The 60,739-nt window shown below is 41.2% G+C and overlaps 3 protein-coding genes across 3 annotated transcripts; all 3 read right to left on the bottom strand.

Annotated features, from left to right (window-relative positions):
- Window positions 1-5,226: 5,226 nt before the first annotated feature.
- LOC309561948 (olfactory receptor 2A12-like) lies at window positions 5,227-12,081 on the bottom strand (the record flags this gene model as incomplete). Its single annotated transcript, XM_082266036.1, has 2 exons — window positions 5,227-6,048; window positions 11,962-12,081. The coding sequence occupies 2 exons, from the start codon at window positions 12,079-12,081 to the stop codon at window positions 5,227-5,229; spliced, it is 942 nt and encodes a 313-aa protein (XP_082122162.1).
- Window positions 12,082-25,926: 13,845 nt separating this feature from the next.
- LOC309561696 (olfactory receptor 2A12-like) lies at window positions 25,927-40,628 on the bottom strand (the record flags this gene model as incomplete). The annotated part of the gene is made up of 2 exons (XM_082265684.1): window positions 25,927-26,380; window positions 40,375-40,628. The coding sequence occupies 2 exons, from the start codon at window positions 40,626-40,628 to the stop codon at window positions 25,927-25,929; spliced, it is 708 nt and encodes a 235-aa protein (XP_082121810.1).
- Window positions 40,629-53,604: 12,976 nt separating this feature from the next.
- On the bottom strand, window positions 53,605-54,546 carry LOC309561695 (olfactory receptor 1C1-like; the record flags this gene model as incomplete). Its single annotated transcript, XM_082265683.1, has 1 exon — window positions 53,605-54,546. One exon carries the CDS (start codon window positions 54,544-54,546, stop codon window positions 53,605-53,607), a length of 942 nt encoding a protein of 313 aa, XP_082121809.1.
- Window positions 54,547-60,739: the final 6,193 nt, after the last annotated feature.

Genomic DNA, 60,739 nt, shown 5'->3' with positions numbered 1-60,739 from the left:
TGAACTGGGCTGCCATCAAGAGAGTGTTTTCCTGCTGCGCAACTATGATCTATGCCAGGGCCTGTTGCAGCTGATTTATTGCCTCCTCATGGTGATGGTTTGGCTCCATGGAGGTCTGTTGCTGGATCACAGTAGCTTGCACTAGAGCCTTGATCACGTACTCCATGTCTCTTCCCACAGCTTGCAGTGCCTGAGTCGATGTCAACCCAGACATTCCATAGGTACACCGTCTTTTTAATGTCAGTCTACTTCTTAAATGACTTTTGCAACTACAACACGCTGCCCACATCAGAGCACCAGTTGTAAAGTCCTGGGGTATTAGCTACTTTGATAGTGCTCTAGAATCACTTGTAAAGCTGTTTTTCATAAACATAAAAGTTTTCATTTTTTCCAAGGTAAACATAACAATGCTTTCAGCAGCAAACATAAATAGCTTCACCCTAGAAAAATGGAAAACAAACGTCTGCTTAAAGTGATTGTAAAGTCTCATTTTTTTTTAAAATACCATACTTTATTATACTTACTGGAGGTTGGTTTTGCACAGAGTGGCCCAGATCCTCCTCTTGGTGGGTCCCTCGTTACTGCTATTGGCCCCTCCCTCCTGTCAAGTGACCCACAGCAATCAGCTTGGTATAGGGGCACCTAAACCGAGCTGCAGCTCTGTGTGTCAATTCAGAAACAAGGATGCAGTTCGGCTCAGCCCCTCTTTCTCCTGATTGGCTGACTGACTTTAATTGACAGCCACGGGTGCCAATGGCGCTGCTGCTGTGTCTAAGCCAATCAGTCCTGGACGGCCGAGGAACTTGTGGACATCCCTGGAAAGAGAGGGGGCTCAGGTAAGTATTAGGGGGTGCTGGGGAGGAGAGAGAGAGAAAGAGAGAGAGAGAGAGAGAGAGAGAGAGATGAGAGAGAGGAGAGGGGAAGAGGGAGAGAGAGAGAGAGGAGGGAGAGGGAGAGAGAGAAAGAGAGAGAGAGAGAGAGAGAGAGAGAGAGGAGAGAGAGAGAGAGAGGAGAGAGAGAGAGAGAGAGTGAGGGAGAGAGAGAGAGGAGAGAGAGAGAGGAGGGAGAGAGAGGAGAGAGAGAGAGGAGAGAGAGAGAGGAGAGAGAGGAGAGGGGGAGAGGGAGACAGAGAGAGAGAGATACATCTCATAAAATGAGAATATCATCAAAAAGTTAATTTATTTCAGTAATTCAATTGAAAAAGTAAAAACTCATATATTTTATATAGATCCATTACACAGGGAGTGATATATTTCAAGCATTTCCTTTTTTTTTTTTCTTTTTTCAATTTGATGATTGTGGCCTATAAGGATAAGGATTTTTATTAAAGAAATGTTGTCTTAGTGAGAAGTCTGTCCATGTACAGTATAGGATGCACTCAATACTTGGTTGGGGCTCCTTTTGCATGAATTACTGCATCAATGCGGCGTGGCATGGAGGCGATCAGCCTGTGGCACTGCTGAGGTGTTATGGAAGCTCAGGTTGCTTTGATAGCGGACTTCAGCTCCTCTGCATTGTTGGGTCTGGTGTCTATCATCTTCTTCTTGACAATGCCCCACAGATTCTCTATGGGGTTTAGGTCAGGTGAGTTTGCTTTTCAAAGACTTAAAACAAAATTCTTTCACATTGTCATTATGGGGGATTGTTTGTAGAATTTTGAGGAATATAATGCATTTAATCCATTTTGCAATAAGGCTGTAACATAAAACAAATCCTTATTTATAAAAAATAAAATAAAAAAAAAAAGATGAAAGGGTGGCTAAATGTTGATGTGCACTCCTTAGAAAACATGAGTTTTACATAAAGCTTTTCTAATGGTCTTCTTTGGCATCTAAAAGGTTCTATTGATTTATTAAAAATTGCTTTTCTTTATTTTTTCTATTGTAAGGTATGCTGTAAGGAATGATCCCCCATCCACCCACTGAGTACAATATATTGCTTAGCAACCATAAAGATCTAACATATATCAAAACCTACATTGGGGTTCCTGTACTTGGGAGGAAAATGAGAAAAAAATTGGGTGAAAATATTTGAAAAAATATTACACGTTGCTTATTAATCAAACTAAAGCTGCATTTTTTCAAAATTTTCTCTCTTTGCCAGCGTTTAAAGAATCTGATCTGGGTATTTATCAAAACTTTGTTCTAATTAATAGCCTTGAAGGTGCATAAACATGGTGGATAAATTAGTCACAGAGTTATTTTGAGGATAACCAAAGTGTATTGAAACTGCTACACCCGGTCTGTTGGTTACAATGACCTCTGATCATGTAAGGAAAGCACAAACAAAGCAACACCAGCTGAAGTTGGTGGATCAGCGCTCACTGGTGCATACAAATTAGGGATCGACCGATTATCGGCAAGGCCGATATATCGACGGCCGATATCGACTTTTGCCGATATATCTGTATCGGCCCCGGAACTGGCCGATATTCCAAATATTGCTCATGTAAGGGTAAAATGATGTCACATAGCATAATTCCCTTTACAAATGTTATTGAATATGCCACTCACATATGTACAAATTAAAGATATAAGCAATTCAACATTAGCAGATCTGCTGGCAGATCAGTATCTCTCACCCACTTGCCATAAGTGATACCCGGGTGATATCGCTCCATCCGGCATCCACTTAATACTGCTCTGTCTCTCACCCGCTCCATCTCCCACCCACCCGATACCAATCCGTCTCTCACCCACTTGCCGTAAGTGACACCCGGGTGATACTGCTCTGTCTGGCATACGATTTCAGAGGGCATGTACGTGGTCACGCCCGGCGTGACTACGTGACCTCCGAGATTGTCATCGTAGGCCTGATGGATCGGTATCACCCGGGTGTCACTTACGGCAAGTGGGTGATAGACGGATCGGTATCGGGTGGGTGAGAGACGGATCGGTATCGGGTGGGTGGGAGATGGAGCAGGTGAGAGACAGAGCAGTATTGAGTGGATGCTGGATGGAGCGGTATCACTTATGGCAAGTGGGAGGGAGATACCGTTCTGCCAGCAGATCTGCTAATGTGGAATTGCTTATATCTTTAATTTGTACAATATGTGAATGGCATATTCAATAACGTTTGTAAAGGGAATTATGCTGTGTGACATCATTTTCAGACATGGGAGTAAGTCACACATGTGAAAGTCACAAGCAAATCTCAAGTCTTAACCTTCAAGTCTCAAGCAAGTCCCAACTTACTGTTGCGAAAAGCAAGCAAGTCAAGTCGAGTCCCTGCTAGAAGTCAAGCAAGTCAAGTCAAGTCATTTATTTTGGTCAAGTCACAAATCAAGTCAAAATACTGATCTACCCCAATTTTCTCCTTTAAATCAGTTAAAAGTCAGTGGTCAGGAAAGGTTTTGTTTTATTTTCAACATTAACAAAACTGCTTAGTGCTTTTTTCTTGGCATATTAAAGAAACACTTTGAATGCCTAAACAGCTCAAAATCCTTCGTCCGGTCATCAACACCACAGTCACTAAAAACATGTTGAGTATTTCCATTGTTAAACAGCCAGTGTCCTAAAAATCAGAACACACTGAGGTGTTTTAAGTGTCTGTGGTGTCAGAAACATAACAGGCACATTAATTTTGCTTTAACACATCTTGAGAAAATGCAAATATTTAATAACTTAAAAAAGTAAAGTCATTTCGAGTCATATGTCTCAAGTCAAAGTCAAGTCTCAAGTCAGGAATACCAAGTCAAAGTCAAGTCGAGTCATTTATTAATTTTACTCAAGCAAGTCTCAAGTCCTCAAACTGGTGACTTAAGTCTGACTTAAGTCAAGTCATGTGACTAAAGTCCCCCACCTCTGGTAATTTTACCCTTACATGAGCATCACAACCTAATGGTTGGAGGAGGAGAAGACTAGTCTCGGACCCTGACATAGGATGTACAAAATATCGGCCCATATCGGCAGATAACCGATATGTGATGGCCAAAATTTAGTTATCGGCAATGAAAAAACGTTATCGGTCGATCCCTAATACAAATAAGTGATTGAAATAACATAGAATAACTGGAATGAAACAAAGACATGGTACATAAAATGAAAAACATTAGTATCAAAAGCATAAACTGGCATGACTCCAAAAAAAGGGGGACTTCTGTTGACATGATGGCCAAACGCACTGTGGCAGTGTGTTCAAAGATGAAGTGAAGTTTGTGTGCAGCAGTGCCTATGCTGGTACGGCTCTTGTGTCGCCCTCCAGTTCACACCGTCATTTGGATATCTTCCCCACGAGGAAGATCTGCTTGTTCCTACACCGACTTGTGCCATTTTGAATGTAAGTGTGCGATTAATAAATTTGTCATGATTACATGACCTGGCGCCCTTTGTCTTTTGTAGCATATCTGATCATGGAAGGGTACGACTACGAGCACCTGACATGTTTACATTTTACCAGAGGCGTAACTAGAACCTTCAGGGCCCTGATGCAAGAAACCATGAAGGGCCCCCCCGGACCCCTGGGCGGGGCCCTTCCCTTCAAGCCCCGGGCTCTTCCCACTGATCCTGGGGCCCTTTACTCCACTTGCGGGGCCCTTTATTGCGGTCCCACAACGGGTCCCTTTCACAAGTTTTACAGTGGGCCCCCTTCCTGCCATCTTGGGGCCTCCCCACAGTGGTGAAATGCCAGGGCCCGGTTGCAAGTGTGACCTTTTACGATCCTGAAAGTTTACCCACTGGTGTCAGTAGTTTTTATTTTTTGGTATTTTAATTGTATTATTTTTTATCATTTTATTTTATTTTTTTACAATGTCACTGACTATGACTCTGCCCATTTAGACAAGCAAGGAGCTGGTAAATTACATATTTACCGACCCCCTTCCTGGTTCTCTATTGTTACACATCCCCTGCAGCAGCCGGCAGGAAAGGGGAGGGATCACAGTGGGGGGGGGGGGACCAGGGGAGCACACAGGGGCCCAGAGACAGCAGAACACAAGTGAACTGGATAGGAGGAGTGGCGGGGGCAGCATACAGAGGATCCAATCTCCTCCATTTTCTTTCTGCAGCTACAGGAGGAAAAAGGAGGACAGTGATTTCTCTACATGCTGCCCCCGCCTCCCCTCCTATCCAATTCTGGGCCCCCTGGAGCATTGGGCCCGGTTGCAATCGCAACCCCTGCAACCCCTGTAGTTACGCCCCTGCATTTTACAAAGGCTATTACTGAATTTTTTTAAACAACTGAAAATGGCACAGAATTGCAAAAATTTAACATTTTACATTAATATTTTCAGAATGATGCCTGAATTAATTTTAAGTGATAATAAGACCTCATAAGTGCCTCCATAAGGTCCTTGTTCCTCAGGCTGTAGATCAGAGGATTCAGCAATGGGTTAAAGAGGGCAGATATGACTGTAGACACTTTGTTTAAAATGTACATATTGCTGGAAGTGGGAACCAAGTATATAAAGATTAAGGAGCCATAAAAGATAAAGACTACGATGAGATGTGAGGTGCAGGTGGAGAAGGCTTTCCTCTTTCCAGTCTTGCTATGGATTCTAAAGATGGTAGTGAAAATATAGACATAGGGAAGAAAGGTCATAAGAAGGACTACTAATCCAACACCAATACTTGCTATGAATATGACCACCATGTTTATAAAGGTGTCAGTACATGTAACTTGGAATAAGTGTGGAAGGTCGCAAAGGAAGTTGTGGATGGAGGTCGGTCCACAGAAGGACAACCTGAGCAAAAATAATGTATGAACCAAAGAGAGAGCAAATCCTGCAATCCAGACCTGAGAGGCCATATGAACACAGACCCTCCAAGACATAATTCGTTTGTAATGTAGGGGGTGGCAGATGGCAATGTAGCGGTCGTAGGACATAGCTGAGAGTAAGAAAAGTTCTGAGTGAGCAAAGGAGAGATAGAAAAAGACTTGGGCTACACAGGCAGGAATGGAAATTGATAGTTTTTTTGTGACCAAATCAAAGAGCATCCTTGGTGCGGTCACTGATGAATAAGACATGTCCAGAAAGGCCAAGTTGGCAAGAAAAAAATACATTGGGTTGTGCAGATGGTAGTCAGTGAGGACCAAGAAAAAAATAAGAAGGTTTGTGATTAGTGTTGAGCGAACACGGACTGTATTATTCGTGTTCGTACCGAATAATTGGATTTTTTTTACCCGAACACGGACACGGACACTTTACTGTATGTTCGGGTAAAAATCCGTGTTCGGTCGTTTTATTTCCGGGTTTTGCATGCTTTGGCGCTCTTTTCATGGCGGGCTTTCAACAGCCAATCAACAATCGTTTAACTGGTGTGCCTTAAGCCATCCCAGCCATGCCTGCAAATGTCTTAGTAGCTGTGATTGGCCGTCTGAAGCATGTGACCAAGTCTTTATAAGTTCGAGGCAGCCGCAGCGGCGTCATTATGCTGCTTAGATTCAGGGACAGAGCACACATCAACGTGCTGGCTGCTGATTAGGGAAAGATAGGCAGGAAAAAACCATTTGTGTCCGGATAGAATTGAGGGACAGGTCGGAGTGTTTAGGCAGGGCGAGTTGTAGGCATTTTAGGGATAGAGTCTGCTGAATTATAGGGTCAGTGTCTTCTACAAACTACAATCGATATTGCTGTGTGGGGGGTGGGGTGAATCTGCACTCAATCCTGATCTACGATCTCTTCTCAATCCTGTTAGGGACAGAGTCTGCTGAATTTTAGGGAAACTGTGTTCTACAAACTACAATCGATATTGCTGTGTGGTGTGGGATTGGAGATAGGCAGGTGTCAGTGATCCACATCCATTTTTCTGTGTGTGAGCTGCAGTGAACACAATCTTTTTGGGCTGCAGTGAACACAATCTTTTTGGGCTGCAGTGAACACAATCTTTTTGGGCTGCAGTGAACACAATCTTTTTGGGGTGCAGTGAACAAAATCTTTTTGGGGTGCAGTGAACACAATCCTTTTTGGTGTGCAGTGAACACAATCTTTGTGGGGTGCAGTGAACAAAATCCTTTGTGGGGTGCAGTGAACACAATCTTTTTGGGGTGCAGTGAACAAAATCCTTTTTGGGGTGCAGTGAACAACATCCTTTTTGGGGTGCAGTGAACACAATCTTTTTGGGGTGCAGTGAACAAAATCCTTTGTGGGGTGCAGTGAACACAATCTTTTTGGGGTGCAGTGAACACAATCTTTTTGGGGTGGAGTGAACAACATCCTTTTTGGGGTGCAGTGAACAAAATCCTTTTTGGGGTGCAGTGAACAAAATCATTTTTGGGGTGCAGTGAACACAATCTTTTTGGGGTGCAGTGAACACAATCTTTGTGGGGTGCAGTGAACACAATCTTTTTGGGGTGGAGTGAACAACATCCTTTTTGGGGTGCAGTGAACATCCTTTTTGGGGTGCAGTGAACACAATCTTTTTGGGGTGCAGTGAACACAATCTTTGTGGGGTACAGTGAACAGAATCTTTGTGGGGTGCAGTGAACACAATCTTTGGGGGGTACAGTGAACACAATCTTTTTGGGGTGCAGTGAACACAATCTTTGTGGGGTGCAGTGAACACAATCTTTTTTTGGGGTGGAGTGAACAAAATCATTTTTGGGGTGCAGTGAACAACATCCTTTTTGGGGTGCAGTGATCAAAATCCTTTTTGGGGTGCAGTGAACACAATCTTTTTGGGGTGCAGTGAACAAAATCCTTTGTGGGGTGCAGTGAACAGAATCTTTGTGGGGTGCAGTGAACACAATCTTTGGGGGGGTACAGTGAACACAATCTTTTTGGGGTGCAGTGAACACAATCTTTGTGGGGTACAGTGAACAGAATCTTTGTGGGGTGCAGTGAACACAATCTTTGGGGGGTACAGTGAACACAATCTTTTTGGGGTGCAGTGAACACAATCTTTGGGGGGTACAGTGAACACAATCTTTTTGGGGTGCAGTGAACACAATCTTTGTGGGGTGCAGTGAACACAATCTTTGGGGGGGTACAGTGAACACAATCTTTTTGGGGTGCAGTGAACAACATCCTTTTAGGGTGCAGTGAACACAATCTTTGTGGGGTGCAGTGAACAACATCCTTTTAGGGTGCAGTGAACACAATCTTTGTGGGGTACAGTGAACAGAATCTTTGTGGGGTGCAGTGAACACAATCTTTGGGGGGTACAGTGAACACAATCTTTGTGAGGTGCAGTGAACACAATCTTTGTGGGGTGCAGTGAACACAATCATTGTGGGGTGCAGTGAACTCAATCTTTGTGGGGTACAGTGAACACAATCTCATACTTCTGAAGATTTGAGGGTGCTGCCTGTTCCATACTCCCCCTACTCCTCATCTAGCCTTTTAGGGGTACAAACAATAGTAATTGGGGCCTAGTGTGGTTGTGTACGTGTGATATACATACACTTTTTTTGGATCATATTTTCTATTCCGCTATTTAATCAAAAACCTTTGGGGATCAGTTAAATTGGGGGATAGTCTGTGTTGGTACGTGTGAGAGAGATCCACCTTTCCAAGTTGTTGGGGTTCATCTCATACTTCTGAAGGTTTGAGGGTGCTGCCTGTTCCATACCCCCCCTACTCCTCATCTAGCCTTTTAGGGGTACAAACAATAGTAATTGGGGCCTAGTGTGGTTGTGTACGTGTGATATACATACACTTTTTTTGGATCATATTTTCTATTCCGCTATTTAATCAAAAACCTTTGGGGATCAGTTAAATTGGGGGATAGTCTGTGTTGGTACGTGTGAGAGAGATCCACCTTTCCAAGTTGTTGGGGTTCATCTCATACTTCTGAAGGTTTGAGGGTGCTGCCTGTTCCATACCCCCCCTACTCCTCATCTAGCCTTTTAGGGGTACAAACAATAGTAATTGGGGCCCAGTGTGGTTGTGTACGTGTGATATACATACACTTTTTTTGGATCATATTTTCTATTCCGCTATTTAATCAAAAACCTTTGGGGATCAGTTAAATTGGGGGATAGTCTGTGTTGGTACGTGTGAGAGAGATCCACCTTTCCAAGTTGTTGGGGTTCATCTCATACTTCTGAAGGTTTGAGGGTGCTGCCTGTTCCATACCCCCCCTACTCCTCATCTAGCCTTTTAGGGGTACAAACAATAGTAATTGGGGCCTAGTGTGGTTGTGTACGTGTGATATACATACACTTTTTTTGGATCATATTTTCTATTCCGCTATTTAATCAAAAACCTTTGGGGATCAGTTAAATTGGGGGATAGTCTGTGTTGGTACGTGTGAGAGAGATCCACCTTTCCAAGTTGTTGGGGTTCATCTCATACTTCTGAAGGTTTGAGGGTGCTGCCTGTTCCATACCCCCCCTACTCCTCATCTAGCCTTTTAGGGGTACAAACAATAGTAATTGGGGCCTAGTGTGGTTGTGTACGTGTGATATACATACACTTTTTTTGGATCATATTTTCTATTCCGCTATTTAATCAAAAACCTTTGGGGATCAGTTAAATTGGGGGATAGTCTGTGTTGGTACGTGTGAGAGAGATCCACCTTTCCAAGTTTTTGGGGTTCATCTCATACTTCTGAAGATTTGAGGGTGCTGCATGTTCCATACTCCTCTTCCTCATCCTCCCTTTAGGGTAGGAAAAAATTTAATCGGGCCTAGTCTGTGTTTGTACGTGTGAGATACACAGTTTTTTATCCTATTCCGCTATTCAATACACACCCTTTTGGTGTAAAAAACATTAAATTGCGGCATAGTTTGCATATTTGACATTTGCATATATTGTGCCTTGTTGCGCTGTTTTGGGTACTCCACCAACATGGCCAGTGGCAATGACGCCATTCTCAGCTTAACTATCCCACTTCTATGCCTCCTTGAAAAAACAATTTGGGCGATGATGGAAGAGGATGTGGCACAGGATGAGGAGGAGGAGGAGGAGGATGAAGAGGTAACATTTCAAAGGCTTTCAGGGCAGTCATTCGCAAGGGGCTCCGAGGGTGGGTTCCTGCACACACAAACGCCAGGGACACAATTGTCCAGCAGGGGCACAGTTCTGGAGGATGAGGAGGATGAGGAGGAGGAGGAGCTGGAGGAGGAGATGGAACCATGTTCACAGCAGGGTGGCACCCAGGCCAGCTCATGGCCATCACTGGTGCGTGGCTGGGGGGATACAGAGGACACGGACGATACACCTCCCACAGAGGACAGCCTTTCATCGCCTCTGGGCAGCCTGGCACACATGAGCGATTACATGCTGCAGTGTCTCCACAACGACCGCCGAGTTGCCCACATTCTAACTTGTGCTGATTACTGGGTGGCCACGCTGCTGGATCCCCGTTACAAGGACAACGTACCGTCCTTAATTCACTCACTGGAGCGCGATCGCAAGATGCGCGAGTACAAGCGCACGCTGGTAGACGCCATGCTGCTGGCATTCCCATCTGACAGCGGGGCCACAGTGGAAGCACAAGGCAGAGGAGGAGGAGGAGGAGGTCGCCAACGCAACCAGGGCACCGCCAGCACCTCAGAAGGCAGGGTTAGCATGGCCGAAATGTGGAAAAGCTTTGTCAGCACGCCACAACAAACAGCAGCACCAGCAGCTCAGATGGAACGTCTTAGCAGGAGGCAGCATTTTACCAACATGGTGGAGCAGTATGTGTGCACACGCCTACATGTAGTGAATGACGGGTCTGCCCCCTTCAACTTCTGGGTCTCCAAATTGGGCACATGGCCTGAGCTTGCCCTTTACGCCTTGGAGGTGCTGGCGTGCCCTGCAGCCAGTGTATTATCTGAACGGGTATTTAGCACGGCTGGGGGCGTTATAACAGACAAGCGCAGCCGCCTGTCCAGAGACAATGTGGACAAGCTCACGTTCATTAAAATGAACCAGGCATGGATCCCACGGGACTTTTCCGTACCTTATGCAGAATAGCAATGGATACCGACCTTACCCACCCATTGTTCCATTTTTGCTCTTTCTCACTCTTTTGGGGTGTACCCTCATTTAAAATTTTTGAAAAGAAGCAGTGTTGGCTACCTCGTCCTCCTCCTCAGGGCCAGATTAATGTAGGGGCTATTGGAGCTGCAGCTCCAGGCCCCTACCTTTTATATAGGCCCCGGGTTGGCCATATTCACTGTTACCGCTCTTCTGTCACTTGTAAACACAGAAGTCTGGCTTCTATGCTCGCTTCCCCAGGCAGCACCCTCAGAACCTCCCCACACAGCGTGAAGGCCGGACAAGGAGGGACAGTTGGCGATGCATGGATGTGTTTATGGGCTTCAGAGACAGCATCCCATGTTGAATTAGGCATGCATGGCTGCACCCTTCCTCCTCTGGGTGCATGGCAAGGCACGGCCCTTAAGGCCCTTCAAAATCCTCAGCACCAAGCCCATGATGCTGTTAATCCGGCCCTGGTCCTCCTCCACCGCCGCTTCCACCTACACCGCCCATAGGTGTGCGCAGCCTATTGCATTAAGGTGTGCACCCCAAAGTTGAAATACACATGCATGTGTTTGCCAGCAGGGAGAGTAATGTATCGGGGCCATGTACCTGTAGGCAAGGAGAAATAGAGCAGAGCAGGTCCCAGGGAGATCTTTCCCATCTCCTCACTGGCAATGCTATGTGCCCTAGGTGATTAGGGTGTGCCCAGGCACACCCAGCACACCCTGTGCGCACGCCTATGTCACCGCCACATCCACCACCACCTCAACCTCCCTCCTACTCCATATGGGCCTCGTCCTTCAGAGATGAAGAAGAACATTGTTTTATTTTTCTGTTTTTTTTTGTTGTTTTAAGTTATTTCCCTATCCACATTTGTTTGCAGAGCACTTGCCATGCTCTTAATTACGTTTTGCTGCCATTTGCAGCACTCTAGCCCTTTCCTTTGGTGTTTTAGAGCCATTTTAGTGCCTTAAAGTTCGGGTCCCCATTGACTTCAATGGGGTTCGGTGTCCGGGAAAAGTTCGGTAAAAGTCCGGGACACGGACCCGGACTTTTTTTTAAAGTTCGGCCGAACCCGTCGAACACGGACATCTAGGTGTCCGCTCAACCCTATTTGTGATAAGAGTCATCAGATAGATCAGAAGGAAGAACGCAAAAAGTGCATTCATGGCCAGTGGATGGTCTGATAGACCGACAAGAGTAAGAGAGGAAATTTCCGTCACATTTCTCATATTATTCTTTTTTTCTCTGCTGAAATTTATCACTATAGAAGAATAAAATGATGGATCTGAGGATTAATAGGAAAACCTGTAGGGTGTACCTGCACAGTACACTCAGGTTTACATGAAGCATTTCTAGCAACTAATGATTTCTTCTTATATAAAATGTTGGCATTCCCTCAGGGCCGTCTTCTGTTTTGCTAGAACACAAAGCTGAAAGTCTCATTAAAAGTCTCTAAAGATTTAATTATAACACCTTGGGAGTCATTTTTCTATAATTGAGAACAGTCTTTAAAATTTGAATTTAAAATCCATTGAACGTGTTTTTATTATTTTGTCACCTATTTTACTTATTGGTTAATGGACCTTGGAAGCCCCTTTTCTATAATTGAGTGCTGTGTTTTTATTTTTAATTTAGAATCCACTGAAAGAGTTTTTATCTTTTTGTCACCAATTTACTTTACATTACAAAAAAACAAAAAAAAACAATACAAAAAAACAATACAAAAAAACACTGCTTTTCTTTTAGCTTCCATCATTATTTAGTTATATTTTATAAGGGCTGTTGATTGAAAAAAATGAATTGAATTACACTATTGATAGTCAGCAAGGAAAGTAAACATTTTCCAGGGTCAACAGCCAATAAAAAAAATGTAAAAAAAATCAAATTTTTTCATCAGTTTAGGCCAATATGTATTCTGCTACATATTTTTGGTTAAAAAAAAAATCACAATAAGCGTATATTGATAGGTTTGCCCAAACGTTATCGCATCTACAAACCATGCCACATTTTTATGGAATTTTTTTTTCTAGTAATGTCGGCGATCAGCAATTTTTAGCGGGTCTGCAATATTGCGGCGGACAAATCGGACATCTAACTGACACTTTTGACAGTTTTTGGGGACCAGTGACACTAGTACAGTGATCAGTGCTAAAAAAAATGCACTGTCGCTGTACTAATGACACTGGCAGGGAAGGGGTTTACATCAGGGGTGATCAAAGGGTTAAATGTGTCCCTAGGGGGTGCTTACTAACTGTGGGGGGGTTATATTGATTGGGGAAAGACAGAGATCCTGGTTCCTGCTTAGCAGGAACACAAGATCTCCATCTCATCCACTTGCAGAATGGCGTTCTGCCTCTCCTGGGGATGGTCACGAGTGGCCATTGCAGACCCATTGATTGACATCCCCGCTAGCCAATCACAGTGCGGTCATGCCAGCAACCCAGTCCTGCACTGATTGGACACAGTGGGAGCCAAGCAGCGTGTCCGGCAGACCCGATGTTTGCCGCTGCTCCGCAATCATTCTTTAGAGAGGCAGAATGGTAGTCTGCTTATGTAAACAAGGCAGACCACCGTTCTGTGAGCGGGGAAGATGGAGATCTTGTGTTTCTGCTAAGCAGGAGCACAGATCTCTGTCTTCCCCTAGTCAAAGCCCCTCCCCTACACAGTTAGCAAGCACTCATAGGGAACACATTTAACCCTTTGATCGCCCCTGATGTTAAGCCCTTCCCTGCCAGTGTCATTAGTACAGTGACAGTGCATTTTCTTTAGCACTGATCACTGTACTAGTGTCACTGGTCCCCAAAAAGTGTCAAAAGTGTCAGTTAGATGTCCGATTTGTCCGCCGCAATGTTGCAGACCCACTAAAAATTGCTGATCGCCGACATTACTAGAAAAAAAACAAATTCCATAAAAATGTTACAGTACAGTGACAGTGCATTATTTGTTAGCACTGATTACTGTATTAGTGTCACTGACCCCCAAAAAAGTGTCATTTATTGTCAGATGTGTCCACCACAATGTTGCAGTCCTGCTTAAAAATGCTGATCACTGCCATTACTAGTAAAAAAAATAAAAATGACATAAATCTATATCAGAGGTAGAAGACCTGCATCCGGGAGTGGAGCTAAGAGACTTCACCCTGTGTAAGGATCCAGGCCAAGAGACTGAGCCACAGGGACCTGATTACTGGAACCTGCTGATCCCCTCAGGGACCAAGTTAGTCACCTACCAGGAGTGGTGAGCTGAACTATATGTCTTAATGCCCACTACACACTGCTAACATAATAGAGACTGCTCCTACTTAGCAGCCCTCCTGCCATTTTTTACCCATCCTCTTAAAGGGGCAGTTTATGTGCACCACTTAAAGAAGGGCCCCACCAAAAGCTGGCAAATGTTCAATTTCAGGCACCAGGTACTTTCTGCCACCTTCAAGGGTACCCTATAAACTATAAACACATCCGTGAACCTACCTTTGGGGTTGTATGCATAGCTTGCAGAAAATTACCCTTTTTATCTTCTAAGCTGGGTGATACCCTTCTAGAGACTCTAGTGTATTCTGTCATAGTTCAATGTAACCTTGCTATAGTTCCTTTAAGTGAAACTTTATGGTTTGTTAACTATTTATCTAGTATAGTGTCCTTGAGTCTGGGCAATTACTGGTTTGTTGATTTACACCTTGTTTCTCTGCCTTATAATAAAATACATTAAGTTATTCTATCACCAAGTGACCTGTGGCTTAATTTCTCTAAATTATTATAGAGTGCTAGCTTACTAACTCTTAAGTCATACAAGTGTAAACGGGTTTTCATCTAAAACCAAGTAAGTCAGTGAAGATTGAGCAATTTTTGTGGCAGAATAGAGGACCCATCATTACCAATGGCTCCTGCAGAGCTAAGAACTAAATATGTAATTTTACCGCTATTTTGCAGACTAAAACCAATCTTGAGCATTTATGTAGGTTAGTGAGAATTACATCCCAAACATGGGCTTTTCTTCATCTTTGTTGTCTCCCAAGAAACCATCAGGGCTGTTTTATCTGACAGGTGAAGGCTCTTCAAATATTGGTATAGAATGGATATGACCCCCCTTGCCTTTAAGAGCTTCTCCATGGATTGCTGAAGATTTAACCTTTTGGAGAAGCAGTTTATCTGCAAGAAAGAGATCTATAAGTAAATACGTATTGTGGAGTGGAGAAAAATACATATAGTCCCGTTCAGAACCATGGTGACAAGGCCAAACATCAAAAACATCAAACATTTTTTTAAAGGAGATTCACCTCTGCAGTGGATGAGTCTCAGTGGACATCTGGTACTAAGTTGAAATGGCCACATGTTATTACATGACCTTGTTGGATTGGTTTAATAGATTGCATAAGTTTCTTATGCAAGCACATTTAGACATTGGGAGAGTAAATGTTCAACAGAGTAAAAGAAACATTTTTAATAATGTAGATCAGTACAATATATAGACCATTCGAATCTAGGATTGTTTGGTGAGATTAGAAGGTAACTGTGTCTTTGACAGCAATCAGGACTCCTTGTTTTTTGGAGGAGAGGCAAGCCTGGAAGACATATGGGAAGTGCTTGTTGGAGCATCTGGGTGCAGCAGAGGAGGAAATGTGTGTCTCTTGGATACATAAAATGTCACATTTTCGAGCTAGGGCGGTTTTCCATAGAGAGTGTTGCTTGGCAGGATGGTTGAGCCCAATCGCATTTATTGACAGAATAATGAGTGGCATTGTTGGTGTGAAAACATAAGGTGGAGGGGGCTCTGGCACTTACAGTTAGTTGAGACTGGAGAAGATAACCTGGCTGTTATTTTGGGACGATGTGTAGGGATGGATGAGCCTGGTTGAGAAGAAACTGTAGTTCCTTGCACCGAGGCTGGAAAGCTAAAAGATAAACAAAAGTCAACAGAAATGTAAAAGAGTAATTTATCAATCAAAGTTGGACTAGTGCAGTGTGGTCCGTGGCAGAACAAATAGGCTGAACTCTGCAGATCTGCAGTTAAGTATAACAATTGGCTAGCAGAACATTAAGTCATGAACTATGGAGAGGATGGTTATGATGTGGAAAGCCATCCACGGGCAGGTGCTTGTAGGTGTCAGTCAGAGTTCTTCCATTGGTTGCAGCGGGGGTATGAAGGTTTGCGCTGTGCTGGAGAAAGATTGGATTCTTGTGTTTGTTCCAGGATAATACCCCAAGTATGGAGGAATTTCATTCCTACTGTAAGGGTGGTGACAGCATGAGATGTGCCATTTTTTGTGATCAGTAGAGCTGCAGGATAGCACCACTTGTATTGAATTTTATGGTTGTGCAGCGCTTTAGTGATAGGGCTTTGTTGTCTTCTCAGTTGGAGAGTATACTTAGAGAGATCTGGAAAGAGCTGAACACCTTCAAAGGGTGCATGAAGGGTTATAGCAGATCTGGAGGCCGCAAGGAGCCTTTCTTTTGTTCGGAAGAAGTGTACCTTCCTTTATGGAGGTCAGCAGGCAGCACCAATTCAGGTATACCACGTAATTTTACATTATTGCGGTAAGACCTGTCCTCCAGGTCCGCCAGTTTGGCTCTGATCCAGGACTGATCATCTTTACCTTCATCATAGGCATCTACTAGATCATTTACAGTTGTGGTGCATTCCTCCATTTTATCCTCAATGTAAGAGACCCTGTCACCCAGTGTATATCAGAGGACAACTTGGTTATGAGTGATGATAGGTCAGGCATTAAGGTGGTCTGCAGTGAAAGAAGCATGTATTTTACTGTTGTGTCCAATACAGGTTGGCCTGTGGTAGGAAAAAACTCCATAGAAGACTGCAGGGCCTAGTTAAATTGGAGAGGGTTAAATGAAGGAGCTACAGCATGCTCCAGGGATGATGGGTCATCCATTCTCATTCAGGCCTTATCTGGGTTTCCAGAGAATAGGCTCCCCCCTGTTTAGGGTCCGGGAGACATAGGCAGTATTTCTGGCTCTTGATCTCCTTGTATATCATCAGAAAGATCTGTGTAGGAGCAACGCGCTGTGGCCCGCCAGAGCCATCTTGCTTCCTGCTGACCTTTTAGAAGCTGGTTTGAGAAAGAAGGCTGTCAGCTTTTTCGGCCGGTGGTCCTGTTTCCTCTTGCGAGACATGTTCCAGGAGGGTTTCCAGGTTGTGAGGAGGCTGGATCGCTCCGGATCTCTTCTCCCCGATGTTCAGAGATCTATATCTAAGCAGCCATCATGCTTGCTATATATATATATATATATATATATATATATATATATATATATATATATATATATATACATATCAACTAAAGTATATATTTTGAAAGCATTGCTGTGTTGAAACATATATATATTGGTCTACAACCGACTGAGCAACCAGCTTGCCGAGAATAGCCTTCTTGATCCTCTTCAGTCTGGATTTCGGCTTCAACACTCTGCTCTCCTAAAACTAACAAACGATCTACTTACGGCCAAAACCAATGGACACTATTCTGTACTCCTACTCCTGGAATTTTTTGCTGCCTTTTATACGGTTGACCACCCCCTCCTCCTCAAAAAACTCCACGCCTTTGGTCTCCGTGACTGTACTCTTCACTGGTTCTCTTCCTACTTATCCAAGCGCACCTTTAGCGTTACTTACAATTCTACATCCTTCTCTCCTCTTCCTTTCTCTGTTGGGGTCCCCCAAGGTTCTGTTCTTGGACCTCTCCTATTTTCAATCTACACCTCCTCTCTGGGTCAGCTGATAGCCTCCCATGGCTTCCAAAACCATCTCTCCACTGTCGATACCCAAATCTATTTATCCACCCCTCAGCTCTCTCCCTCAGTCTGCTCACGTATCACTAATTTACTAACAGATATTTCCGTCTGGATGTCACACCCCTTCCTCAAACTTAATCTATCCAAAACCGAACTTATAAGTTTTCCTCCACCACGTGCCCCTTCCACTAATCTCTCTGTCAAAATCGATGGCACAACTATCAGCCCATCCCCGCATGCCAAGATCCTAGGTGTAGTCCTGGACTCTGAACTTCAAGCCCCACATCCAATCACTGTTCAAATCTTGCCACCTCAACCTCCGCAACATCTCCGAAATACACCCCTTTGTAACCAATGACACAACAAAGCTCCTAGTTCACTCCCTGGTCATCTCACGCCTCCACTACTGCAATTCCCTTCTCATTGACTTACCTCTACATAGGCTATCCTCCCTTCAATCCATTATGAATCCTGCTGCCAGACTCATCTACCTTACCTATCGCTCAGTGTCCACTACTCCTCTCTGTCAAGCCCTCCACTGGCTTCCACTCACCCAACAAATTAAATTCAAAATACTAACAACATCTTACAAAGTCATCCACAATTTAGCCCCCAGCTACATCACCAGCCTAGTCTCAAAATACCAACCTAATCGCTCTCCTCGTTCCTCTCAAAACCTCCTGCTCTCTAGCTCCCTTGTCACCTCCTCCCATGCTCACCTCCAGGACTTTCCCAGAGCCTCTCCAATCCAATGGAACTTCTTACCCCAATCTGTCCGATTATCTCCCACACTATTAGCTTTTAGACAAACCCTGAAAACCCTCCTCTTCAGAGAAGCCTATCCTGCCCACACCTAACAACTATACTTCCATTTTCTCCATCAGCTCATCCCCCACAGTTATTGCCTTTTGTTTCACTTGACCCTCTCTTCTAGATTGTAAGCTCTAACGAGCAGTGCCCCCCAATTCCTCCTGTTTTGAATTGTATTGTAACTGTATTGTCTTCCCTCATATTGTAAAGCGCTGTGCGAAAAAAAAAAATACAATATACAGTATCTATACATATATGAGTTCATTGTCACTGAAGTGCATGAGCCACAATATTTGCGCGTATCTCATCCTGGCCATGGCAGCAGAGAACTCGTGCATATGATGAATTGGGTCAGTGAACCAATATGACCACAACTCACTCTTTTTAGTAATGCCCATGAGGAGGGATAGGCCCAGAAAAGTTTTAAATTCGGGAACCGTTATAGGTTTCCAGCCAAATTGTCTGGCAAGGGTCAAATTTGGATTTGCGGCGATAAATTGATTAGCATACACATTGTTTTGGTCCACAATAGATTTGTACAGATCTTCTGTGAAAAACAGCTCAAAAAAATCAAGGGGAGTAGTAAAATCGGCTGTTTCCACCTGAATTCCGGGTTGGCCAGTGAATGGGGGAAGTACGGGCGCTTCAGAAGTGGTGGGCTGCCAATCAGGATTTGCAAGCACATCAGGAGGGACACTATGGGCTCTATGGGCCTTCATTAAAATTCTTGGTGGCTGCGGGACACTACATGTGCTAGCCACTGCACCGGCTTGAACTGCACTTATGGGACTCGCCACGTCACTAAGTGTTACTGCAGTGCTGGTTTGACTATCACCAGGATGTACTAGGCCACTGGTGCTTGCCAGTTGACCAGAAGGTTGAGCGGCACTAGTACTGCATACGAGAACCCTGCGATCACTGCACCTTAGTAACAGAAGAACGGAGTCGGGCACTCCTGACCTTAGCAGGGACCTCTACTCTGAGCTATCTGTCAGGGTGTCGCTGATCTCTACGGGTTCGTATACTGAGCCTGATTCTGCCTGTGAGGCTTCCCCATCGCTCTCATCTGTCATGCTCAATATCCTATAGGCCTCTTCACTAGAGTACCTTTCGTTTGACATTTTGGCCAATAAATTTACAGGTACGTAGTGTGACTCACAGGTAAAAAAGCACCTAGTTGTCGAGGACTGTTTGAATGGCTGCGAAAAAAAATAAATGCTAGTACTAGCAGAGATCAGGGCTGACTCTGCTAATGCTGCGGTTTTGTGTGTTGTGTATTGGAAGTGACAGTGATCTATTGATACTGCACTTCTTGGGGCTGGGCGGAGGGGCTAAACGCAGGTGCTGGCAGGTGTCAGGGCTAATCCCGCTAACGTTGTGTTTTTGGGAACACTAAACTATTGGGGACGCTAGCATAGTTCTGATCAGATCAAATATATTGATCCATTTAGACACTATACTAGTAATGGAGGTATATAGTGTGTGTGTGTGTTAGTGTTACTGGCAATCAAAGGGTTAAAATCTGATGCTATCGGGGATTGACCCTAACTGATGCTGATGCTGACGCTAACTAACTGGTGTCACTCGTGACACTACTACAGTGATCAGAAAAAAAGATCTCTTCACTTTACTAGTGGCACAGTGACAGGGAGTGAAAGGGTTAACTGGAGGGTGATCAGGGGGTTAAAACTTTATTTAAAAATATGTGGTGGGACCCTGACGCGATACTAAGTCTGACACTGACGCTATCTAGCGTCACCCCGTGACACTAATACAGTGATCAGTAATTTATCTGTATACTGTATATAGTGACACTATGATAGGGCAGTGAAGGGGTTAACTTGGGGTGATCAGGGGGTTAAACCTTTATAGGGGATATATGGCGGGTACCCTAAACCTATCTGGGACTTCCGCTGGCACTAACTTGCATCACAAGTGGCATTAATACAGTGATCAGTAAATTATCTGTATACTGTATATAGTGTACACTGTGACAAGGAGTAAAAGGGTTAACTGGGGGCTGATAAGGGGGTTAAATGTGTGTCTATGTGTACTGGTGTCAGTGTAGTGCTTGTGTACACACAATAGATGTTCTCTCCTCTCACGCTGGAACCGAAAATGACTCCAGGAGAGGATATGACATCATATCCTGTGCCTGTGTTTACATTACATGGGCACAGAATGTTCTGCAATTGGTCAGAACTGATCACCAGGTCCAGGCCATAAATCATTGGCCTGTACCTTATGATTGATCGGTTCTGAACTAAATCAGGTCACCGTGGGAACAGCGGGCACACGCGCCCACGCCCCCATCCCACGAGCCATATACGTGATTTTGGGGAGCTGGGCCGCCCTGTCGCAGTATATATGCGGTGGGCGGTCCGGAACTGGATAAACATAAATAGTGTTACTGCACATAAAAAGTGTGTATTTTATTTCATAGTTTCCTGTTTGAAACAAAACAAAAAATTATGATTTTGGTACAAAGCATTGCAAAGTTATTTACAAATGAAGTAAAGTGGGTTTTTTCAATGTTGCACTTTTTTCGGTGTGATACGTGTAAATATATTCACTTTAAAATACTTTTTTTCAATATTTGTATTTATTCAATATGAATGAAATATTATTTATTTTTTTCACTTAGATTTACTTATATTTATGAAATGTATTTATAATATTTATTTATTCATTCAAATGGCGCTGCACTCTTTTGGATTCGTTTTTTAAGTGTAAATATATGTAAAAGGTGTTAAAATATTTAATGAACAAAGCAAACAAAAACAGAAAAAAAGTTTAAATATTAGTTAATAAAAAAGAAAATAAAATCTCCAGAAAAATTACAAATGAATGGAGAAGAAGAATACAGAGTTAATTAGTGCTGATTGGATAAAACTAAGGGGTAAACAGGGGTTCGAAAGAGGAACATTTAATTAGAAAAAAACAACGTATTTACTTGTCATGTTGCTTTAGCTGTCTTCATCTGCAGATGCAAAGTTAATCCCTTTTTGATCTGTAGATGAAAAACACAGAAAGTTACAAATGAAACAATGTTTCAATGTTATTTTCTGAGCAATGTTGTCGATAAACATTGCCACACTGCTTTTTTTTTTTTACAGCTCCTGCTGTACAATGTTGACCTGTTTTTGGGCGTATCTAGTATGCCCAGAGCCTGCAACTGGTTAATAAACAGTGCTACACTATTGGTGTTTGTGGTCCCTCTTCCTCCTCATCTCTTTTGTATAATAATAAGTACACATTTTTATAATTTTTCTTTTTATTAACAAATGAAAAAAAGAAGAACATTTATTCCAGCATATTGTATTTATGCACTATGTTCAGTACAGTAAGTTGAAATAAATAACAACAAGTACATCTTATAAAGAATTGTCAACTTAAACTCCAGAAAAAAATGTGTTTTTGTTATAAATATTAAGTTACAAATGATACAATGTTTCAATGTTACTTTCTGAGCAATGTTGTCGATAAACATTGCCACACTGCTTCTTTTTTTACAGCTCTTGCTGTACAATGTTGCCCTGGCGTGTCTAGTATGCACAGAGCCTGCAACTGGTTAATAAACAGTGCTACACTATTGGTGTTTGTGGGGTCTCTTCCTCTTCATCTCTTTTGTATAATAATACGTACACATTTTTATAATATTTTTTTTTTTTATTGACAAATTAAAAAAGAAGAAAATACATTCCAGCATATTGTATGTATTCACTATGTTCAGTACAGTAAGTTGAAATAAATAACAACAAGTGCATCTTATAAAGAATTGTCAACTTAAACTCCAGAAAAAAATGTGTTTTTGTTATAAATATTGTGTTGCCATGTGAGACAAGAAATGATGCAAAAATCAGAGAAAGAGAAAATTACCACCAAATCTGACGGTGGATGTAATTCGATAGATTTGTGCAATTTAATTGATTCTTTTAATGTATTTACTCCTATTTTAAAAATATGTTTGCAAAAATGTAAACATTTTTTTTGTTGTTCATGTATAAAATTTATATTTGAATTAACTAAAGATTTAAAACTGTATTTTTCAACTGAAATTAGTGCCATAATTAGGTTTTAATAAAATAATTCTGGAGAAAAAACTTTTGTAAGGGTCAGTTAAATTGTTCCTAGAGAACATAAAAAAATATTTTCCGCCCCCTGTTGTCACCAGGAGTAGACCAACTATTTACATTTTTGGTGGAGATTTCCAAAGAAAACATTTAAAGAAAAATAGGCAGGTAAAATATTCACAGAGTTATTGTGAGTCTGCAACTGGTTAATAAACAGTGCTACACTATTGGTGTTTGTGGTGCCTCTTCCTCTCCATCCCTTTTGTATAATAATAAGTACACATTTTTATATATATATATATATATATATATATATTATATATATTTTTTTTTTTTTTTTGACAAATTAAAAAAGAAGAAAATACATTCCAGCATATTGTATGTATGCACTATGTTCAGTACAGTAAGTTGAAATAAATAACAACAAGTGCATCTTATAAAGAATTGTCAACTTAAACTCCAGAAAAAAAATGTGTTTTTGTTATAAATATTGTGTTGCCATGTGAGACAAGAAATTATGGAACAATCAGAGACAGGGGAAATGACTGCCAAATCTGACGGTGGAAGTAATTCGATAGAGTAAATTTGTGCATTTTAAATGATTCTATTAATGAATTTACTCCTATTTTAAAAAATATGTTGGCAAAAATGTAAACATTTTTGTGGTTCACGTGTAAAATTTATATTTGAATTAACTAAATATTTTAAAAATATATAATCTGTATTTTGCAACTGAAAATAGTGCCATAATTAGGATTTAATAAAATAATTCCGGAGAAAACACTTTTGTAAGGGTCAGTTAAATTGTTCTTAGAGAAAATAAAAAAATAACTTTCCGCCCCCCGTTGTCACCAAGAGAAGACCAACTATTTACATTTTTGGTGGAGATTTCCAAAGAGAACATTTAAAGAAAAATAGGCAGGTAAAATAGTCACAGAGTTATTGTGAGGTGAAGCAATACATATTGAAAATGCTAAATATGGCCTGGGCATACAGGTGACACTGACCCTTGTTTATAAAAGGGTTAAGTACAACTGCAAGTTATTGTTAGCATTACACCTAAATTAAATTTAATAATAACACCTTGCCCCCCAGACTGTAGAACAGAGGGTTAAACAATGGATTCATGAAGGAATATGTCATTGAAAATAGTTTGCTTGAATTGAACACATTGCTGGAGGTGTGAAAAATGTATGAACTATGAAAGAGGAAGGCCATCATAAAACTGCATTTTTGTTTTCCATATTATTCTCTTTTTGATAGCTTTTAGAAAACAAACATTGAGATACAGGTGCAACTTAAAAATTAGAATATCATCCAAAAGTTAATTTAATTCTGTATGAAAAATCTTTTTTTTTTTTTTATCTGTTTTATGAAATATTTTAATTTTCTGAGACACTGAATTTTGCGTTTTCATTAGCTGTAAGCCATAATCATCAAAATTTTAAAAAAAAAGAAATGCTTGAAATATATCACTCTGTGTGTAACGCATCTATAACAAATATATGAGTTTCACTTTTAGAATTCAATTACTGAAATAAATTACATTTTTGATGATGTTCTAATTTTATGAGATGCACCTGTAAGTGTGTATGAAACTATATGCCTTTTAAAATCCATTTATGTCCATAGAAAACATGTAAAAAATGTTTGAAATGTAAAATAGTCACAGTTATTATGAAATTAAGTGATGTACAGTATCTCACAAAAGTAAGTACACCCCTCACATTTTTTGTAAATATTTTATTCTATCTTTTCATGTGACAACACTGAAGAAATTACACTTTGCTACAATGTAAAGTAGTGAGTGTACAGCTTGTATAACATTGTATTGTTTACTGTCCCCTCAAAATAACTCAACACACAGCCATTAATGTCTAAACCACTGGCAACAAAAGTGAGTACACCCCTTAGTAAAAAAAAAGTCTAAATTGGGCCCAATTAGCCGTTTTCCCTCCCCGGTGTCATGTGACTCGTTAGTGTTACAAGGTCTCAGGTGTGAATGCGGAGCTGGTGTGTTAAATTTGGTGTTATCGCTCTCACTCTCTCATACTGGTCACTGGAAGTTCAACATGGCACCTCATGGCAAAGAAGGTGGTCTAGGCTATAAGAAGATTGCCAAGACCCTGAAACTGAGCTGCAGCATGGTGGCCACGACCATACAGTAATTTTACAGGACAGGTTCCACTCAGAACAGGCGTCGCCATGGTCGACCAAAGAAGTTGAGTGCACATGCTCAGCATCAAATCCAGAGGTTGTCTTTGGGAAATAGACGAATGAGTGCTGCCAGCATTGCTGCACAGGTTGAAGGGGTGGGGGGGTCAGCCTGTCAGTGCTCAGACCATACACTACACACTGCATCACATTGGTCTGCATGGCTTTCGCACAAGAAGGAAGCCTCTTCTAAAGATGATGCATAAGAAAGCCCGCAAACAGTTTGCTTATGGATTACTGGAACCATGTCCTGTGGTCTGATGAGACCAAGATAAACTTATTTGGTTTAGATGGTGTCAAGCGTGTGTGGCAGCAACCAGGTCAGGAGTACAAAGACAAGTGTGTCTTGCCTACAGTCAAGCATGGTGGTGGGAGTGTCATGGTCTGGGGCTGCATGAGTGCTGCCGGCACTGGGGAGCTACAGATCATTGAGGGAACCATGAATGCTAACATGTACTGTGACATGACTGAAGCAGAGCATGATCCCCTCCCTTCAGAGACTGGGCCACAGGGCAGTATTCCAACACAACGACCCCAGACACATCTCCAAGAGGACCACTCCATTGCTAAAGAAGCTGAGAGTAAAGGTAATGGACTGGCCAAGCATGTCTCCAGACCTAAACCCTATTGGGCGTCTGTGGGGCATCCTCAAACAGAAGGTGGAGGAGCGCAAGGTCTCTAACATCCACCAGCTCCATGATGTCATCATGGAGGAATGGAAGAGGACTCCAGTGGTAACCTGTGAAGCTCTGGTGAACTCCATGCCCAAGAGGGTTAAGGTAGTGCTGGAAAATAATGGTGGACACACAAAATATTGACACTTTGGGCCCAATTTGGACATTTCCACTTAGAGGTGTACTCACTTTTGTTGCCAGTGATAGACATTAATGGCTGTGTGTTGAGTTATTTTGAGGGGACAGCAAATTTACACTGTTATACAAGCTGTACACTCACTACTTTACATTGTAGCAAAGTGTCATCTCTTCAGTGTTGTCACATGAGAAGATAGAATAAAATATTTACAAATATGCTAGGGGTGTACTCATTTTTGTGAGATACTGTATATTGAATATACTAAATGTGGCCTGGGCATCCAGGTTGCACTGGCCCTTGGCCATAAAAGGGTTAAGTACAACTACAAGTGACTAACATTTTTACATTTTATGAAAGGCATTACTAACATTTTTAGTCAACTAGAAATACAAAAATGTCAATGGTCACATATTTGTTTTCAGAATGATGCCTGGATTGACTTTAAGTGATAATAAGACCTCATAAGTGCCTCCATAAGGTCTTTGTTCCTCAGGCTGTAGATCAGAGGATTCAGCAATGGGTTAATGAGGGCAGATATGACTGAAAACAGTTTGTTTAAATTGAACATATTGCTGGAGGAGGGAACAAAGTAAATAAAAACTATGCAGCCAAAAAATATGAAGACCACGGTGAGGTGTGAGGTGCAGGTGGAGAATGCCTTCCTCTTTCCAGTCTTGCTACGGATTCTAAGGATGGTTCTGAAAATATAGACATAGGGAATAAGGGTCAAAAGAAAGGCTCCCAATCCAAGACCACCGCCTGCTACAAATACGACCACTATGTTTATGAAGGTGTCAGTACATGTAATTTGAAATAAGTGTGGAAGATCACAAAAGAAGCTGTGGATGGAAGCTGTTCTGCAGAAGGACAACCTGAGCAAAAATAAAATATAAAGCAAAGAGAGAGAAAATCCTGCAACCCAAGCCAGAGAGGCCATACGAGCACAGACCCTCAAAGACATAATTAGTTTGTAATGTAGGGGGTGGCAGATGGCAATGTAGCGGTCGTAGGACATAACTGAGAGCAAGAAAATTTCTGAGCAAGCAAAGGAGAGGTAGAAAAAGACTTGGGATTTACAGGCAGGAAGGGATATCAGTCGTCTTTTTGTGACCAAATCAAAGAGCATCCTTGGTGCGGTCACCGATGAATAGCACACGTCCAGAAATGCCAAGTTGGCAAGAAAAAAATACATTGGGTTGTGCAGATTGTAGTTAGTGAGGACCAAGAAAAATATAAGAAGGTTTGTGAGAAGAGTCATCAGATAGATCGGAAGGAAAATCACAAAAAACACATTCATGGTCTTTGGATGGTCTGATAGACCCACAAGAATAAGAAACGTAACCTCTGTAAGATTCCTCATAATATTTTTTGTCAGTTTCAATTTATTTTAATTGAACAATAATACAATCTTCTGAGGAATTATTCAAAGGAAAACACGTACGGTCTGCCTACACATTATACATGAAGACATTTCTACCAGCTAGTGGTTTATTCATTTATATAATATTGGAAGTTCTGCAGGACCGTCTGCTGCGTTGTGGGAACACAAAGCTGAAAGTCTCAGTAAAGGTCTGTAAAGACATAATTTATAACACCTTTGTGACTTGAGAACCCTTTCAATATAACTTTGTACAATTATAAATATTTAAATTGTAAATAAAATCAACTGAAATTGTTTTAATCTTTTTTCTTACTGTTTTAAGTTTAATCTTTGTTTATTAAGAATTATTCATCAAATACAAAACTTTGTGCCTAAAAAGGCCAATAAAGACAAATGAGGTACTGTCAAATAAATGAGACTGAACGAAACTAAAAAACAAAGAAAAAACAAAAAGCCTATGGGCGACGTCACCACTAACAGTCAGGTCCATAAATATTGGGATATCGACACAATTCTAATCTTTTGGGCTCTATAGTGGATTTGAAATGAAACAACCAAGATGGATGTGCTTTAACTGCAGACTTTCAGCTTAATTTGAGGGTATTTACATCCAAATCAGGTGAAATGTGTAGGAATTACAATGGTTTGTATATGTGCCTCCCACTTTTTAAGGGACCAAAGGTAATGGGACAATTGGTTGCTCTGCTGTTCCATGGCCAGGTGTGTGTTATTCCCTCATTATCCCATTTACAAGGAGCAGATAAAAGGTCCAGAGTTCATTATAAGTGTACTATTTGCATTTGGAATCAATATGAGATCCAAAGAGCTGTCACTATCAGTGAAGCAAGCCATCATTAGGCTGAAAAAACAAAACAAACCCATCAGAGAGATAGCAAAAACATTAGGTGTGGCCAAATCAACTGTTTGGAACATCCTTGAAAAGAAAGAACGCACCGGTGAGCTCAGCAACACCAAAAGACCCGGAAGACCACGGAAAACAACTGTGGTGGATGACCGAAGAATTCTTTCCCTGGTGAAGAAAACACCCTTCACAACATTTGGCCAGATCAAGCTCACTCTCCAGGAGGTAGGTGTATGTGTGTCAGATCAAGAGCACTCTCCAGGAGGAAGGTGTATGTGTGTCACCTTCACAACAGTTGGCCAGATCAAGAACACTCTCCAGAAGGTAGGTGTATGCGTGTCAAAGTCAAAAATCAAGAGAAGACTTCACCAGAGTGAATACAGAGGGTTCACCACAAGATGTAAACCATTGGTGAGCCTCAAAAACAGGAAGGCCAGATTAGAGTTTGCCAAACAACATCTAAAAAAGCCTTCACAGTTCTGGAACATCATCCTATAGACAGATGAGACCAAGATCAACTTGTACCAGAGTGATGGGAAGAGAAGAGTATGGAGAAGGAAAGGAACTGCTCATGATCCAAAGCATACCACCTCATCAGTGAAGCATGGTGGTGGTAGTGTTATGGCGTGGGCATGTATGGCTGCCAATGGAACTGGTTCTCTTGTATTTATTGATGATGTGACTGCTGACAAAAGCAGCAGGATGAATTCTGAAGAGTTTCGGGCAATGTTATCTGCTCATATTCAGCCAAATGATTCAGAACTCATTGGATGGCGCTTCACAGTGCAGATGGACAATGACCCGAAGCATACTGCAAAAGCAACCAAAGAGTTTTTTAAGGGAAAGAAGTGGAATGTTATGCAATGGCCAAGTCAGTCACCTGACCTGAATCCGATTGAGCATGCATTTCACTTGCTGAAGACAAAACTGAAGGGAAAATGCCCCAAGAACAAGCAGGAACTGAAGACAGTTGCAGTAGAGGCCTGGCAGAGCATCACCAGGGATGAAACCCAGCGTCTAGTGATGTCTATACATTCCAGACTTCAGGCTGTAATTGACTGCAAAGGATTTGCAACCAAGTATTAAAAGGTGAAAGTTTGATTTATGATTGTTAATCTGTCCCATTATTTTTGGTCCCTTAAAAAGTGGGAGGCACATATACAAACTGCTGTAATTCCTGCACCGTTCACCTGATTTGGATGTAAATACCCTCAAATTAAAGCTGGAAGTCTGCAGTTAAAGTCCATCTTGTTTGTTTCATTTCAAATCCATTGTGGTGGTGTATAGAGCTAAAAAGATTAGAATTGTGTCAATGTCCCAATATTTATGGACCTGACTGTAAGTTCTGCAATCCTCTACATTGAAGCCAACGCTAAAGAGATCATATATGAAAGGACTGGAGCAACATCAGTATGGGCAAATTTACCGATCTTCCCTTTTACAGGATAAATAGAATAGGTTTAGAATGTAAGGTTTATACCCCCCCCCCCCTCCTTCATAACCAGGCCATTTTTCTGCAATACGGAACTGCGTTAATTTAACTGACAATTGCGCACCCGTGCAACGCTTTACCCAAAGAAAATTGATGTCCTTTTTTTTTCCCACAAAAAGAGCTTTCTTTTAGTGGTATTTAACCAGCTCTGTGGTTTTTATTTTTTGTGCTATAAACAAAAAAAAGACCGACAATTTTGAAAAAAAAAGAAAACAATATTTTTTTTAATTTCTGCTGTAAAACACATCCCATAGAAAAATGTAAAAAAGTTATTTCTTCATGAATTTATTCCAAAATGTATTCTGCTACATAATTTTGGTAAAAAAAAATCCCAATAAATAATAATAATATATTTTTTGGTTTGCGCAAAAGTTATCGCGTCTACAAGCAATGGGATATTTTTATGGCATTTTTATTTATTTATTTTTTTCTACAAGTGATGGCGGCGATCAGCGATATTTAGCAGGACTGCGACATTGCGGTGGACAAATCAGACACCTGACACTTTTTTGGGGACCAGTGACTTTATTACAGTGATCAGTGCTAAAATTATGCACTGTCACTGTACTATAGACACTGGCAGGGAAGGGTTTATATCAGGGGCGATCAAAGGGTTAAATGTGTCGTTAGGAGGGGCTTTATAACTGTGGGGGGGGGGGGTTGCTCTGACTGGGGGAAGACAGATATCCACACAAAATCTCTATCTTCTCCCCTGTCAGAACAGTGTCTGACAGACTCTTTCTCTGGAACGATCATGGGTGGCCGGTGGACATTGGGTCAACCGGACCCACTGATAGGCTCCCCCTCTGTCCAATCAGCAAGCGATAGCACCTCCGGAGGCACACAATTGCCCCTAGTGGCTATTGCATGAAATCACGTACAGGTGATAGAGCCGACCTGCTGTAGTACGTTAGGCAATCAGCAAGTGGTTCAGTAACAGAGCCAACAAAAGAGAAATTTGTCTGATATTTTCTTTGTAAAATGAAGGAGAAATGTAATGCAGGAGATTAGTGGAAATAAAGCGCGGCAGTTGCTGATACCTCCAGAGGTCCATGCTATGTGATTCTTTTTTGACTCAGGTCTTGGAGGGGCCCCTGAGGACATCTTTAGGAGTAAAGGCTCAAGCTTTAGTCTACGTGGCCTTACATAGATCAATTACTAACATTTCCTACAAAACATTTTACAAAAAATAATAAATGTAAATAAAAAAAAGGAAAATAAAAAAATGATTTTCCCTTTCATTAAAAATAATTTAAAATTTTGATTTAGTTTACTAAATTTGATCTTCTGAAGTCCTCTTTCAAATTTATTAATCAGGCAACAGAAAACAGCAAGGAATAATGAGGACATGGGTAAAAACTGTTTCTATTTAACATAATTTTGGAGGTGGAAACAAAGCTCATTCAATAAATTAGAATTTTTTAGTAATGGAAGTTAGTAATTTGCAGCTTCCATGTTTCACTCATCACACATTCCCTTTGAATAAAAAATAGTAGGCAAAGGAATGGTGTGTGGAAGGGCCAAGGAACCAAGACTTTCCATAGTTGCATCTGCAAATGTTAGAGCAAACTGTCATTGAATGAATTCAAGGACCAGAGGCCTGGAACACCCAATAAAAAATGTGTGTTATGTGCCTGGGTGCCAGGGTCCAACAACAATAGTCCGATTGGCCCACAAAAATAAAGGCAGTGATCTATATGAGATTTTTCAAATCATTCACGATTTAATTTCAATATATATTTATTACCATAGAGCAGTAATCATCATTAACCCAAGGAAATGTTTCTAAATGGAAATTTGCTGAGCTACCTAAAATTTTCAGATTAGACATGTGCATGACGAAAATATTTGTTTAGTTTCATTTCGTTTAGATTCGTTAATCTAGTTATTTAGTTAAAATTGGTTGATTCCTTCAATTCGTTTTCGGGATTCCTATTCAGGATTCGTATTTGGAATTCGTTTTATGTCTTTTTCGAAATTTTCTTCAAATTTACATATTTTTTTCAATTTGAAACATTCGAATTGATAAATTTTGAATCGGTCAAATTGAAAACTTTAGATTTTCTTTTTTTTTCGATTCAAATGTGGCAAAGTGAATAAACAAAAGACAAATCTTCATCAAATAATTAAAATAACTCTTTTAATCATCTTTGGCTTAACAAACACAACATTATTTCGAAATGGCACTCTAATAACACACACAGTTTTTGATTTCAGAAATATGTTTACAGTTGAAATTCGACTGGAATTCGATGTAAAATTATATTTGAATTATATTCAGATGAATTTAGTTTCATTATTCATAGTAACATAATAACATAATAACATAGTAATATAGTTAGTCAGGTTGAAAAAAGACACAAATTCATCTGGCTCAACCAATGAAAAACAAAAAAGAAAACCCAACCATACAATCCCATATACATAATCCTATACACACAGTTGATCCAGAGGAAGGCGAAAAACCCCAGCAAAGCATGATCCAATTTACTACAGCAGGGGGAAAAAATCCTTCCTGATCCCCTGAGAGGCAATCAGATATTCCCTGGATTAACTTTACCTATAAATGTGAGTATCCAGTTATATTATGTACACCTAGGAAAGAATCCAGGCCTTTTTAAAGCAATCTACTGAGCTGGCCAGAACCACCTCTGGAGGGAGTCTATTCCACATTTTCACAGCTCTTACTGTGAGGAAAACTTTCTGTATTTGGAGACAAAATCTCTTTTCCTCGAGACATAAAGTGAACAACTCAACACCAAGCTCACTATATGGACCCCTCATGTATTTATACATGGAGATCATATCTCCCCCCCCTTATGTATTTATACATGGAGATCATATCCCCCCCCCCCCTTATGTATTTATACATGGAGATTATATCCCCCCCTTAATCTCCTCTTCTCAAGAGAGAATAAATTATGTTCCTCTAATCTCTCCTCATGGCTGAGCTCCTCCATGCCTCTTATCAGTTTGGTTGCCCTTCTCTGCACTTTCTCCAGTTCCCCGATATCCTTTTTGAGAACTTGTGCCCAAAACTGAACTGCAACTGCAAGAAAGGACTTTGCTTGCTTTGGAAACCGCAGCTTGGCATTGCATGCTATGATTAAGCTTATGATCTACCTGAACCCCCAGATCCTTCTTGACTATGGATTCCCCCAGTTCTACTCGCCCTAGTATGTATGATGCATGCGTATTCTTAGCCCCCAAGTGCAGAACTTTACATTTATCAACATTAAACCTCATTTTCCACATAGTTGTCCAATGAAACAGTGCATTGAGGTCAGCAGCTTGTAAGTTGGAGACATCCTGTAAAGAAGTTTTTCCACTGCAAAGCTTGGTGTCATCTGCAAAGACTGAAATGGTACTTTTAATCCCAGACCCGATATCATTTATAAAGATGTTAAAAAGTAAGGGTCCCAACACTGAACCTTGGGGTACACCAATGATACCTTACACCATTCAGAGTGAGAATCATTAACCGCTACTCTCTAAATTCAGTCTTTTAGCCAATTTTCTATCCATTTACAAACTGATCTTTCCAAGCCTGTAGACTTTACCTTACACATTAGCCGTGTGTGGGAACTGTGTCACATGCTTTTGCAAAATCCAAATATACCACATCCACAGCCCCCCCCGCCCCCCCTCTGTCCAAGTATACTACATCCACAGCCACCCCTCTGTCCAATTATACCACGTCTACAGCCACCCCTCTGTCCAAGTATACTATGTCCACAGCCACCCCTGTGTCCAAGTATACCACGTCCACAGCCACCCCTCTATCCAAATATACCACATCCACAGCCACCCCTTTGTCCAAGTATACCACGTCCACAGCCACCCCTCTGTCCAAGATTTTACTTGCCTGCTCATAAAAATAAATCAGGTTTGTTTGACAACTTCTATCTCTCATGAATCCATGCTGTCTGTTGCTTAAAATATTTTTTTCCAGCAAGAACTCATCTATGTGGTCTTTTATTAAACTCTCCAGTATCTTCCCGACCATAGAAGTTACACTAACAGGTCTATAGTTACTTGGCGAAGACTTTGATCCTTTTTTAAATATAGGCACCACATTGGCCCTACGTCAACCCAGCAGTACTATTCCAGTCCTTAACGAGTCCTAAAAATTAGAAACAAAGGCTTTGAAATAACAGAGCTCCGCTATTCGGAGCATTCGGTAAAATTTGTTTATACTGCAATTTGGGTATTCGGAAATATCGGAATCTCCGAATAATGAAAAATAACATTTGAATATTTGTTTGAAACAAAACTAACTGCACATGTCTATTTCAGATCCAAAATACATAAACTGTCAGATACAAAAACCCCTGATTTTTTGTCTTATTTGTTTTGCACTAACTTTTGCACATGTAGCCCCTTCCCCTCGGGGTTGGGGCGTGAAGGCCTTACTCCTTTGTGGTCCCCTCCTCTCCAGTTTCAACCTCTGGGTGACTGGATACCTGTATCGGCGCTGGTGCCTTTCCCACTCTGCTGCCCTTTTCCAATATGGCCGCCGTTTGCTCTACTTCCGCCCTCAGACAGATGTTAGTTGCCATGTCACCGGGGCGGTGCCCTGTGCCCTGGGCGGATGCCCACCTCTGGGTTTCTGCCCTCTTGAGCGGCGCTGGTTGCTGCTCTGGATGCCTGTACTCGGCAGTCCCGCAGCGCGGTGGGGATCACACTGCAGGGGGCAGGTGGAGATTGCTCCACTTCTAGGCACCTGGATGGGATGGTCATCTGATGGCTGAGTGTTGGGGATTGGTCTTTACCCTTTTGGGGTGGTCTTCTTCCTCTCATTTATACCTCCACACCTGACAGGCATTTTCATTCCCTTGCTTCTGCGGGGAGGTATGCATGCTGCGTGTTGGTCTGGAGGTAACTTTTTCCTTTTTTTTTTTCCTTCATCAATCCTGAATAGGCACTGTTTTCTAAGAATGTTACTGATATTTTTCCTCTCCCCTGATTGAGGGCTTTTCTTTTTTTAGAAATAAGCCACAGCTACAGCCTTGCTCCTTTCATTGGGACCCTAAACAGAGGCTAGTTCTTATCTGTTGGACTATGGGGCTAATTGATCCCTAGCCTTGCTTTTTTTCAAGGTAAATATGAATGCTGCATCTATATATTTTCACTATAGCTTTTTATTTTATATATATATATATATATATATATATATATATATATATATATAGTATTCGGCCCCCTTGAATTTTTTGACCTTTTGCCACATTTCAGGCTTCAAACATAAAGATATAAAACTGTAATTTTTTGTGAAGAATCAACAAGTGGGACACAATCATGAAGTGGAACGAAATTTATTGGATATTTCAAACTTTTTTAACAAATAAAAAACTGAAAAATTGGGCGTGCAAAATTATTCAGCCCCCTTAAGTTAATACTTTGTAGCGCCACCTTTTGCTGCGATTACAGCTGTAAGTCGCTTGGGTATGTCTCTATCAGTTTTGCACATCGAGAGACTGAAATTTTTGCCCATTCCTCCTTGCAAAACAGCTGGAGCTCAGTGAGGTTGGATGGAGAGCGTTTGTGAACAGCAGTTTTCAGTTCTTTCCACAGATTCTCGATTGGATTCAGGTCTGGACTTTGACTTGGCCATTCTAACACTTGGATATGTTTATTTGTGAACCATTCCATTGTAGATTTTGCTTTATGTTTTGGATCATTGTCTTGTTGGAAGACAAATCTCCGTCCCAGTCTCAGGTCTTTTGCAGACTCCATCAGGTTTTCTTCCAGAATGGTCCTGTATTTGGCTCCACCCATCTTCCCATCAATTTTAACCATCTTCCCTGTCCCTGCTGAAGAAAAGCAGGCCCAAACCATGATGCTGCCACCACCATGTTTGACAGTGGGGATGGTGTGTTCAGGGTGATGAGCTGTGTTGCTTTTACGCCAAACATAGCGTTTTGCATTGTTGCCAAAAAGTTAGATTTTTGTTTCATCTGAGCAGAGCACCTTCTTCCACATGTTTGGTGTCTCCCAGGTGGCTTGAGGCAAACTTTATATGACACTTTTTATGGATATCTTTAAGAAATGGCTTTCTTCTTGCCACTCTTCCATAAAGGTCAGATTTGTGCAGTATACGACTGATTGTTGTCCTATGGACAGAGTCTCCCACCTCAGCTGTAGATCTCTGCAGTTCATCCAGAGTGATCATGGGCCTCTTGGCTGCATCTCTGATCAGTCTTCTCCTTGTATGAGCTGAAAGTTTAGAGGGACGGCCAGGTCTTCGTAGATTTGCAGTGGTCTGATACTCCTTCCATTTCAATATTATCGCTTGCACAGTGCTCCTTGGGATGTTTAAAGCTTGGGAAATCTTTTTGTATCCAAATCCAGCTTTAAACTTCTCCACAACAGTATCTCGGACCTGCCTGGTGTGTTCCTTGTTCTTCATGATGCTCTCGGAGCTTTAAACTGACCTCTGAGACTATCACAGTGCAGGTGCATTTATACGGAGACTTGATTACACACAGGTGGATTCTATTTATCATCATTAGTCATTTAGGTCAACATTGGATCATTCAGAGATCCTCACTGAACTTCTGGAGAGATTTTGCTGCACTGAAAGTAAAGGGGCTGAATAATTTTGCACGCCCAATTTTTCAGTTTTTTATTTGTTAACAAAGTTTTAAATATCCAATAAATTTCGTTCCACTTCATGATTGTGTCCCACTTGTTGATTCTTCACAAAAAATTACAGTTTTATATCTTTATGTTTGAAGCCTGAAATGTGGCAAAAGGTCGCAAAGTTCCAGGGGGCCGAATACTTTTGCAAGGCACAGTATAAATATATTTTAATACTAAATTAATTAATTTCTTGCTACTTTTCTTTTTCTTCTTTTTTTTTATTTCCTCCCCCCTCTCCACCAGGATCTTTTCCATCCCTCCCTTTGCCTTGCTCCTTGTGGCTCCTGGTTTGAATCCATGTGCCTGGTTTGTCCCGGGGCTCTTCACCAACACATAGTTACTGCACTATATATTTTCAGTGAATTACGGCACAATGTTTGGTGGACTGCATATTGATGTAAGTGCTCCACCCATACAATTGATTTTCTTTCTCTTTATGGATTGTTGTTTTTCTTTATAATGTGTTAGATTATTTTATGTATTATCTATTTGCCTATTTATCATTTATACATATATGCTTCACAAGGAGCTTTGGACTAACATACCCCCTGAGGAAGACTTTTTCAAGTTGAATCGCGTAGGGATCTAAAATCCTAAATCAGCAATCTTTCCTGCTCTATATGTGCTGTTTGGTATTCATTTTTTGGACATTGTGTAAAATGTTCTTATAGAAATGTATGTTGCAATACTATTATCGTGGAATATGATGCTTTGTACCACTATTAAGACTTTGTCTTTTTTATTCATGTGTTAAAATAAAGATTTCTATTTTTTTATATACAATTATATTGTCATATACCTTTGACGGCCATTACACCTCCTTTGGCATCACAACATCCCTTTCCCCGCTTTTTATCAAATCCCTCTTTGGGATTTGTCTTTGTACAAAAACCCCAAAATTTCAGTCCCCAGTCCAAGAAGACTGTCTGCTCTGTCTAAGAACAAAAATCTGTACACCTTAGTAAATATTTCATAAAATATATAATCTCAAAACATGTATCACTAGCCAGATAATTTATAGAAATTATCTGGCTAGTTATACGTATTTTTAGATTACCCTTACCGGAATCACGTTTTTGACTTTCTCTTGGTTATATACAGTAGTGTCATCACCATTCAAACACTATTACTTTTTTCTTTATTTTATTTCAATGCACAGGATAATTTGTTAAAAATAAATAAATAAAAAGGCAAGACAATTTTGAGCAAAATCTCATTATGTAAAATCTAAAATTATGTCTATTTTTCTGTATTTTTCTCATAAGAAATAATTTTTTTAATTGTATAAAACAAATTTACAGTTAATAAAATGTTGAAATGAACTGAACATATACTTTTTGTTGGTGAGATGCATTCATTCATGAAATGCATTCATTCAAACACTTTAACTTTTTTCCTTATTTCCTGTGACTGCGCAGTACAGTTTACTTAAAAAACAAATAAATAAAAGTTAATAAAATGTAAATTAAAACTTCCATATGTAAAATATACATTTTTGTCCATGTTTTAAATTAAAAGAAATCAGTGGGTATTAGGGATGGGTCGAACACACCCCTGTTTGGTTCGCAGCAGAACTTCTGAATAGGGGAAATGTTCTAACCCGAATGGCGAATTCCATTGAAGTCTATGGGAGCCGAACAGGAAAAATCAAAAGTGCCCATTTCGAGGGCTTATATGCAAGTAACTGGCCATAAAAAGGGTATGGGGGTCCGGGTACTGCCCTGGGAGAAATGTATTAATAAAAAAATTTAAAAATTTACAAATGATCATTTTTTTCAAGAGCAGTGATTTTAATTCTGCTTAAAGTGCAACAATAATGTGCCCCTTAATATGCCTGTAAAGTGGCGCATCTGTAGCATGTATAAAACATGCTACAGCAAAAATGAAATTTCTAAAAAAAAGAGTCAAATCCCATTTAAAATGACTCGCGGTTACAATTGCCGGCACCCGGCTATTAAAACATTAAGAAAAAATGGCATGGGGCGCCCCTTAATTCATACCAGGCCCTTCAGGTCTGGTATGGATTTTGAGGGGGACCCCACAGCAAAGTTTAAAAAAAAACAGCATGGGGTTCCCCCAACATCCAAGCAAGACCCTTATCCAAGCATGCAGCTTGGCAGGTCAGGAAAGGGGAGGGGATGAGCAAATGCCCCCCCCCCCCCCCAAAACCATACCAGGCCAAGGGGATCAAGAAGTTTGTTCTTAGTCAGATGGTCACTCAGTCGGTTATAGACCAGTTGTTCAAGGAGTTTGGAGGAGAAGGGGAGTAAGGGAGTAAGAAGATGGGGCGTAGATTGTGAAGATTGGTGGGGTCCAGTGGGGGCTTTTTAAGGATGGGAGTGACTAACACATGTTTAAAAGAGTTGTGGAAGATGCCAGAAGAGAGGGAGAGGTTGAAGATGGGAGTTAAAGAGCATAGAATAGAGTCAGAGGGTAAATGTAGCATTTGGGAGGGAGCAGGATCCAGGGGGCAGGGTGTTAGATGGTTGTTAGAAAAAAGTCCAGCAACCTTGTTAATACTATCAGGGTTGAAGAGGGAAGTTATGATTGTACCTGTGAACATGGGGTGTTAAGTAGGGGAAGTTTCTGTACATTGTAGATCTCCTCGTGAATTGTATCAATCTTATTTTTTAAGTGATTGGTGATCTCTTGGGCAGTGAGTGAGTTAGAGGGTGGAGTCGGTGGAGGAGCGAGTAGAGAGTTAAAGGTAGAGACTAGTTGGCGGGGACTAGATGAGAATGTGTTAATAAGTGTGATAAAAAAGGTTTGCTTGGCAGTGAGGAGGCAGGAATAGTATTTTAAGAGGGCTGATTTATATTAGTTGAAGTCTCCCTAGGACTTAGTCTTACGGCACAGGCGCTTAAGAGCGTGGCTACATTTTCTGAGACTTGTGGTGTCATCTGTTTGCCAGGGTTGTAGCGTTCGGGAGCTGGATTCTGCGTATAGGGAGGATGAAAGTGAGCTGTTATAGATGGAAGTGGCTAGATTGGGACATGACAGGGGTGAGATTTTGTCATATAGATGGCCATTAGCAGAGTAGAGAAGAGAAGGGTTGAGGGGGCAACGTTTTCTACGGGTAATTGTTAGGTGGTTGGAGGGAGAGGAGGTGGAAGACAGGTAGAGAGCAAAACTAATAAGGTGGTGATCAGAGAGTGGGAGAGGATTTCTGTAGAGGTTGTAAGGAGTGCGTGGATAGGAGAAGACAAGGTCACGGGTGTTGCCATTGGAGTGAGTAGGAGCCTTATTAGTAGTGTTATTAGCATTAACCGGGATGTTGAAGTCGCCAAGAATGATTGTGGTGACTTCAGAAGAGAGAAAGTAGGGTAGCCAGGCAGAGAAGTCATCAAGGAAGGTTGATACCAGTCCAGGGGGCCAGTAGATGACAGCAATTGCTAGAGAAACAGAAGAAAATAGACAAACACAATGGCCTCAAAAGAGGAGAATGTCAGAGAGGGAGGTGGGTGAAGTACTTGATAGGTGATGCATGGAGCTAGAAGGATTCCCACTCAACCTCCCTTCTGGCCATTTGGTCTGGGGGAATGAGCCCAGAGAAGGCCACCATAGGAGAAGTAGTATCGGAATCATTAAGCCAGGTTTCAGGAATGGTGAGTAGATTAAAGGAATTTGTGATAAAGAGGTCGTGGAGGTGAGTTTGGTACAGACAGAGCAGGCATACCAGAGGGTACAGGGGAAGGGGAGGCTGGTATTTGGAAGAAGAGGAATGGAGACTAAGGCCTGTGGGTTGCAGCTGCTGCCAGAGGGTGTTGAGTGATGTCAGGTAAAATCCTTATATGTTCATAGAAAACATAAACAAAAAAAGTTGACAGAATTAATAGTCACTGAGTTATTGTGAGGTTAGGTGATGCATATTGAATCTGCTAAATGTGGCCTGGATATCCAGGTAATACTGACCATTGGTCATGAAAGGGTTAAGTACAACTACAAGTCATTGACATTTTTATATTTTATGAAATGCATTATTAAAACCTTCAGTCAACTTGAAATGCAAAAGTATTAATATTCTAGTACTTGTTTTCAGAATGATGCCTGAATTAAATGTAAGTAATAACAAGACCTCATAAGTGCCTCCATCAGATCTTTGTTCCTCAGGCTGTAGATCAGAGGATTCAGCAATGGGTTAATGAGGGCAGATATGACTGTAAACAGTTTGTTTAAATTGAACATATTTCTAGAGGAGGGAACCAAGTAAATAAAAATGAAAGAGCAATAAAAGATGGAGACCACGGTGAGGTGTGAGGTGCAGGTGGAGAAGGCTTTCCTCTTTCCAGTCATGCTACGGATTCTGAGGACGGTATTGAAAATATAGACATAGGGAATAAAGGTCAAAAGAAAGGCTCCCAATCCAACACTAGCGCCTGTTATAAATACGGCCACCGTGTTTATAAAGGGGTCAGTACATGAAATTTGATATAAGTGTGGAAGGTCACAAAAGAAGTTGTGGATGGAAGCTTTTCTGGAGAAGGACAACCTGAGAGAAAATAAAGTATGAACCAAAGAGACAGAACATCCTACAACCCAGACCAAGGAGGCCATACAAGCACAGACTCTCCAAGACATAATTAGTTTGTAATGTAGAGGGTGGCAGATGGCAATGTAGCGGTCGTAGGACATAGCTGAGAGTAAGAAAAGTTCTGAGGAGGCAAAGGAGGCATAGAAAAAGATTTGGGCTAAACAGGCAGGAATGGATATTGATCGGCTTTTTGTGACCAAATCAAAGAGCATCCTTGGTGCGGTCACTGATGAATAGCTGATATCTAGAAATGACAAGTTGGCAAGAAAAAAATACATTGGGTTGTGCAGATGGTAGTCAGTGAGGACCAAGAAAAAAACAAGAAGGTTTGTGATAAGAGTCATCAGATAGATCAGAAGGAAGAGCACAAAAAGTAAATTCATGGTCGGTGGATGGTCTGATAGACCCACAAGAATAAGAGACGTAACCTTTGTAAGATTCATCATAAAATTGCTGTTTTGTCTGTTTAAATGTATTTTAATTGAACAGTTGCACAATTATTAAAAGGAAAACATGTATGATCTGCCTTCCCATTATAGTTGAAGGCATTTGTATCAGCTACTGGTTTATTTATATATATAATGTTGGCAGTCCTGCAGGACCGTGTGCTGCGTCGTGGGAACACAAAGCTGAATGTCTCATTAAACGTCTCTTAAGATTTAATTTATAACATCTTTGTGACTTTAGAACCCTTTCAATATAATTTTGTACAGTTATAAACATTTGAATTGTAAATAAAATGTGCTGAAATTGTTTTAATCTTTTTTGCCACTTTTTTATTGGCTAGTGGACAGAATCATATAAAACATTATACAAGGAACTTGGCTTATCTTTCAGCTTCCATCATTTTGTATTATCTTGTCTTATATGAGCTGACAATTCAGAACTTCATTGGATCACAAAGTTTATGGTCAATAAGGAAAGCTCTCTGCTCTGTTGGGTTAAAATTGTCCAGGGTCACCACAGTGTGGAAGCGGTGACTGCAGGCCAAAGAGCAGAAACAAAAGGAACAAGTAGCTTTCATACTAAAACATTATCCTTCATTTATAGATGGGTAAAAGTTGGCCAGTGACTGCACCAAGAGGACTAAAAGTGGAGAAACATGCCAAAGTCAGCAATCTTCCTAAAAGAAATGATACTGCCGTCCTTGAGTTTTTGTGGGCATACATTTATCAGTAGCACCACAGTGTGATAGCAGCAAAAACAAGCCAAATGCAGAGACAGAACTCACAGGGGTTGACTTACTAAAACTATAGAGTGCACAATCTGGTGCAGCTCTGCAAAGAAACCAATCAGCTTCCAGTTTTTTTTTTTTTTTGTCAAAGATGAATTGGACAGGCTGAAGTTAGAAGCTGATTGGCTACCATACACAGCTGCACCAGATTTTGCACTCTCCAGTTTTAGTAAATCAATCCCAAAGTGTCTTCCTAATAAAAGTAAAGTGTCAGCCCTTTTTTTACGTTTTTGTAAGGAAAGGGAAGGAGGAGGGTAGGTGTCAGAAAGTGGCTTACTTTTCACTCAGGCTTAGGTAGCAGAGCCAACAAAAGGGAAATGTGTCCAGAATGTTCCATGTAAAATGGAGGAGAAATGAAAAGCAGGAGATTAGAGGATATAAAGTGCAGTAGTTGCTGATACTTCCAGAGGTCAATGTTATGTGAACTCTATAAGAGTAAGAGCTCAAGCTTTGGTTCAAGTGATCAACACTTAGGCCTCATGGGCACTGGATGTTATAGCTCTGTAGTGAGTTTTTCAGTGGTTTTTAGCTTTTTTGCATTGACGTTTTTGGTGTTTTTAGCTAAAAATCACCTCTCTGCTATTCTATGAACTCCAACGTTCCCATAATGCAATGCTTGGGGGCGTAGTGACTGCCAGACAGCATGGCCGCTTAGACACAGAGCTCCGCTCTTCACCAGGGAACATCGGCTAATATCAGACACTCCTCGTCTCCTTGCGCCAGCATCACCTGGACACCTGATAGCTCGTACCCCCTCCTAGCTCCCGGGTATGCGGAGACACCACCTGGACCCGCCACAAGTTCAAAAACTGTCAGACTTCTATCCGACCATGTAGCGAGGACTCCTCCATCATAGCAGGGGGAGCACGCTTCCTCCTGCTGCCGCACGCTCTCTGCATCTGCCTCCATAACCGTCTCCTCTGGGGAGACATAGGAGAACATGCTGGGGAGTTTATTGGCTGCAGAGAAAAACGTCTGATGCAAAAAAAACACAGCTGTAAAAACGTCCTGTGTGCACGAGGCCTTAGTCATGCAGAGAATAATTACTAACATTTCTTACAAAAAAATTTATAGAAAAAAAGTAAACATCTGTGTAAATAAAAAAAGGATTTTTACTTTCAGTGAACCCAATTTTAATTTTAGCTTAGCATTGTATTGGAAGCTTCCATGTTTCACTCATCAAAAGTTTCCTTTGAATCAAAAATACAAACATCCGACTTACAAACGACTCCTACTTACAAACGGAGAGAAACAACAGGAAGTGAGAAGAAATCTACCCCTGGGAAGGGAAAGTCACTCCTGTAAGATGTCTTATGGGAAAAAGGTGTCTCCACTGAAGCTTTATCACTTATCCTTGTTTCCACAACAACCCATAATTTTCAAAATCCAATTATCATATGGACAGAAAGTGAGGTGAAATCTTCTGAACAGGGGCACAGACAGCAAAACAAATGTTACAGGGGTGGTAATCCTTCCCTATGCTATCCAAAAAAACTTTTAAATTATTTTTTTGGCTCAAGCTACACTTAAAAAACGTACCTGTTCCAACAAATTCAACTTAAGAACCACCCTGCAGACCAGATCTTGTTTGTAACCCGGGGACCGCCTATAGTAGGCAAATAAATGGTTAATGGGGGGACCTTCCATGGCTGCATCTGCAAATGTTAGACCAAACTGTCATTGAATGGATTCGAAGACCACAATCCTGGAAGATCCATCAATAAAATTGGGTTATGTGTCTGGATGCCAGGTCCAACAACATCAAATAGTCTAATTGGCCCTCACAAATAAAAGCTGTAACCTTTATGAGATTTTTTTAATTATTCTTTTTTTTTTCAATGCATATGTATTGCCATAGAGCAGTAATACAATCACCTACCCAAGAAATTGTTTCCAAATTGAAATCCGCCAAGCTAATGTCAGGGCTTGACTTGCAGGCAGCAGCTCCCTTCTCTGTGCTCAGGCTGCTCAGCTGTCGGATAATTGTCAGCACTCATTGTTTCCTCAGTGGCTCACCTGGTTATCATTATCAGTCAGTCCCACCTATCCCCACAGCCCCTTCTGGCTATTTAGGCTGCCTTGTTCATTCCTTTCCTGCCTTCACCCGGTCAACATATCCTGAGTTCCTCTGCTGTGGTCCTGTGAAAGACTTTGCCGGGCTGATGTCCCCTCTGGTTCCTGATCCTGTTCCTCTGCTTCCGACTATGCTGATTTCTGGTTTCCTGATCACTGGCTCGTCTGACTTCCTGTCTTGGCTTCCTAACCCTGGCTTATGTTTTGACTATGTTCCTGATCTGTATTATTTTTACTATTACATTCAAGATGGGATTTTTACTGCATTTTCTGTGTCAGTGTGATTTATGGTTCCTGACTGACAGCTACCTAACATTTCAGATCCAAATCTCCCCAGTCCAAGAGGAATGTATGTACTGTGAAAGAACACAAAGCTTTACACCATAGTAAATATCTCATAAAATATCTAATCTAAAATAAATGTATCACTTGCAAGATGATTTCTTTACAAGTTGAACCTTTTTAAATAGTGAAAATGTTACCTGAAAATTTACCAGAATAAAGTTTTTGACTTTCTGTTAGTAATATATAGGTTTGAAAATGGAAAAAAAAATGTAGCGCTCAACAAATAAATAAATCACAATAATATAATAAACCACAAAAGCATTATTGACATGTGCATCAAAATAGTGCAAAATAAAGTCTCTGGTGCTCCAAACATCAAAAGGTTAAACAAGTAACAGCAGCTGATGAAAAACACAGACTTCATAGGAATGTAAATCTCAAAGCCTCCACCTCCACACGTTCACCCAGTGCTAGTATAAGTACTGCTTACCAGAAGTACAGGCTCCCTTAATTATAGGGGGTCACAAACGCATATTGATCCACTTTTTATCCGACCATACACATCACCCTTGTAGCGTGGTATTGAGTATAAACCAGGTACTCTCTCACCATCGAGAGTGTGCAGCCAGACCAGGGGAAAAATTCAGGACCAAGCCTTAAGTAGGAAGAAACGACAAAAAGGCTCTCATGGTGCAGTATTTTGTATTAAAGGAACATTTATTTCTTTAAAACGCACTTACTACAATCCAAATGGTTAGCCTTGAAATTCAAAAGTCACGGTTTCAGGGAGTAGGAACACCGTTCCACGCCTGTGTTCCACCAAACTGGAAGTTTACGGTCTCATGTTCCCGACACACATTTCGTCAGTCCATGCTGACATCATCAGGGGATCATGATATATGATGATCAATAATCTATATTTATTTTGTTTTTTATTAGTGTATCTGTCACATTCATTTGCGCAGTTTTGTTGGTAACCCACACCAATTACCTTCCCTAATATATACTGTAGGTTTGGACAAATTCTTCTATCACCACTCAAACACTTTTTTTTTTCTTTTTTCCTGTCACTGTGCAGTACAGTTAAAAAAAAAAAAAAAGTCAAAAAGGTAATTACATTTTGAGCAAATAAACCTCCATATGGAAAGTATAAGATTTTGTCTATTTTTCAGCTAAAAAAAAAAAAAAATAACAGGCTAATAAATAAAACAGTCTAAAAAATAAAAGCAGTATTTGTCTTTAAAAACACTGTAAAATATATTTTGTTAAATCAGTTTTTTTCTCAATTCAACCAATGGGTAGTTATCCTACTTAATTTGGTCTGGGTATCTTGTCTTGAGTATCCTGCAGTCCAGGGGGACTGTTTGCTTTGTTCTAAGAACACAAATCTGTATGCCTTAATTAATACCTCACAAAATGTTGGACCTAAAATAAACGGGGTTAATTTATTAAAGGTTCACCACCATGCTTCACGGTGGGTATGGTGTTCTTTTGGTGATGAGCGGTGTTGTTTTTGTGCCAAACATGTCTTTTGGAATTATTGCCAAAAGGTTCAACCTTGGTTTCATCAGACCAGAACATATTTTCCCACATGGTTTTGGGAGACTTCAGATGTGTTTTTGCAAAATTTAGTGGGCCTTGGATGTTTTTCTTGGTAACGAAAGGTTTCCGTCTTCACCCTACCACATAGCCCAGACATATGCAGAAAACAGGAGATTGTTGTCACATGTACCACACAGCCAGTACTATTCCTGCAGCTCCTTTAATGTTGCTGTAGTCCTCTTGGCAGCCTCCCTTACCAGTTTTCTTTTCGTCTTTTCATACATTTTGGAGGGACGTCCAGTTCTTGGTGATGTCACTGTCGTGCCATATTTTCTCCACTTGATAATGACTGTCTTCTCTGTGTTCCATGATATATCTAGTGCCTTGGAAATTCTTTTGTACCCTTCTCCTGACCGATATCTTTTAACAATGAGATCCCTCGGATGCTTTGGAAGCTCTCTGAGGATCATGGCTTTTGCTGTAGGATGTGACTAAGAAAATGTCAGGAAAGACCTACTAGAACAGCTGAACTTTATTTGGGGTTAATCCAAGGCACTTTAAATTATGGCAGGTGTGTACTGGCTCCTATTTAACATGAGTGTGAAAGTTTTTAGGTTTTCTTTTGCTAGATGATAGAAAAAGCACCACATCCCCATAGATAAATGTACAAAGTGTCAAATAGGGATTTTTTGGGACTTTTAACCACTTTACCACCGCCCACAGTAATATTACTGTGGCAGAGTGGCTCGTTATCGTCTGACGACGTAGTACTACGTCGTCAGACAGTCCCCCTTCTGGGCGGCGCTTGCGCGCCGCCGGAGGCTCGCTCCCGCTGTTTTCAGTCACAGCGGGAGTCGGGCCAGGGGAGGAGCAGCGGCGTTCGCCGCCGCTCTTCCCCCGATCGTCGGGGATCTAGTGTGGAGATCCGCCCGCCTGTGTAAACAGAGCGGGCGGATCTCCATAGTGACAAGGAGTGACAGATCGGAGTGTTCAGCATAGCTGGACATCCGATCTGTCCATGACTCACACAGTCACCTCCCCCCACACACGTCAGTAAGCACCAGGTATACATTAACCCCTCCCTCTCCAATAAAATTAACCCCTTCCCTGCCAGTGTCATTTTTACAGTAACAGTGCATATATATAGCACTGATTACTGCAGTAATGTCACTGGTACCCCCAAAAGTGTCAAAAATGTCAGTCAAGGGTCCGATCTGTCCGCCGCAATGTCGCAGTACCGCAAAAAAAATCGCAGATCGCCGCCATTACGCGTTAAAAAAAAACACCAAAAATGACAGAAATCTTTCCTTTGTTAGTAAACGCGATAACTTTTGCGCAAACCAATCAAAATACGCTTATTGTGATTTTTTTTACCAAACATAGGTAGCAGAAAACAAATTGGCCAAATATTTTTTAAAAAATTGGTTTTTACATCTTTTTTGGGGGGAATTTCATATAAAAAAATGTTAAAAATATTGTTATTTTTTCAAAATAAACGCTCTTTTTTTGTTTATAGCGCAAAAAGTAAAAATCGCACAGGTGATCAAATACAACCAAAAGAAAGGTCTGTTTGTGGGAAAAAAAGGACGTAAATTTCGTTTGGGTACGGCGTCGCACGACCGCGCAAATGTCAGTTAAAGTCGCACAGCGCCGAATCGCAAAAAGTGGCCTGGATGTAAGACAGCAAAATCCTCCGGTGGTAAAGTGGTTAAGGTGCATGAAAGAAATGTATATAGAACCAATTGATGGAGAAAAACTCATTTTTTTATGTAAAAACCATGAATCTTTTTATTGAAACATATGACAGACATTTAAAAAACATATAAAATAATTTTAGAGAAACACTTGTGGTGGTATCGGCTCTACATGTTTCGCCATGATAACATAGCTTCTTCCGGAGACTTACGAACCCCTTAAACAACAAGTGACATTCTGTGTACAATGAGAAAAATACATATGAGAGTTTTTTTTTAATTACAGTTATCTAAAAGTACAAAAAAATAATTTTACAACAGAAATGAAAAAAAGACATACAATGCTTAACCGCTTGCCGACTGCCACAAGTACATAAACAGCGGCGGTCAGCCCCGTGCAGGCAAAGTGACGTATGGGTACGTCACTCGCCTGTGAGCCAATAGGGGGCAAACGCGCGCCGCCGGAGGCGCGCTCCCGCCCCCGCTCCTTCACGGACACCTCCGCGCGAGTGACCGGCGGACCCGATATCCGCCGGTCACTCACGATCATCCGTTACAGAGGGAGAAAGGCAGGCGGCTAATAGAAACAAAGCCGCCTGTCATTCTCCCCTGTGTGAGTGCAGAGATCATACGGTCCTGCTATGCAGGATCGTATATATATCTCTGTAGTTACACCCCTAGCCCCATAACAGTTAGAAGCACGCCCCTAGGGACACACTTAACCCCTCCTTCTCCAATAAAGTTAACCCCTTCCCTGCCAGTGTCATTTTTACAGTAACAGTGCATATGTATAGCACTGGTTACTGCAGTAATGTCACTGGTACCCCCAAAAGTGTAAAAAATGTCAGTCAAGGGTCCAATCTGTCCGCCGCAATGTCGCAGTCTTGCAAAAAAAATCGCAGATCGCCGCCATTACTCGTTAAAAAAAAACAAACAACAAAAATGACAAAAATCTTTCCCTTAGTTAGTAAACGCAAGTTTTGCGCAAACCAATCAAAATACGCTTATAGCGATTTTTTTTACCAAACATATGTAGCAGAAAACAAATTGGCGAAAAATGTTAAAAAAATTTGATTTTTAAATTTTTTGGGGGGAATTTCATATAAAAAAATGTGAAAAATATTGTTATTTTTGAAAAAATTGACGCTCTTTTTTTGTTTATAGCGCATGATCAAAAAATCGCACGCACAGGTGATCAAATACCACCAAAAGAAAGCTCTGTTTGTGGGAAAAAAGGACGTCAAATTCGTTTAGGTACAGCGTCGCACGACCGCGCAATTGTCCGTTAAAGTCACGCAGTGCCGAATCGCAAAATAGGGCCTGGTCAGGAAGGGGGTAAAATCTTCCGGGGCTTAAGTGGTTAAATAGAGGAAAAAGCATACCTCAAAAAAGATTAAATTTGTGCTTCCTGTCAATAGAAGGCTGCTCTCACCAAAAGCGACTAAAGGGAAACCCATTCAAGACATTTGGTGAATCATATGAGTGTGAATGTGATTGCTTAAAGCGTTATTCCACTTTTATTGAGAAAAAAAACATCCCCCTCTGGGTGATCTCTGTACATTGAAGGGATTACAACAAACTTTGCAGTTTCCTACCTTTTGTTATTCTGAAGAAATCCCTGTTTGTTCCTCTGTGCCTTTGTGCTAAGTGAGTCAAATGGGAGGGGTTTCATAATTATCTATAAACTGTGGCAGCTGCAGGGCTCTAATGAGGAAAGCTGCTGGGCCTGCATCCCTTTAGACGTGTTCCTATTGGGAGGATCTCACCAAAAATGATATTTTTGTTGCAGGGGATGCCAAAAATCTGACTTATATCTTAGTGCAGACTTCTGGGAAAATTGGTGAGCCAATCACACAAGCAGGAAATTGTGTTTCTGGGGGTGTGGTCAGTATACATTCTGTGTACAGAACAAACACCTCCAGGCGGCCATATTGCATTTTTCAGAAAATTACAACAGCTGCAGATTTTGTGCTGCGTTAATCAGCATCATGGTTAAAGATTTGGAGTAAGATGGGTCATTGGGCTGTTCGTAAAGGATAAGGAATTGGGCAGGGCAAAATTCTAGAGAGCGGGTTGTGATTGATGTTATTTGGTTATTCATTTTTTGCCCAAAAGGCTTTGATGAGTGGGCAATCCCATCAGATGGGGAGGAGCTTGCCTTTTGGTTGGTGACATCTCCAACATTGATTGGGAACAGATCTATAAATTTTGTGTAGGAGAGAAGGCGTACGATACCACCGGGATAATATTTTGTAGTTGTTTTCCTGTATGGAAACATTAACCACTTGCCAACCGCCCCACGCAGATTTACTGCGGCAGGGCGGCAGGGCGGCAGGGTGGCTCAGCTGCTCATAATTACATACATGTACGCTCTTGATCAGACACATCGGGAGCCAGACTGTGGGAGGAGCATGCACGATCGCCGCCGGCCTCCCGCAATTTTTACAGAAACTGACAGGAGAGCCGCCTGCCTATGTAAACAAAGCAGGCGGCTCTCCTGTCAGACAGGCACAGTGAGGTTGTGTGTCTCAGCTAAGCTCTCCGATCTCTCTGTGCCTGTCACAGAGCCCTCCCCCCTCCCACCACAGTTAGTAAGTACAATTAGGCATACATTTAACCCTTTGATCACCTCCAGTATTAACCCCTTCCCTACCAATGTTACAGTATATATATATATATATACACAGTATATTACAGTAACAGTGCATATGATTTAGCACTGATTACTGTATTAATGTCACTGGTCCCCCAAAAGTGTCAAAAATGTCAGTTAGGGGTTCGATCTGTCCGCCGCAATGTAGCAGTCCCGCTAAAAATTGCTGATCGCCGCCAATACTAGTAAAATAAATAAAAATTACATAAATCTTTCCCATAGTTTGTAGATGCGATCCATAATCTATCCGTAATTCTAAAAAATGAATATAAAATGTTTACAAAATGTGGAAACTGCTGATATTTTATTCACAACCCCCTAATTATGACTTTACGTTACTGACCCCTTGAGGACATTCTCCTCCCTTTTTGGAATATCATCTCCCCAGAAACTATATATACCAATTTAACAAATTATTATACATTTGTCAGCTTTTCTCAAAACACCTAAATTAAAGCCTTCTTAGTCCATATAAAAAAAAATGTAAAAAATATTTTGGTAGACAGAACAGTTACCAAACTTTTGTGGGGTTAATCACCCCTTCATGACCAGGCCATTTTTTTTTTTTTTTTGCGATATGGCACTACGTTACTTTAACTAAAAATTGCGCGGTCGTGCGATACTGTACCCAAATAAAATTGATGTCCTTTTTTTCTCACCAATACAGCTTTCTTTTGGTGGTGTTTGATCACCGCTGCGTTTTTTTAAACAAAAAAAATAAGCAAAAAAAAATAAACAAAAAAAGACAATTTTGAAAAATACAGTGCATTGCGAAAGTATTCGGCCCCCTTGAACTTTTCAACCTTTTGCCACATTTCAGGCTTCAAACATAAAGATATAAAACTGTATTTTTTTGTGAAGAATCAACAACAAGCGGGACACAATCATGAAGTGGAATGAAATTTATTGGATATTTCAAACTTTTTAAACAAATAAAAAACTGAAAAATTGGGCGTGCAAAATTATTCAGCCCCCTTAAGTTAATACTTTGTAGCGCCACCTTTTACTGCAATTACAGCTGTAAGTCACTTGGGGTATGTCTCTATCAGTTTTGCACATCGAGAGACTGAAATTTTTGCCCATTCCTCCTTGCAAAAAAGCTCGAGCTCAGTGAGGTTGGATGGAGAGCGTTTGTGAACAACAGTTTTCAGTTCTTTCCACAGATTCTCGATTGGATTCAGGTCTGGACTTTGACTTGGCCATTCTAACACCTGGATATGTTTATTTGTGAACCATTCCATTGTAGATTTTGCTTTATGTTTTGGATCATTGTCTTGTTGGAAGACAAATCTCCGTCCCAGTCTCAGGTCTTTTGCAGACTCCATCAGGTTTTCTTCCAGAATGGTCCTGTATTTGGCTCCATCCATCTTCCCGTCAATTTTAACCATCTTCCCTGTCCCTGCTGAAGAAAAGCAGGCCCAAACCATGATGCTGCCACCACCATGTTTGACAGTGGGGGATGGTGTGTTCAGGGCGATGAGCTGTGTTGCTTTTACGCCAAACATAACATTTTGAATTGTTGCCAAAAAGTTAGATTTTGGTTTCATCTGACCAGAGCACCTTCTTCCACATGTTTGGTGTCTCCCAGGTGGCTTGTGGCAAACTTTAAACGACACTTTTTATGGATATCTTTAAGAAATGGCTTTCTTCTTGCCACTCTTCCATAAAGGCCAGATTTGTGCAGTATGCCTCGGTTCACACTAGGGCGACCTGTGAGGCGACCTGGTCGCCTGACAGGTCGCCGCAGGTCGCCTCCCATAGGGAAGCTGCGGACCCGTTCTAATACCTAGAAAAAGGGTCCGGAGCTTCTTTGGGGCGACCAGGAGGCGACCGCCATAGACTTCAATGTTATGAAGTCCGTGGCGGCCGCTCCGAGGTCGCGGCGCGCTGCTCGCACCGCGATCTCGGAGGTCGCCCCGGGAAGTAGCGTCGCGGTAGTGTGAACCGGCGCTAAACTACTGATTGTTGTCCTATGGACAGAGTCTCCCACCTCAGCTGTAGATCTCTGCAGTTCATCCAGAGTGATCATGGGCCTCTTGGCTGCATCTCTGATCAGTCTTCTCCTTGTATGAGCTGAAAGTTTAGAGGGACGGCCAGGTCTTCGTAGATTTGCAGTGGTCTGATACTCCTTCCATTTCAATATTATCGCTTGCACAGTGCTCCTTGGGATGTTTAAAGCTTGGGAAATCTTTTTGTATCCAAATCCGGCTTTGAACTTCTCCACAACAGTATCTCGGACCTGCCTGGTGTGTTCCTTGTTCTTCATGATGCTCTCTGCGCTTTAAACGGACCTCTGAGACTATCACAGTACAGGTGCATTTATACAGAGACTTGATTACACACAGGTGGATTCTATTTATCATCATTAGTCATTTATGTCAACATTGGATCATTCAGAGATCCTCCCTGAACTTCTGGAGAGAGTTTGCTGCACTGAAAGTAAAGGGGCTGAATAATTTTGCACGCCAAATTTTTTGGTTTTTTATTTGTTAACAAAGTTTGAAATAGCCAATAAATTTCGTTCCACTTCATGATTGTGTCCCACTTGTTGTTGATTCTTCACAAAAAATTACAGTTTTACATCTTTATGTTTGAAGCCTGAAATGTGGCAAAAGGTTGAAAAGTTCAAGGGGGCCGGATACTTTCGCAATGCACTGTATATATATATATGTTTTTACTTTTTACTATAAAACATATCCAATAAAAAAATGTAAAATATCTAATTTCTTCATCAATTTAGGCCAATACGTATTCTTCTACATGCTTTTGGCAAAAAAAAAAATCCCAATAAGCGCATATTGATTGGTTTGCGCAAAATTTATAGCGTCTACAAACTATGGGATAGATTTATGGAATTTTTAAAAACATTTTTTTACTAGTAATGGCAGTGACTAGCGATTTTTAGCAAGACTACGACATTGCGGTGGATAAATCTGACACTAATGCCTCGTTTCCACTGAGCGGAACGGTTCGGATCGGTTCGGTACGGTACGCTAATTTGAGTGTTTCCATTATGAAAGTGGCCCATACAACCGAACCAAACCGCACCATTCCTGGTCCTGCTTCAGATGTAGGGCCATAGGAAATGGTACGGTACGGTTAGGGCGGAGCTACTGGCGTCACACGATAGAGTCCTCTGATTGGCGGACAGGAAACCATCAATGCTCACGTCAAATGAAAGAGCAAAACAAACACCTCATTTGGTGTAAACCCCGCATGGTCCCTGGTGGCCCGACTTGCAGTGGAAACGCTCACCTGAATAGACCGGACCATTCTAACCCTTCCAAACTGTACCGACCCGAACCGTTCCGCTCAGTGGAAATGAGGCATAAGTGACACTTTTTGGGAACCAGTGACACTAATACAGTGATCAGTGCTAAACAAAAAAATATGCACTGCCACTGTACTAATGACACTGGCAGGGAAGGAGTTAACATCAGGGGGCGATCAAAGGATTAAATGTATTCCTAGGGAGTGCTTTCTAACTGTGGGGGATGCTTTGACTGGGAGGACAGAGATTCATGTTCCTGCTTAGCAGAAATACATCTCCATCTTTCCCTCTCACAGAACAGCAGTCTGCCTCTCTCATGAGCGATCACGGGGTGCCGGTGAACATCAGATCTGCTGATTGGCTCCTGCTGTCTCCAATCACAGCAAGAGCCGGTTACCTAGAAATACAAAACTGTCAAGTTTCACCATTTTTATGTTCAACGTTGGATGCAAATTAACTTTAAGTGATAATAAGACCTCATTAGTGCCTCCATCAGATCTTTGTTCCTCAGGCTGTAAATGAGAGGATTCAGCAATGGGTTAATGAGGGCAGATATGACTGTAGACAGTTTGTTAAAACTGAAGATATTTCTGGAGGAGGGAACCAAGTAAATAAAAATGAAAGAGCAATAAAATATGAAGACCACGGTGAGGTGTGAGGTGCAGGTGGAGAATGCTTTCATCTTTTCAGTCTTGCTACGGATTTTAAGGATGGTACTGAAAATATAGACATAGGGAATAAAGGTCAAAAGAAAGGCTCCCAATCCAAGACCACCACCTTCTACAAATACGACCACCGTGTTTATGAAGGGGTCAGTACATGTAATTTGATATAAGTGTGGAAGGTCACAAAAGAAGTTGTGGATGAGATTTGTTCTGCAGAAGGACAACCTGAGCAAAAATAAAGTATGAATAAAAGAGTGAGAACATCCTGCAACCCAGACCAGAGAGGATATACGAACACAAACTCTGCAGGACATAATTAGTTTGTAATGTAGGGGGTGGCAGATGGCAATGTAGCGGTCGTAGGACATAGCTGAGAGTAATAAAATATCTGAGCCAGCAAAGAAAAGATAGAAAAAGACTTGAGCTATACAGGCAGGAATGGATATTGATCGTTTTTTTGTGACCAAATCAAAGAGCATCCTTGGTGCGGTCACTGATGAATAGCACACGTCCAGAAAGGCCAAGTTGGCAAGAAAAAAATACATTGGGTTGTGCAGATGGTGGTCAGTGAGGACCAAGAAAAAAATAAGAATATTTAGGATAACAGTCATCAGATAGATGAGAAGGAAGAGCACAAAAAGTCCATTCATGGTCGGTGGATGGTCTGATAGACCCACAAGAATAAGAGACGTAACCTCTGTAAGATTCATCATATTGTTGATTTTTTGTCAGCTTAAATTTATTTTAATTGAACAATAATACAATTATCTTTCTGAGGAACTAATAAAAGGAATACAGATACGGTCTGCCTTCACATTATACTTGAAGGCATTTGTACCAGCGAGAGGTTCATTCTTATATATAATGTTGGAAGTCCTGCAGGACCGTCTGCTGCATGGTGGGAACACAAAGCTGAAAGTCTCATTATAGATCTCTTAAGATTTAATTTATAACACCTTTGTGACTTGAGAATCCTTTTAATATAATTTTGTACAGTTATAAACATTTGAATTGTAAATAAAATCCACTGAAATAGTTTTAATCTTTTTTTCACACTTTTTAAGTTCAATGTTTCAATATTAAGAATTAATTAATTCAATTATTTTATATTAAGAATTTTTCATCAAATACAGTTTTGTTCCTAAAGAATCTTTTTTTTTTGTTGTCACTTTTTATTGGTTAGTTAGTGGATAGAATGATCATTATAAAAAAAACCATTATAATAGGAAAAAAAAAAAAAAAACATTATAAAAGGAACATGGCTTTTCTTTTATCTTCCATTATTTTTAAGTTACATCTTATACGGGCCACCATTCGAAAACTTAATTGGATTGCACATTTTATAGTCAGTAAGGAAAGCTACAATACTTAGGTTTAGTTGGGAAAAGATTGTGCAGGGTCAGCAGATTTTTAAAGCAGTGACTAGAGGCCAAAAAGAAGAAACAAAAGGCACAGGTAGCCTCATCCTAAAAACATTATCCTTCTTTTATAGATAGGAAACATTGGGGCAGTGGCCACACCAAGAGGCCTAAAAGTGGGGACACATGCCATAACCAACAATCTTCCTAAAAATGAGTACTGCAGCCCTTAGGTTTTGCTGGATGTACATTTGTTGGTAGCAGTTTGATGGCAGCAAAAACAAGTCAAATGCAAGCCAAGTGCAAAATCTGGTGCAGCTGTGCATGGTAGCCAATCAATTTCTAGTTTGTTTTTTTGTCAAAACCTAATTGAACAAGCTGAATTTAGAATCTGATTGAGTACTGGGCACAGCTGTACCACAATTTGCACTGTCCAGGTTTACTAAATCCACCTGTGTCTTCCTAATAAAACTAAAGCTTCACTCCCCATTTCATTTCATGAGGGGTTTTGGGCTTAAAAGGGAAGAAGGTGATGGAGGGTAGGTGTCAGAAGGTGGCTATGATGGCATTTGGCAGGACCATTATTTTTCATTCTTAACAACTTTTGTTAAGAAAAAAAAATTAACCTCTGGGTGATCTATTGTCAGGGTACCAATAGCAGGAGAAGGGCTCTAGGACCCAGCATATCTACCAGCACTTCGGCAGGAAAAGGACTCTGGGACCCAGCATTAGTGATGGATGAACATCGGCCGGGGTGGTTCGCGAACGTTAGCCGCAAACTTTCTCAAATGTCCGCGAACCGAAAGTTCGCGGCGGGCCCTATTGACTTTAATGGGAGGGGAACTTTAAAAACCTTTAGGTCATATTTGCAGCCACAAAAGACGTACTAGCTGTGCACAAATAGTCCCAGCACATGGACAATGTCATAACAGAAGTATTGCAATTGGAAACATTGCCCTAATTTTTATTTTATTTTTTGCAGCAAAAAAATGTATTTTTGGTTTCATAAATCAGCCAGAACTGACAGCAGCCGCTAAATACATGTCAAATACATATAGGGTCCATTCACATATCTGTAAAATTGGTCCGCATCCATTCCTAAATTTGGCAAAACGTTATCAGACCCATTGATTTTCAATTCCAGTCTGAAAAATTAGGCATTCACAGGATAAAGTAGTAAGTGTCGGCCATTCCAGGCCCCAAAAATTAGCCCACATGGGTTTACCTGACAGCTAAGAATGTTGTATTCTGTGACTGAAGGTACATTAGGCATTCACAGGATACAGAAGTAAGTGTCGGCCATAAAAGGCCCCAAAATTTAGCCCACATGGGTTTACCTGACAGCTAAGAACGTTGTATTCCTTTTGCTGAAGGTACATTAGGCATTCACAGGATACAGAAGTAAGTGTAGGCCATAAAAGGCCCCAAAAATTAGCCCACATGGGTTTACCTGACAGCTAAGAACGTTGTATTCTGTGATTTGAGGTACATTAGGGATTGACAGAAAAAATAATTGTCGGCCATGAAAGGCCCCAAAAATTAGGCATTCAATGGACATGAAATGCCTTTTATGCCGCTGCATTTACTGAAGACAAGGACCATAAATTGTTGTGGGTGGATATTTGTGGCCTGTCATGAGGAATTGTAATCAAACATGGTCTACTGGTCACATGTGTTGAATTCCTCAGACACCCATGCCTCATTCATTTTTATAAATGTGAGGTAGTCAACACTGTCGTGATCTAGGTGAGCACGATCCCCCCTGCTGCACTGAACGTCCTTTCGGGCAGGACACTGGACGGGGGGCAAACCAACAGTTCCATTGCAAATTGTGCAAGCTCTGGCCAGAGGTCAAGCCTGCCCACCCAGTAGTCCAGGGGTTCATCACTCCTCAGAGCGTCCACATCGGCTGCTAACCTGATGTAGTCGGACACCTGTCGGTCTAGGCGTTCCCTGATGCTGGATCCCAAGTACAGCTGTCGATGGGTCAGCTGAAAGAAGGATCTCATATCTGAAGTGACCAACACATCTTCAAACCGCCCTCTTCTTGCAGGCGCTGTTGGATTGCTACCCGCAACTGTCTCTCTGTGAGTGGAAATTCCTCTGCCGGCGCACCCAAAAGCAGAATGCAGCATTTCTCGCAGTAAAGCCCGGAAGTGCTGCATTCTGACCGTCCTCTGTGATGGTGGTAACATTTCCGCCATTTTTTGTTTGTACCGGGGGTCTAAGTACATTGCCGCCCAGTACTGGTCCTTGGCCTTTATGCATTTTATACGGGGGTCCCCCTTAAAACACTGGAGCATGAAGGCCCCCATTCGCACTAAACTGGACACGGTGTAGTGGCCTGGCTCCAGCTCATCATCCAGGATAATGTCATCCTCGTTCTCCTCCCCCCATCCACGGACAACACCAGGGATCCCAGACAGGTTTAAAGCATGCTCTTCTTGCTCCTCCTCATCTGCCCCGGCACCATCCTCCTCTGACTAGGGATGATCGAACGGTTCGGGTCGACCATCGGTTCGGCCGAACATTGGGTGTTCGAGGTTCGGCCGAATTTAGAACTTTTTGCCCAAAAAGTTCGGAATTCGGCAACCAGAACCGACCAAAATGCAATGGTTCAGGAAATGGGCTTTGAAAGCCTGTGATTGGACCAGAACCATTAGCAAAAGCCAATTGAGGGGGCAGGAGAATGCTAGGAATGTGATTGGAGTGACTGGGGGGTCCATAGTCCAATCATTAGTGAATACGCCCCCCAGTATATAAGATAGCCCCCGCAAAAATTCCTAGCATTGTTATACAGGACATGGAAGAGAGTGGAAGCAGTTCTGTTAATTTTACTTTAAAAGTGTCATTTAACATTTATTAGTGTCAGGAAAGGGATATCTAGTGTAGTTAGAGTACTCCTTTACACTTTAGTTAGCTTCAAAAATTTAGTTTCTGTAGGGAAAGTGTGAAGTGTCAGGGTGACCGTAATGTAGTGTAGGGTGAACTGACAGTGACTGCTATGGCAGGGTGACCAAACCCTTCCATATCAGGGTGACCGCAATAGAGAAAAGCTAATTTCTCTCAAGTCACTTCCGCTGCAGGGATATGGCTTCGCCGCCGCCAGCATTTTTGGCTGCAGGCGTTGCTAGTGATTTTTTGAGCACATGTTTGGAGTCAGACATGACATCTGAACATGTGTATAGGGTGTATATATACACACCCATGTCTGTATATATATACACCTGCACATATATAGGTGTGAAAGGAGCAGAAAAAACTACTTGCGCTAATGAAATAATTAACACCAATATATTTCTGCTCCTATCACACCTATATATGTCTAGGTGTGTATATACATATAAGTATGTGTATGTGTATAAGTATACACAAGTTCAAATGTTTTGCCTGCCTCCAAAGAACTCAAAAAACCGCTAGCGTAAAAAAAAAACGCCCAGGTGTGTTGTTGCAGGCATTTTTTTGGGGTTTTTACACATATATACATATATATAACATATATATATGGGTCTTATTTTGGGGGTTCTGGACATGCTACAGAGCTGAAACGTCACAGGTACACTTTTTAGACCCCCCAGACACAAAATCACACAAAAAAAGTTCTTAAAAATTGTCATTTTTGATAGATTTTTGATAGAGAGCCAATTATTGAAAAAAAAATTCTTTGGATTTAGTATCTGGGGGGTCTAAAAAGTGTACCTGTGAAGTTTCAGCTCTGTAGCATGTCCAGAACCAGAAAAAAAAAAAAAGATCGTTTGTATTAGAACACTTTCAGCACAGGATGTTGGCTTCTCGCTTTTCACTCCTTGCCGGTTTAATAGCAGGCATTTTTTTGGGTATTTTTTGGGGTTCTTTAGAGGCAGGAAAAACATCTGAACTTGTGTATAGTGGTATATATACCACTATACACAAGTTCAGATGTTTTGCCTGCCTCCAAAGAACCCAAAAAAATGCCCAAAAAAACTCTAGCGCCAAAAAAAAAACACCCAGGTGTGTTGTTGCAGGCATTTTTTGGGGGTTTTTGGAGGCAGGCAAAACATCTGAACTTGTGTACACACACATACTTATATGTATTTTACACTTAGACATATATAGGTGTTATAGGAGCGTAACCATATTAGTGTAAATGATTTCATTAGCGCAAGCATATATTTCTGCTCCTATTACACCTATATATGTCTAGGTGTGTATATACATATAAGTATGTGTGTATATATACCCGTATACACAAGTTCAGATGTTTTGCCTGCCTCCAAAGAACTCAAAAAAATGCCCAAAAAAACGCTAGCGCCAAAAAAAAAACGCCCAGGTGTGTTGTTGCAGGCATTTTTTGGGGGTTTTTGGAGGCAGGCAAAACATCTGAACTTGTGTACAGTACCACTATACACAAGTTCAGATGTTTTTCCTGACTCCAAAGAACCCAAAAAAAATGCCCAAAAAAAACGCCTGCTATTAAACCGGCAAGGTGTGAAAAGCGAGAAGCCATATTCCAGATCTATAATTGCACTAATACAAACAATCTTTTTTTATGGTTCTGGACATGTTACAGAGCTGAAACTTCACAGGTACACTTTTTAGACCCCCCAGATACTAAATCCAAAGAATTTTTTTTTTAATTTTTTTTTTTTTCTTTCAATAATTGGCTCTCTATCAAAAATGACAATTTTTAAGAACTTTTTTGTGTGATTTTGTGTCTGGTGGGTCTAAAATGTGTACCTGTGAAGTTTCAGCTCTGTAGCATGTCCAGAACCCCCCCAAAAAAATCATATAAGTGTAAAAGGAGGGTCCCACCATCCCTGCTCTACGGAAAAATGATCTTTTTTTCTGGTTCTGGACATGCTACAGAGCTGAAACTTCACAGGTACACCTTTTAGTCCCCCCAGATACTAAATCCAAAGAATTTTTTTTTTTTTAATTTTTTTTTTAATTTTTTAAATAATTGGCTCTCTATCAAAAATGACAATTTTTAAGAACCTTTTTTGTGTGATTTTGTGTCTGGGGGGTCTAAAAGGTGTACCTGTGAAGTTTCAGCTCTTTAGCATGTCCATAACCCCCAAAAAAGATCATATAGGTGTAAAAGTAGGGTCCCACCATCCCTGCTCTACTGAAAAATTATCTTTTTTTCTGGTTCTGGACATGCTACAGAGCTGAAACTTCACAGGTAAACTTTTTAGACCCCCCAGATACTAAATCCAAAGAATTTTACTTTTAAGGGGCATTTATTGGGTTTTAGGGCTTCAAATTGTGTTTTTTGATTACCGAAGTTCGGGTCCCATTGATTTCAATGGGGTTCTGAAATCCGGGCCGAACTTTCAGGTAGTTTGGATGTTCTGGCCGAACCGAACTTTTGAAAAGTTCGATCATTCCTACCTCTGACTCCTCTTCAGACTCCTGTTGTTGACTTGTCTCAGATGGAGTAGCACCTCCTGGGAATTCATCCAACATTGCGACTTTCTCATCTTCCTGCTCCTGCTCCTCGACGGCTTGATCAATGACACGAAGCAATGCACGCTCCAGATAGAAGGCGTAAGGTACGATGTCACCGATG

This window comes from Pelophylax lessonae (assembly GCF_965119305.1).
Source record: "Pelophylax lessonae genome assembly, chromosome: 8".
Classification (NCBI taxonomy): domain Eukaryota; kingdom Metazoa; phylum Chordata; class Amphibia; order Anura; family Ranidae; genus Pelophylax; species Pelophylax lessonae.
The sequence above is the reverse complement of the archived record's forward strand: the minus strand, read 5'-3'. Positions and strand labels throughout refer to the sequence as shown.